Genomic DNA, 72,089 nt, shown 5'->3' on the forward strand with positions numbered 1-72,089 from the left:
ATGGTGTTAGTATATGGTCTCTAATAACCATGCAAAAATTGGTCCACATCGGTCCATAATTATATATAGCCCCCATATAAACCGATCCCCAGATTTGAACTCCGGAGCGTCAAGGATGAGCTAAATTCATCCGATTCGGTTGGAATTTGGTACATTGCGGTAGTATATAGCCGCTAAGAACCATGATAAAATTGGTCCATATCGGTCTATAGTTATATATAGCCGATCCCCAAAAATAAACTACCAAAATTTTATTTCTATTTTATTTGTCAAGATTTTATTTATATATAAAATTTTGTCAAAATTTTATTACTATACAAAATTTTTCATTTCTATAGAAAATTTTGTCAAAATTTTATTTCTATAGAAAATTTTGTCAAAATTTTATTTCTATAGAAAACTTTGTCAAAATTTTATATCTATAGAAAATTTTTTCAAAAATTTTATTTCTATAGAAAATTTTGTCAAAATTTTAATTCTATACAAAATTTTGTCAAGATTTTATTTGTATAGAAAATTTTGTCAAAATTTTATTTCTATAACAAATTTTGTCAAAATTTTATTTCTATAATAAATTTTGTCAAAATTTTATTGCTATAGAAAATTTTGTCAATATTTTATTTCTATAGAAAATTTTGTCAAACTGAATTATATACGCATTTAATCGGCCTTTTTTTTTTGGTTAATATACTCCGTGTGGACTAACTTACAATTGAGAAGATGGTGTTAAGAAGTTTTAAGATACCTTGCCATTGGTAATTGTTACCGCAAGTAATTCGATTGTGGATGACAGTCTTTAGTACAAGTTTCTATGCAATTCATGGTGGAGGGTACATAAGATTCGGCCTGGTCGAACTTACGGCCGTATATACTTGTTTGTTATGTCTTAAAACTTGAATTGTCTTTTTAACGTACCTTATAATAAACAAAATATTTAAAAGTTTTCAGAATTTCTCGGTTTTGTAATACCAGTGACATATAGTCACTGCGTGGTACTCAACGTTACACATGTAGCTTAGTACGAATAGGGATAATAAGTGCTGCAAATTTAGTGTAACTGCTGTTGAAATGGTCTGCATCTATCCCACAACAAGTCCATGTTAAATTCATCGCTTCTGGGGCAATTTGGCCCCTCTTCCGGATACAAAACGAACATTCCCACCAGCAAAAAAATTTGGAAGTTCTTCTAAAGGCACAACTTTGAAAGCACTACCAGAAGATGTACTCCCAATGATGTTCTTTATTTTAACTACCTTTCAATTAATTCAATTTTTTATAACTTGTTTTTTCATATTTTTAATGTGTAATTTTAACTTTTTTTGTTTCAAATAGGTTAAAAATAGAGTAAGAATTCAAATTCAAATCATTTAAATTTTGTCGAAAAAAAAAATGCTAAATCCAATCAGAAAAAATTGTGAATTTTTGAAAATATTTGAGGTCAAACGTTTCCGACAAGCATTAGAATCCATTAAAAATTATAAAAAATTACAAAAATTATGTATTTGACAAAATATCACAGAATTTTTTAATTTACATCCAAAACATTGAATTCGGATCACACCTAAAGAAGTGATGCAAACTCAGTACACTGGCTGTTGAAATGGAGGATTTTCGTCCTATGACAAGCCCATGTTAAATTCATCGCTTGTGCGTCAATATTGCACCACTTCCGGATCCAAAAAGAACATTTTCAGGAGAGAAAACAAAAAAAAATGCGACAAAAAATTGTATTTATTGATTTATTGTTCCATGACCCCTGTCCAAAAATAACATTTTTCTCTTGAGGTTATCGTATCCCTGTTGACTCATAAAAAATCTTCATTGGCTCATAAAAATCCACATATCCCAAGGGGATATAGCCCATTTTCGGGCTAGGAACTCCCATTTTATTTACTTTGTATCGATTTAGAAAAAAAGTGGTAACAATGGATTTTTGGCCACACTGGCGACCAGGGCTGTGGAGCCGGAGTCGGAGTCGGAGTCTGAAGATTTTGCTGGAGTCGGAGTCGTAAAAATTTTGCTCGACTCCGACTCCGGCTAAACCAAATTTTTTAAAACACTTCACATTTTTCTAACTAAGCAAGTTTTTACGCAAATTAGTTTCCATTGCATTATTCATTCGATCAATGTACAGCATGATTGTAAATGAAAATCAACTTCCAACTACGGCTATCTTTTTATGTTTCCTAGAATGTTAGACTAGCAGATGGGCTGGATCGATACATTTTAATGCCCATATCAATTTATTTGAAATATTTCGAAATCGAAATTATTTTTTTTTTATTTTATTTTAAGGCCATATACATATGGGGAATATTGACAGAAAATGTTTTCAAAGTTGTTTTTTATAGAAAATTTTGTCAAAATGTTATTTCTATAAAAAGTTTTGTCAAAATTTTATTTCTATAGCAAATTTTGTCAAAATTTTATTTCTATAAAAAATTTATTCAAAATTTTATTACTATAGAAATATTTTTTTCTATAGAAAATTTAGTCAAAATTTTATTTCTATAGAAAATTGAGTAAAAAATTTTGTTTCTATAGAATATTTTGCAAAATTTTATTTCTGTAGAAAATTTAGCAAAACTTAGTTTGTTACACAAAATTTTTTTCAAAATTTTATTTCTATTTTTTCAAAATTTTATTTCTATTGATAATTTTATTTCTATAAAAATTTAAGTCAAAATTTTATTTCTATAGAAAATTTTGCCAACAAATTATAGTAATAGATTTTTTTATTAGAAAATTTGGCCAACATTTTATTTCTACAGAAAATGTTGCCAAAATTTTATAGTAATAGATTTTTTTATTAGAAAATTTTGGTCAAAATTGTATTTCTATAGAAAATTTTGTCAAAATTTTATTTCTATAGAAAATTTAGTCAAAATTTTGTTTCTGTAGAATATTTTGCAGAATTTTATTTACTACACAAAATTTTTTCTAAAATTGTATTTTTGTTGATAATTTATTCAAAATTTTATTTCTATAAGAAAAAATTTTCAAATTTTATTTCTATAGCAAATTTTCTCAAAAATTTTTTTTCTTACTGATGCTCATTTTATTACTATAGAAAAAAAATTTTTTTTCTATATAGAATTTAGTCAAAATTTTATTTCTATAGAAAATTTTGTCAAAATTTTGTTTCTATAGAATATTTTGCAAAATTGTATTTCTATACAAAATTTTGCAAATTTTTTTTTTTTAATTGTATTTCTATTGATAATTTTTTCAAACTTTAATTTCTATAAACAATTTTGCCAAATTTTATTTATATAAAAATTTTATTCAAAATTTTATTTCTATATATTTGGTCAAAATTTGATTTCTATAGAAAATTTTGCTAAAATTTTATTTCTATAGAAAATTTAGTCAGCATTTTATTTACTAGACAAAAACAATCAATGAATCATAAATGCATTTTTACGAAATTGTCTAAAAAATTATAAATATTTCCCAGATATTGCCCGAGATTTTGTAAAAGTCTGATTTGAGATTTTAGCAAAATGTAGATCTAAATACAAAGTTGTGCAGAGCATATTATAATCGGCCCGCCCGACTTTAGACTTTCCTTGCATTTTTATTTTTTGTTAAAATTGTGTTACGTCCCATAACGTTAGATTTAAATTTTGAGTACATAGATTTTGTAGAAGTATATACAATTTTGTCTAAATCGATTCAGATTCAAATTCATGCATATGGGAATATAAACCTTTATATAGCTCGCAACAAATTTAAAGGATTTGAGATAGTATCAATAATTTTGGTCCACAAATACATATACTGTTGGTATCTTTTCATATTATGATGGGTATTTATATCATTATTTTATTTATTAAACATTGCCCTAAATTTAAAATATAGAGTCCAATTGGCATTTAATGTGAAATTAAAACCTTTTTTGCAGACATAAATAAATACGATATCGATCCACTTACGGTACCCCCACAATATAACTACAAATTAGTGGTATTAAAATGAGATTTAGTTATATTACCCGGAGTCGACTCTGGAGTCGGAGTCGAGCTGATGAAAAATGCTGGAGTCGGAGTCGAGCAAAATTGGCTCGACTCCACAGCCCTGCTGGCGACACCATAAAAAGATTTTTAGTTTAGAAATATGTTGTTGCATTGTTCACTACACGGACGAAAAAGACTGTTATTCATATGTTTCAGTGTAAAAATTATATGTTTGGAACCCAAATTTTTTAAACACAATATTTTTAAGTGCAAGCATACAATGTTCATAAACTAGCATAGCATGTTTGGGACATATATGTTAATACGTTAGAACATATTATGTTTGGGACATAAAATGTTTGTAAATATAATATGTTTGGATTCAAACATATATTAATTTAGAAATAGCCTATAAATATATATGTGTTTAGAAAGAGATGCCTAGAGAGTAAGCTGCAAATACAAGAATGGAAGTCCTTAAAATATAGACAATTTCATAAAAATTTTATTCTACCAGTGTAAGGTGAAACATAATATGTTTAAACAATACAAACAATATATTGTTTGGACAAATCCTGAAAATATATAAGCTTGATGCAAAATGTGTTTGGGGTATATGTAACAGAAGCGAGGGTGTAAATTCACTACACGCAGAGTAGGATTATGATCACAACATGTTTGAATGTTTCAAGAACAAAAGGTTATTTTTGAATGGAGAACATGTAACTTGCTCATGTTATTTTCTCGGAAATTATTTAAATGGTTCCGACAAGCATTTTATGCTTGCTGAGAAAACAAAATTTTTGCGACAAAAAAGTTCCATATTTCCCATGCAAAAATAATATTTTGCTCTTGAAACATGTTTGAGGTGATCATATTCCTTCACTGCGTGTATAACTATATCATATAATATGTTATATTCAAATAAAAAACTCAAAAAAATTGTATTTAAAAATAGTTCATCACAGTCCTTGTTCTTTATTCAGCTATAACAACTAACAGACACAAACATCCGGAAATCTATCTAATAAGCATAAGAGATAAGGGGAGATGCGAAAGTAGTTTTCACGACAGCTGGACCAGCAACAAAGGGGGTGGCAACACCAGCTTTAACAATAGGCGCCGAAGCAGCATAGGTGAAGGGAGCAGCAACGCCAGCCTTGAGAACTGGAGCAGGAGCTGTATAAGTGAATGGAGCAGCTACAGCGGTCTTGACAATTGGAGCGGGAGCTGCATATGTGAAGGGAGCAGCAATGCCAGCCTTGAGAACTGGAGCAGCAGCAGCATAAGTGAATGGAGCAGCTACAGCGGTCTTGACAATTGGAGCTGGGGCAGCAACAGCGGCTACCAAAGGTTCACGGCGAACAACAGCATTGAAACCATTGATGGGGTCTGAGGTGTAGTCAACAATGCGTCTGTAACCATCAGCGTCATTCAAGGAGTATTGACCTTGGACAAATTGACCATCACGGGTTTCAACAGCAGTCTTAGAATCACCGGATATGGCATCCTTGACATCATAGCCATATGAGTATTGGGGATGGGGATCGTATTCCTCAAAACGAGCCGCAACAGCAGCCAATGGTGTAGCAGGAATAACGCCAGCACTGGCAACAGCTACGAAAGCAGCAAACAAAGTGATGAACTGAAAGAAAGAAATTTTTCATTAATATTTTTTTTTTTATTAATCAAACTCTAGTATTTAATCCTTACTTTAAAAGCCATGGCGTTAGATTTGGGGATCGATTGGTTGATGTTGCTCCAAATACCGAAACTGGATGAGGAATGTGTCGATTATTGCCCTTGTTTGGTCTTTTATATGAAATCAAAAATGAAGAACACCAAAAACCAAAAGAGCTTAACAACTACGCTTTGAATACCTAAAATCTGTCCCACATTAAAAATGAAGTAAATGAACATGATGTCTTCAAGACGTTGACTGAATGCTAACGCATCCCCCAAATGCGTTAGCAATCATTGGTAAGTAACACAGTGGTTCCATTTATTTAAACTGACTAGAATTTATTGATTGTTGGTAACATCACAATTAAGCGATAAGAGTTATATGAAAAACAATATTGGAAGTATTACGCTGAATTTCATACAGGGTGGCTGATATGTGTTGTGACAAAGTAATGTGCTATATGTTTTTATACCCTGCAACACATCGAAATATTGTCCTAAGACCCCATAAAGTATATATATTCTGGGTCGTGGTGAAATTCTGAGTCGATCTAAGCAAGTCCGTCCGTCCGTCTGTTGAAATCACGCTAACTTCCGAACGAAACAAGCTATCGACTTGAAACTTGGCACAAGTAGTTGTTATTGATGTAGGTCAGATGGTATTGCAAATGGGTCATATCGGTCCACTTTTACGTATAGCCCCCATATAAACGGACCCTCAGATATGGCTTGCGGAGCCTCTAAGAGAATCATATTTCATCCGATCCGGCTGAAATTTGGTACATGGTGGTATCTAACAGCCATGCAAAAATTGGTCCAGATCGGTCCATAATTATATATAGCCCCCATATAAACCGATCCCCAGATTTGGCTTGCGGAGCCTCAAAGAGAAACAAATTTCGTCCGATCCGGCTGAAATTTGGTGCATGATGTTGGCATATCGTCTCTAACAACCATGTAAAAATTGGTCCACATCGGTTCATAATTATATATAGGCCCCATATAAACCGATCCTCAGATTTGGCTTGCGGAGCCTCTAAGAGAAGCAAATTTCATCCGATCCGGTTGAAATTTGGAACATGGGGTTAGTATATGGTCTCTAACAACCGTGCCAGAATTGGTCCATATCGGTCCATAATTATATATAGCCCCCATATAAACCCATTCCCAGATTTGACCTCCGGAACCTCTTGGAGGAGCACAATTCCTCCGAACCGGTTCAAATGTGGAACGTGGTGTTAGTATGTTATATGGTCTCTAACATCGATGCAAAAATTGGTCCACATAGGTTCATAAATATATATAGCCCCCATATAAACCCATTCCCAGATTTGACCTCCGGAGCCTCTTGGAGGAGCAAAATTCATCCGATTTGGAACGTGGTGTTAGTATATGGCCGCTAACAACCATTCCAAAATTGGCCCATATCGGTCTATAGTTATATATAGCCGATCTCCAAACACACAAAATTTGGTCCATTTCGGTTCATAACCATGGTTGCCACTCGAGCCAAAAATATTCTACAAAAATTTTATTTCTATAGTTGGTTTATAAACCCATTCCCAGATTTCACCCCCGGAGCCTCTTGGAGGAGCAAAATTCATCCGATTTGGAACTTGGTGTTAGTATATGGCCGCTAACAACCATTCCAAAGCCGATCCCCAAACACAAAATTTGGTCCATTTCGGTTCATAACCATGGTTGCCACTCGAGCCAAAAATATTCTACCAAAATTTTATTTCTATAGTTGGTTTACAAATCGAATGGCTTTGCATCGGTGAAAACCAAATTCGATGAATGCCCTATGGGAAATTGGTGCTAATTGCCACAGACGGACATATCACAGAAGTGATACCTGTGCTCCAGTTAGTTGCAATTTTTAAATAGTCGTAATTTATTTATTTCCGTACTCGCTTGATATTAATATCTTAGATCCATTAAGATTTTAATATCAAGCCTTTTCACATTTGGTGAAATAAAATTATCAGAATAGCCTATTGTTCGATATATTGCAAAAGTTTTTTTTTCATTTCGGGTCCGATTGGGATGCCCAAATTGAAACAGATTACTAAGAGTTTGTCCGAGACTGGTTCCTGAGGACCTGTCTATGGGGTGCTTCTGCTAAATTGTCTCAGGACGTGTCCTTTGGGATGAGTTTCAGACGAATACATCCTAAAAATAATATGAATACATCCTAAAAATAATGTGTTACAAAATTTATTCCCAAGCTCATATTCTTTAACATCGCAACGTATAACTCACATGCTATAAAAAGTTTTTGTAGAAATTTTATTTCTATAGAACATTTTGTCCAAATTTTATTTCAAGGCATAAAATGGTAACAACCCACCAAAAAAAGCGTCGCCAAAAAAAGTAATGAAAATGTTCTTTTTGGATCCGGAAGTGGTGCAAAATTGACGCAGAAGCGAAGAGTTTAACATGGGCTTGTCATAGGACGGAAGTCCTCCATTTCAACAGCCGTTTGCATCACTTCTTTAGGTGTGATCCGAATTCAATGTTTTGGGTGTAAATTAAAAAATTCTGTGAAGCAAAACATTAGACCAACTCACACATTTAAAATAACCAAACAAATTTTATTTCTATAAAAAATTTTGTAAAAATTTTATTTCTATAGAATATTTTGTCAAAATTTTATTTCTATAGAAAATTTTGTAAAAAATTTATTTCTATAAAAAATTTTGTAAAAATTTTATTTCTATAGAACATTTGTTAAAAATTTTGTTTTTTAAAGAAAATTTTGTCAAAATTTTATTTCTATAAATAATTTTGTTAACATTTTATTTCTATAAAAAATTTTGTCAAAATTTTATTTCTGTAAAAAATTTTGTCAAAATTTTATTTCTATAGAACATTTTGTCAAATTTTACATTTTACAGAAAGTTTTTGCAAAATTTTATTTCTATAGAAAAATTTGTCAAATTTTACATTTTATAGAAAGTTTTTGCAAAATTTTATTTCTATGAAAAATTTTGTTAAAATTTTATTTCTATAAAAAGTTTTATCAAAATTTTATTTCTATAAAATATTTTGTTAAAATTTTAGTTCTATAAAAATTTTTGTACAAATTTTATTTCTATAAAAAAAATTGTAAAAATGTACATTCTAGAGAAAGTATTAGTCAAAATTTTATTTCTATAAAAAAATTTTGTCAAAATGTAATTTCTATAAAAAATTTTGTCAAAATGTAATTTCTATAAAAAATTTTGTCAAAATTTTATTTCTGTAAAAAATTTTGTCAACATTTTATTTCTATAGAAAATTTTGTCAAATTTTTCATTTTATAGAAAGTTTTTGCAAAATTTTATTTCTATAGAAAATTTTGTCAAATTTTACATTTTATAGAAAGTTTTTGCAAAATTTTATTTCTATAAAAATTTTGTTAAGATTTTATTTCTATAAAAAGTTTTATCAAAAATTTATTTCTATAAAATATTTTGTTAAAATTTTAGTTCTATAAAAAGTTTTATCAAATTTTTTTTCTATAAAATATTTTGTTAAAATTCTATAAAAATAAAGTTAAAGTTCTATAAAAATTTTTGAAAAAATTTTATTTCTATAAAAAAAATGTAAAAATGTACATTCTAGAGAAAGTATTTGTCAAAATTTTAATTCTATAAAAAATTTTGTCAAAATGTAATTTCTATAAAAAATTTTGTCAAAATGTAATTTCTATTAACAATTTTATCAAAATTTTATTTCTGTAAAACATTTTGTCAAAATTTTATTTCTATAGAAAATTTTGACAAATTTTACATTTTATAGAAAGTTTTTGCAAAATTTTATTTCTATAGAAAATTTTGTCCAATTTTACATTTTATAGAAAGTTTTTGCAAAATTTTATTTCTTAAAAAATTTTGTTAAAATTTTATTTCTATAAAAAGTTTTATCAAAATTTTATTTCTATAAAAAATTTTGTTAAAATTTTAGTTCTATAAAAGATTTTGTTAAAATTTTATTTCTATAAAAAAAATTGTAAAAATGTACATTCTAGAGAACGTATTTGTCAAAATTTTATTTCTATAAAAAATTTTGTCAAAATGTAATTTCTATAAAAAATTTTGTCAAAATGTAATTTCTATAAAAAATTTTGTCAACATTTTATTTCTATAGAAAATTTTGTCCAAATTTTACTTCTATAGAAAATTTTGTAATAATTTTATTTCTATAGAAAATTTCGACAAAATTTACATTTTATAGAAGCTTTATGCAAAATTTTATTTCTATAAAAAATTTTGGCAAAATTTTATTTCTATAAAAAATTTTGGCAAAATTTAAATTCTATACAAAGTATTTGTCAAATATTAATTTCTATAAAAAATTTTGTCAACATTTTATTTCTATAAAAAATTTTGTCAAAATTTTATTTCTATAGCTAATGTTGTCCAAATTTTATTTCTATAGAAAATTTTGTGAAAATTTTATTTCCATAGAAAATTTTGCCAAAATTTACATTCTATACAAAGTATTTGACAAAATTTAATTTCTATATAAAATGTTGTTAAAATTTTATTTCTATGGAACATTTTGTCCAAATTTTACTTCTATCGAAAATTTTGTCAAAATTTTCTTGCTAATTTTATTATGAAAAATTGAAAATCTACCAAAACTTCAAGGGTTCTACCAATCTACCAAACAGTAAAAAATCACCATTTTTGGTAGAATTCTAACAACTGTGGCAACCGTGAAGACCCATCAAGTGGTTTAGGGAATAGCTACTAAATATACTATTATGGATACCACTGTGCAATAACTCTCACACATACGTGCTGTTATGTGGCCTTTGAGAAATGCAGATTACGTATCAATGGTTACATTCACAGTGAAAAGTGCAAGGTGACCTTGCCCAACATAGCAACGAGATATACGATATATTAATAAGTAATCTACCTCAGTTCAATGGCCGGATGAGTAATACAAACAGATCACATGTAAATTGTCCACAGAAAGCTGGAAAGTGAGGTGGAACAGATCAGTTACCTTATAGCATTTCCTTTTTACATAAAGAGTGTCATTGATTCCTCCATACTCCCCTATGAACTTAACCACCCAGCAAAAAAAGCGTCGCCAAAAAAGTAGTGAAAATGTTTTTTTGGATCCGGAAGTGGTGCCAAATTGACGCAGAAGCGATGAATTTATCATGGACTTGTCATAGGACGGATGTCCACCATTTCAACAGCCGCTGCACTGAATTTGGATCACTTCTTAAGGTGTGAGGCGAATTCAGTGTTTTGGATGTGAATTAAGATAATTAATAATTAAAAATGATTAAAATAATCTTTAAAATTTATTATGATTTTTAATGCATTATAACGCTTGTCTGGAACTTTTGTGATCAAATATTTTAAAAATTCGAAATTTTTGTACAAAGGATTTAGCATTTTTTTCGGCTAAATTTAAATAATTTGAACCACTTCTCAATTCTTAATCTGTTTTTAACCTATTTGAAACACACAAAAATTAAATTTCCCATTAAAAATGTGAAAAAAGCGAGTTATAAAGAAATTAACTCAAATGAACTTTCTGAGCAGTTAAAATAAAGAACATTTTTTGAGAGAGCATTTTTGGAAGTTCTTTTAAAGTTGTGCCTTGAGAAGAACATCTAATTTTTTTGCTGGGCATATGAGGATTGCATTTTATATTTCGGTTTTGGGAACCAAAAAGAATATTAATCATTGAAAGTGACGCAGAAGCGATGAATTTATCATGGGCTTGTCATAGGACGGATGTCCACCATTTAAACAGTCGCTGCACAGAATTTGTATCACTTCTTAAGGTGTGAGGCGAATTTAGTGTTTTGGATGTGAATTAAAAAATTTTGTGATATTTTGACAAATAAATAATCTTTAAAATTTTTTTATGATTTTTAATGCGTTAAACGCTTGTCTGGAACTTTTTTGATCAAATATTTTTAAAAATTCGAAATTTTTCTACAAAGGATTTAGCATTTTTTTCGGCTAATTTTAAATAATTTGAACCATTTTCTCAATTCTTAATCTGTTTTTAACCTATTTATAACACACAAAACATTTCCCAATAAAAATATAAAAAAAGCGAGTTATAAAGAAATTAACTCAAATGAACTTCCTGTGCAGTTAAAATAAAGAACATCTTTGGGAGAGCATTTTTGGAAGTTTTTTAAAGTTGTGCCTTGAGAAGAACTTGTAATTTTTTTGCTGGGCATACGAGGATTGCATTTTATATTTCGGTTTTGGGAACCAAAAAAGAATATTAATCATTAAAATTTACTATATTGGTTTTTAAACAATTTTTTTTTTCATTAAGATCTATACACTTTTGCATGCGTTTGAACCCATTGTCGAAGCACTTTTGCCACTCTGATTGAGAATCGCCGAACCATGTATTCTGAACGCTTCTTCAGGTCTCGAAAACGTTGACCTCTCATTTCAATTTTTACGGAATAAGAAGAAGTCATTCGGGGCAAAGTCAGATATATACGGTGGATGACCTATTAAATCGATATTTGCAGTTGTTTGAGCCGATGTGTCGGAGATCGCATTGTCGCGTTGAAGAGTGATCCGTCTTCGGCGGTTAGTTTTCCTAATTTCTAGGAAGACGAGTGGCACACAGAAAATAGTGAACTGTTTTATAGGAAGAATGAACTAACACGAACAAAAATTGAACTAAACTTTACTGCACATTTTGAGATTTCCACAAAGCGTTGTTAAACCAGGAAATTGTAATGCCCTGTTGTACTTTTTAACTGCAGCTCACGAAATTACATCATCTCATAGAAGAAAAAATTAACTAAAAGTAAAGAAGAAAATCATTGGCACCAAATCATGACCATTTTAATCCTACAGTAATTCATTTTTACTATTTTTGGGAATCGTACGAACATTTTCATTAGTTTTAGTTCGTATTGAACTTATGTGTACGGTCATTGAACTTTATACTCACGTTTAGTTCATAAAAATTTTGAGACGTACTTAAAAAAGTAAGATTTCATTAAGCTGTGAAAAATTTCGATAAAAATAATAAAATTAAACTACAAGCAAATATTTTTTCCAATAAAAATAAGTTAAATTTAGCGTTAATTTAACTACGGAAATTTTTTTTCTGTGCAAACAAATGCTTATGAATATTTCCATCCCACGATTTACAAGAACTTGTTCAAATTTTGTACAACAAATCTTTCAACGAATAATATCATCCATACTGATGATTTAGATAAAACTCGTATAGATATTATCGTCCGATATTTATTTTAATCGATTATTTTTTACCTTTAGCTCTTATATTTGAACAATTTATATTTATTTACACAGAAAAATTCCGCCGTTAAATAGACGCTTAATCTAACTTATGTGAAACTTTCATTCCTATAGAAAATTTTGTCAAAATTTTATTTCTATAGAAAATTTTGTTAAAAATTTTATTCCTATAGAAAATTCGGTCAAAATTTTATTTCTATCGAAAATTCTGTCAAAAGTTTATTTCAATAGAAAATTTTGTCAACATTTTATTTCAATAGAAAATTTTGTTTACGTTTTATTTCAATAGAAAATTGTGTCAAAATTTTATGTCTATAGAAAATTTTGTCAAAATTTTATACCTATTTTTTTTTATAGAAAATTTTGTAATTTTATAGACAATTTTATCAATATTTTACATCTATAGAAAATTTTGTCAAAATTTAATTTTTTTTTTAGAAAAATCTTCAAAATTTTTTTTGTACAGAAATTTTTCTCGAAATTTTACTTATATAGAAAATTTTGTAGAAATTATATTTCTATAGAAAATTTTGTCAAAATTTTATTTCTATAGAAAATGTTGTCGAATTTTTTTCGGACATTTTGTTTTGGAAATTCTACCAAAACATCAAGAATTCTAACAATTTACCAACACCGAAAAATATATTGTCGTGCGGCCAAAAATTTCGTGTCCTTAAAATACCTATGTGAATTTTGCTTAGCATAGAAGACGCATTTATATGCACTGGAAAAAAGCATGCGCGGTTCTAAAGATTTTGTTTTTACTTTAAAAATATTGGTATTGAAGAATAGAAGTAAGGACAGTTTTAAGACACAATTCTTTTTTAAATTTGGGTTTTGTGCACTTGCTTCTACACGGTTGAAAAAGACTGTTTTTCATATGTTTGGCTATAAACATTATATGTTTGGAACACAAATTTTTAAACACAATATTTTTGAGTGCAAGCATATAATGTTCATAAACTAGCATAACATGTTTGGGACATATATGTTAATATGTTAGAACATATTATGTTTGGGACATAAAATGTTTGTAAATATAATATGCTTGGATGCAAACATATATTAATTTAGAAATAGCCTATAAACATACATGTTTTTAGTAGCTTGGAGCGCTATTTAACAGGGAGCGATATTGAATTAAGTTGGTGGTTGCTGGTCTTGTTATTACAAAATTAACATTTTATTTTTCCTTGGGCAATTGATCAGCTACTTCTTTGATCCTTACAAACTGTGTGGTCCGCTGTTCGAATCTCCGTCCGGCAAAAAGTAAAATTAAAAAAAATTATAAAATATAACAATTTCTTCTACAATGTTTGCATTACAGAAAAAGGTGCTAAGAACTAAAAAATCTCGTGGAAGTGAGAAAGATGTGGAGGAATATACAATTAGGCAGAAACAACATTTTGAGAGTTCAGATCAAAAACCTATGTTGTTAGCACCTATATTACCTGTTTATTTTCATAATTCATTATGATTGTAAATATATTTATATATAAATAAATAAAATTTTGAGCACAATATTGTTTGGGAGAATTTTTTTTAAGCATATAATATTTTTGGTTGCAAAATGCTTCCAAACATATTATATGGTCACATAATAACATATTGTTTTTTGGAAGACAACATTATTGAATTTGGATGCAAAAATACAAAATGTTTGGAACTTAGACTACTCAAACATATATTGTTTAGACCAATATGCTTTCAAACATATTATATATTGGAAGAGATCAAACAAATAAATGTTTGGGCAATACCCAAAAATGTATATGCTTGAAGCAAAATATGTTTGGGAGTATATGTTACAGAAGCGATTTTTTGGGAGGGTGTAGGAAGCAAATTTTAATGTTTCGCTTTTTCAGCTTTTTATTATTCATATGCAATCAAAGTCCTTTAAAAACGAGTATTTAATGACAGATATTCTCCTAAACAGAGCAGTTCGACTAGTACACTTCTCGAAGATAAATTTAAAGATTTTTACCTATGAAGACTATATCAGATTCTGAATTTATAAGAACCATTTTAGATTGAGTTTTAAAGGAATTATTAACATCTTTTGTAAGTGTGCAAGAAAATAATGAAATAACGCCTTGATTTGAATCTCAATTATTTAAATTATTACGAGAAGTAAAATCTGGAAATTTTACAATCAATTTCAAGCAATTTTCTATATTGAGGCCTTATCAAATGGACCGATAAAAACTAAATCTGATTCACGTTTTTATGAGTCTACGGTATCTACACACAAAAAAATTTCACGAAAATTTTTCCAATTAAAATTTTAATTGAGTTTTAAAAAATATTCAACTAAAAATTTAATTGAATCAACAAATTTTTTAATTGAAACAAAAATCAATCACAAAAATAATAGTATCAATTAATTTTTTAATTGGATCAATTAACTTTTTAATTGACCTTCAATTAATTTTTTAATTGATACTATAATTTCTGTGATTGAAGACATTTCAATTAAAAATTAATTGGATGAATTTATTTCGTGATTGAATCAGAAAAAAAATTTTTTGTGTGTAGGAGTCAAATCGGGAGATCGGTCTATATGGGGGCTATACTAAAACATTTACCCATACTCACAATTTTCGGTACATGTATTTGTGGTCCTACAATACCTTCAGATTTCAAATTTTATGCAAATTGGATAAAAACTACGATTTCTATACCCAAGAAATAAAATCGGGAGATCGGTCTATATGGGGGCTATACCAAAACGTGGACCGATACTCACCATTTGTGACACACTTTTTTATGGTCCTAAAATATCTCTAGATTTCAAATTTCAGGTGAATTGGAAAAAAACTACGGTTTTTATAAGCCCAAGAAATAAAATCGGGAAATCGGTCTATATGGGGGCTATACCAAAACATGGACCGATACTCACCATTTTTGGCACACCTCTTTATGGTCCTAAAATACCTCTAGATTTCAAATTTCTGGTGAATTGGATAAAAACTACTGTTTTTATAAGTCCAAGACCCCAAATGTGGAGGTCGGTTTATACACGCTCACAAAAAATCGCTTCTGTAACATATACTCCCAAACATATTTTGCTTCAAGCATATACATTTTTGGCTATTGCCCAAACATTTATATGTTTGATCTCTTCCAATATATAATATGTTTGAAAGCATATTGGTCTAAACAATATATGTTTGGTTAGTCAAACAATATATGTTTGGGTAGTCAATTTCCAAACATTTTGTATTTTTGCATCCAAATTCAATAATGTTGTCTTCCAAAAAACAATATGTTATTATGTGAACATATAATATGTTTGGAAGCATTTTGCACCCAAAAATATTATATGCTTAAAAAAAATTCTCCCAAACAATATTGTGCTCAAAATTTTATTTATTTATTTATATATTTACAATCATAATGAATTATGAAAATAAACAGGTAATATAGGTGCTAACAACATAGGTTTTCGAACTGAATGCTCAAAATTTTGTTTCTGCCTAATTGTATATTCCCCCACATCTTTCTCACTTCCACGAGATTTTTTAGTTATTAGCACCTTTTTCTGTAATACAAACATTTTAGAAGAAATTATTCAATTTTATGATTTATTTATTTTAATTTTACCTTTTGCCGGACGGGGATTCGAACAGCGGACCACACAGTTTGTAAGGATCAAAGAAGTAGCTGATCAATTGACCAAGGAAAAATAAAATGTTAATTTTGTAATAACAAGCAACAACCACCAACTTAATTCAATATCGCTCCCATTAAATAGCGCTCCAAGCTTCTAAACACATATATGTTTATAGGCTATTTCTAAATTAATATATGTTTGCATCCAAGCATATTATATTTACAAACATTTTATGTCCCAAACATAATATGTTCTAACATATTAACATATATGTCCCAAACATGTTATGCTAGTTTATGAACATTATATGCTTGCACTCAAAAATATTATGTTTAAAAATTTGTTTTCCAAACATATAATGTTTATAGCCAAACATATGAAAAACAGTCTTTTTCATCCGTGTATGGGGACTATATCAAACCTGAACCGATATAGCCCATCTTCTAACTTGACCTGCCTGCAGACAAAAGACAAGTTTGTGCAAAATTTCAGCACGATTGCTTCATTATTGAAGACTGTGGCGTGATTACAACAGACAGACAGCCAGACAGACAGACATACAGACGGACATGAATATATCGTCTTAGAATTTCTCCCTGATCACAAATATATATACTTTATATAGTCGGATATCGATATTTCGATGTGTTACAAACGGAATGACAAACTTATTATATCCCCGTCACCATTCTAACATATGATGGTGGGTACAAAAACATCTTTAAAATAAAGTGTTGAAAACAATGTCCTATATTTGAACGATTTTTTGCTTTGTAGTCAAGATGCAAAAAGGCAACAAATTTATAGACAATTTCATTAATTTTACAGAATTTTCCTGAATTATTAAAGTCAAGTTGACCTTAGCCCAAAAATGTTTTATTTCATGTTATGATACCCATTTGTAAGTCAAATCACTTAATTGTAAGGACAATACGACTTCATTGAAAAATTTATTGACAAGGAAAAAACTTTATAGTAGAGAAATGCGTCTTCTATGCTAAGCAAAATTTGCATTCGTATTTTAAAGACATGAAATCTTTGACCTCACGACAATGTTTTTTTTTTTTCAGTGTGTGAACACATTTTTGTAAATAAAATCCTAGGCCGCAGTTTTGGTCCAATAAACTTCAAATTACAAAAAAAAAACATGCACAAAAATTTTTGATTTAAAAATAATTCATCACATTAACTTTATTCAGCTATAACAACAAACAGGCGCAATCATTCCGAAATTATCTAATAGGCATAAGAGATAAGAGGCGATGCGAAAGTTGTCTTAACTACGGCTGGGCCGGCAACAAGGGGAGCAGCTGGGGCGGCATAAGCAAAAGGAGCAGCCTTAACAATAGGAGCAGGAGCGGCAACAACAGGGGCAGCAACGGCAGCTCTTACAACGGGAGCTGGGGCAGCAACAACGGGAGCAGCAGCAACAGCAGCTACCAAAGGTTCACGGCGAACAACAGCATTGAAACCATTGATAGGATCGGAGGTGTAGTCAACAATACGTCTGTAACCATCGGCATCATTCAAAGAATATTGACCTTGGACGAATTCACCATCACGGGTTTCAACGGCAGTCTTAGAATCACCGGAGATGGCGTCCTTGACATCATAACCATACGAATATTGAGGATGAGGATCGTATTCTTCAACATTAGCAACAGCAGCTAAGGGAGCAGCAGGGATAACACCAGCGCTGGCAACAGCCACAAAAGCAGCGAACAAAGTAATGAACTAAAGTAAGTAAAAGAAAAGGGATGGTAAACAAATAGTACTCCAATATATTCGCCCGAATACGGTGGCTGTAATCCTTTGCCAATATATCCTTACTTTGAATGCCATTGCGTATAGGTTTTGGGAGATTTGATTTGAGTTGCTCTAAATACCAAATAAGGTTTCGAACTGTATCACATAATGGTCTCACAAAGTCTTTTTATACAAAGTACACGAACATTTCCTAAAACAAAAGATTGAACCATACCAAACGATGAGAAGGTGAAGAAGTCGAAAAAATAATCGCCTTGTGACAAAATTTAATTGGAATGAAATCGAGAGAAACATTTATGCCCTACTACTACTAAATACGGTAATGGAATTTTAACGCATCCATATCGTTAAGCTAATAGTCAATCAGTTGACAATGTTGTTATTTTTTATTTTGGTTTGAGGAGGGAGAGGAGACAGAAAGACAGAATTAACCAATATTATCGAATACTTGCGTCATTCTCTTAACGAGGCAATCGCAGTAATTATTACGACAGGAATTACCTGGGTTTCCACCAAATATTTTTTAGTCCATGATACCACAATAAAATCTAGCATATCGTCAACAATTCAATACAAGTAAGAAGTTATTAAACTCTTTGTGTCGATTTCAAAACATACGAGGTGGGAATGAAATACTTGGGAGTATACAAAAAATCCCAGCTTTCACTGATGGATGGAAAGGTTTGCTTGGATACAAAGATTTTTGACCTTCGCCTAAGGATTTTTGTATTGATTTCGAGCCAAAAATCGCGGCTCTATTAAATTGGAACAAATATATACGGCCGTATGTTCGGTCAGGCCGAAGCTTATGTACCCTCTACCATGGATTGCGTAGAAACTTCTTCTAACGACTGTCATCCACAATCGAATTACTAGGGTTGGAGTAACACTTGCCGATGGCAAGGTATCTTAAAACCGTCTTCTAAATTGTAAGTTAGTCCATACGTGGTTATATTAAACTAAAACAAGTATATACAGCACTAAGTTCGGCCGGGCCGAATCTTAAATACCCACCACCATGAACCAAATATTAGGGTTTCCTTTGAAATTTCTAGAGGGCTTGAAGACTTGAGGACACTTCCCGAAGATAAATTTAAAGATTTCACCTATGAGGACTATATCAGATTCTGGATTTATAAGAACCATTTTTGTTTGAGTTTTAGAGGAATCATTAACATCTCTTGTAAGTGTGCAAGAAAATTATAAAATAAAGTCTTGATTTGAAATCTTAAATCTGTAGAAGTAAAATCTGGAAATTTTACATTGAGTTTCAAGCAATTTTCATGATCAGTGCGCCTTCTACACCCTCAAGAAGTGAAGTCGGTCTATATGGAGGCATTATCAAATGCACCGATAAATCCTAATCCGATACACGCTTTTGTGAGCCTCAAATACCAGAATATTTACAATTTCAGGCAAATCAGATAAAAACTACGGTTTCTAGAAACCCAAGGAGTTAAATCGGGAGATCGTTCTTATGGGGGCTATACTAAAATATGGACCGATACTTACCGTTCGGCACACCTCTTTATGTCCCGAAAATACCTCTAGATTTCCAATTTCAGGCAAATAGGATAAAAACATCGGATTCTAGAAGCCCAAGAAGTAAAATAGGGAAATCTGTCCATATAGGGGCTATACCAAAATATGGACCGATACTCACCATTTTCGACACACCATTTTATGGTCCTAAAATACCTCTAGATTTCCAATTTCAGAAAAATTGGATAAAATCTACGGTTTCTATAAGCCCAAGACCCAAAATCGGGAGGTCGGTTTATGTGGGGACTATATCAAAACCTGGACCGATATAGCCCATCTTCGAACTTGACCTGCCTGCAGACAAAAGACGAGTTTGTGCACAATTTCAGCACGATTGCTTCATTACTGAAGACTGTAGCGTGATTACAACAGACAGACAGACGGACATCGTTATATCGTGTTAGAATTTCTCCCTGATCAAGAATAGATATACTTTATATAGTTGGAAATCGATATTTCGATGTGTTACAAACGGAATGACAAACTTATTATACCCCCGTCACCATCCTATGGTGGATGGTATAAAAAGGCCGATTAAACATGTATATAATTCAGTTTGACAAAATTTTCTATAGAAATACAATTTTGACAAAATTTTCTATAGAAATAAAATTTTGACAAAATTTTCTATAGAAATAAAATTTTGACAAAATTTTTATAGAAATAAAATTTTGGTAGATTATTTTTGGCTCGAGTGGCAACCATGATTATGAACCGATATGGACCAATTTTTGTGTGATTGGGGATCGGCTATATATAACTATAGACCGATATGGACCAATTTTGACATGGGTAATAGCTAACTAACACAACGTTCCAAATTTCAACCGAATCGGATGAATTTTGCTTCTCTAGGGGCTTCGGAGGTCAAATCTGGGGAACGGCTTATATGGGGGGCTATATATAATTATGGACCGATATGGACCAATTTTTGCACGGTTGGTAGAGACCGGATCGGATGAATTTTGCTCCTGCAATATGCTCCGGAGGTCAAATCTGGGGGTCGGTTCATATGGTGGCTATATATAACTATAGACCGATATGGACCTAAAGGGTGATACGGTCAAAATTTGGTCAATATAAACTTGATGTATTTCTTTCAATTTTGCATTTAAAAAGCCTGAACACCCCTCATTTTGAAGGTGTGTGTGTTTAGTATGTTGCTCCTATTTTGATTTTGGAATTCACTCTTCAGTTGTCAAAATGCCGTCCAAGCAAGAAGAGCAGCGTATCAAAATTTTGCTCGCGCATCGCGAAAATCCGAGCTACTCGCACGCAAAGCTGGCAAAATCGCTAAAAGTTGCCAAATCTACCGTTACAAATGTAATTAAAGTGTTTGGGGAACGTTTGTCGACAACCAGGAAGTCTGGATCGGGGGGAAATCGAAAACCGGAAGCCGCTGAGACGACAAAGAGAGTTGCCGGTAGTTTCAAGCGAAACCCTAACCTCTCTCTCCGAGATGCCGCAAATAAGCGAAGTTTGACTGCGTGGTAATGGACGACGAAACCTACGTCAAAGCCGACACAAGCAGCTTCCGGGACAGGAGTTTTATACGGCAAAAGGAAGCGGAAAGGTAGCAGATATTTTCAAGCACATAAAACTGTCAAAGTTCGCAAAGAAATATCTGGTTTGGCAAGCCATACGTGAAATAGTGTTTGAATAAACGTCTGCTGCCTTTCCTGAAGAAACACGGTTGTTCCTTACTGTTTTGGCCGGATTTGGCATCTTGCCATTACGGTAAAAAGGCCATGGAGTGGTACGCCGCCAACAACGTGCAGGTGGTTCCCAAGGACAAGAACCCTCCCAACACGCCAGAGCTCCGCCCAATTGAGAAATACTGGGCTATTGTCAAGCGGAACCTAAAGAAGACCAAAAAAACTGCTAAGGACGAGCAGCAGTTCAAGGCAAACTGGCTTTCTGCGGCGAAGAAGGTGGACAAGGTGGCTGTACAAAATCTGATGGCAGGTGTCAAACGTGAGGACCGGCAATTCGGATTTGGAAAAGCGAAAGCCTAACTGAATATTTTTCCTGAATTTTATACTAATTGAACTTGAAAAATAAATTTAATTTGATTTTTTAAATAAACGATTTCACCGATTTACACGCGTTTTCCCTTGACCAATATTTGACTGATCACCCTTTAGTTAGGCGTGGTTGTTGGCGACCATATACTAGCACAATGTACCGAATTTCAACTGACTCGGATGGAATTTGCTCTTCCGAGAGGCTCCAAAACCAAATCTCGGGATCGGGACCGATATGGACCACTTTTGGCATGGTTGTTAAATATCATATACTAACACCACGTACCAAATGTCAATCAAATCGGATCAAATTTGACTCTTAAAGGCTCCGCAAGCCAAATCTGGGTATCGGTTTATATGGGGCCTATATACAATTATGAACCGATGTGTACCAATTTTTTTCATGGTTGTTAGAGACCCTATACTAAAACCATGTACCAAATTTCAGTCGGATCGGATGAAATTTGCTTCTCTTAGAAGATCCGCAAGCCAAATCTGGGGGTCCGTTTATATGGGGTCTATATATAATTATGGACCGATGTGGACCAATTTTTGCATGCTTGTTCGAGACCATATACTTACACCATGTACCAAATTTCAGCCAGATCGGATGAAATATACTACTCTTATAGACTCTGCAAACCAAATCTGGGGGTCCGTTTATATGGGGGCTATACGTAAAAGTCAATAACAACTACTTGTGCCATGTTTCAAGTCGATAGCTTGTTTCGTTCGGAAGTTAGAGTGATTTCAACAGACGGACGGACATGCTTAGATCGACTCAGAATTTCACCACGACCCAGAATATATATACTTTATGGGGTCTTGGAGCAATATTTCGATGTGTTACAAACGGAATGACAAAGTTAATACACCCCCATCCTATGGTGGAGGCTATAAAAATAGGTGTGTCGAAAATGGTGTATATCGGTCCATGTTTTGGTATAATCCCCTTATAGACCTATCTCCCGTTTTAACTTCTTGGGCTTCTAGAAACCGTAGTTTTCATCCAATTTGTCTGAAATTGGAAATCTAGAGGTATTTTACGACCACAAATTGGTGTATCGAAAATGGTGTGTAGTGGTCCATGGTTTGGTATAATCCCCATATCGACCGATCTCCCGAGTTTATTTCTTGGGTTTCTAGACAAAGCAATTTTTATCCGATTTACTTGAAAATGTAAATCTAGAGGTATTTTGGGTCCATAAAAAGCTCCGCCGAATAGGGTGTGGATCGGAGCAAGGTTTAGTTTAGCCTCTATATAACCCGATCTCAGATTTTACTTCTTGAGCGTCTAAACATCCGAACTTTTATTCGATCTGCCGAATTTAGTGTGTATCGGTCCACGATTTGGTATAGCCCCCATATAGACCGATCTCCCCATTTGACTTCTTGGGCTTCCAGACACCGCAATTTTTATCCGATTTACCTGAAATTCAAAATGTGTAGATATGTTGGGTCTACACATAAGTGCGCCGAATATGGTAATATGAACTGATACATGTTTTGGTATTTACCTCATGTAGACAGATTTAACCTCTTAAGTGTGTATATATTCATAATCGAGAGGTATTTTGGGTCTACACATAAGTAAGCCGAATATGGGGCGTATCGATCGGTTTTTATATACTCCCACAGTGACCGATTTAACTTCGAGACCCCACAATTTTTATCCGATTTGCCGGAAATTCAAAATTTACAGGTATTCTCAGTCCGTAAATAGGTGTAGCGAATATGGTGGGGATCAGACCATATTTTGGTATAGCTCCCATGTATTAAGTGTTAAGGGAGCCTTGCATTTACAAGGTCGTGGGTTCGATTCCTACTTCGACCGAACACCAAAAAGTTTTTCAGCGGTGGATTATGCCACCTCAGTAATGCTGGTGACATTTCTGAGAGTTTCAAAGCATCTCTAAGTGGTTTCACTGCAATGTGGAACCCCGTTCGGACTCGGCTGTAAAAAGGAGGTACCATCATTGAGCTTAACATGGAATCAGGCAACACTCAGTGATAAGAGAGAAGTTCACCAATGTGGTATCACAATGGACTGAATAGACTAAGTAAGCCTGATACATCAAGCTGCCACCAAACCTAACCTATGTATTAAGTCTCCCGATTTCCATGTTGGTATATATGTTTGCTTGGCAGAGTATCTGTCACCAAATCCACCTGAAATTCGACACATGTCAAGTAATCTGACGAAGAGTTTTCTACGGAAACAATTACATTTTTTGATTCTTGGTGGGGGGTATTTAAGATTCGACCCGGCCGAACTTAAGTCCGTATATACTTGTTTCTAATATTATTTGATTCAGTATTTCAGAAAATTTTTATATTAAACAAGCATATATGGCCGTAATCTTATGTGCCCTCCACCATGGATAGCGTAGAAACTTCTCGAAAGACACAATCGAATTACTTGGGTTTTGGTATCTTAAATCGTTTTCTAAATTGTGAGCTAGTCCATACGTGGTATATATTAGACAAAAAAGGTATGTGTAAGTAAGTCTACAAATAATTACAAATCGATATGGACTTTTGCATGGTATGTAGGGAGCTAGAATTTAAATATGGGGGTCGCTTATATGGGGGCTATATACAATTATGAACTTGATATGGACCAATTTTTGTGTGATTGGGGATCGATTTATCTGAGGGCTATATATAAGTATAGACCGATATGGACGTAGTTAGGCATGGTTATTAACGGCCATATCGGATGAAATTTTCTTCTCATAGAGGCTCCGCAAGCCAAATTTGGGGATCGGTTTATATGGGGACTATATATAATTATGGACCGATGTGGACCAATTTTTGCATGGTTGTTAGAGGCCATATACTAACACCACGTACCAAATTTCAACCAGATCGGATAAAATTTGCTTCTCCGCAAGCCAAATTTGCTCCGCAAGCCAAATCGGGGGATCGGTTTATATGGTGGCTATATATAATTATGGACCGATGTGGACCACTTTTTTCATGGTTGTTAGAGATCATATGCTGACACCATGTACCAAACTTCAGCCGGATCGGATGAAATTTGCTTCTCTTAGAGGCTCCGCAAGCCAAATCTGGGGATCGGTTTATATGAGTGCTATATATAATTATGGACCGATGTGGACCAATTTCTGCATAGTTGTGAGATACCGTATACTTACACCATGTACCAAATTTCAGCCCGATCGGATGAAATTGTCTTCTCTTAGAAGCTCCGCAAGCCAAATCTGGGGATCGGTTTATACGGGGGCTATATATAATTATGGACCGATGTGGACCAATTTCTGCATAGTTGTGAGATACCGTATACTTACACCATGTACCAAATTTCAGCCCGATCGGATGAAATTGTCTTCTCTTAAAGGCTCCGCAAGCCAAATCTGGGGATCGGTTTATACGGGGGCTAGATATAATTATGGACCGATTTGGACCAATTTTTGCACGGTTGTTAGAGACCACATACTAACACCAAGTACCAAATTTCAGCCGGATCAGATGAAATTTTCTTCTGTTAGAGGGTCTGCAAGCCAAATTTGGGGTCCGTTTATATGGGGGCTATACGTAAAAGTGGACCGATATGGCCCATTTGCAATATCATCCGACCTATATCAACAACAACTACTTGTGCCAAGTTTCAAGTTGATAGCTTGTTTCGTTCGGAAGTTAGTGTGATTTCAACAGACCGACGGACGGACAGACATGGTCAGATCGACTCAGAATTTCATCACGACCCACAATATATATACTTTATGGGGTCTTAGAGCAATACTTCGATGTGTTACAAACGGAATGACAAAGTTAATATACCCCCATCCTATGGTGTAGGGTATAAAAATGGAAATTTTGCATTGATTTTGAGGTGATACGGTCCGTTCCACCGGAAGCTACAGCCTAGCCAATTTGAAAGATAGTTATGAACTGAATTACGTCAGAGTGTCCTATTATTTGGGAGTTTATGTAAATTTCACACGAGCTCTTGCGTTATCACTCCACCCTCGTAAGTGTCTCCTTTACAAAAGCGTTTATCGTAGCATTTTGTGCGTTTGTTGGTTATATCAAGCCTTGAATATCGCATTGTAGAAATGAGCATGCAAACAAAATGCAAATCACTTTATAAAAAAGTCTTCTTCGGTATTTGGACTTCCCTCGGTCCGACCATTTATGTATCCACCCACTTCCACCCAATGACAGAGAAACTGGTAGCCAACGCTAGTCAGTAGTAGTCAGAGCACGAAAAATGATTTTAATATTCAGTAGCACACCATTAACCACAGGTAACCTCGGCAAACCCCCGCCACTCGACTGACTGACAATTGTTGTTACAATTAAACCATGAATGCAGCACAAGCGCATGCGCAACTGCATTTACCACCAAATCGTGTACACAGCGTCACAATTAAAGCTTAACCGGGTACAATGTGATAATAATGCGTGAGTAATGTGATTTTAATTTTGATCTCTTAAGTATACGGAAATTTTGTGCATAATCATGCATGATAAAATATTTAACTTTTCCCCTCAAGAGGAGGGTTAGGAGGTTAGAAGTTAGCCGTAATTAAAGTCAATGTTGAAGCAAATACCACCAGAATTGAGCTTAGTCTAAGCTGAAGGAATTTTTGAAAACTAGTTTTTTTGACATTTTCTTGGCGTCACCTCTGTGTGTTCCTCACTGTTGTTGGTGTTGTTTCTTTTTGCTGATGATGATATTGTCACTTGGACAAGATTTGTTGTCAGTTCCCATCTGAATGCCAATGTGAGTAGAATGTTTGTGCCAAGTCCAATATCATTGAACTAAATTTTTGTTATGCCAATTATTGTAATCGGTCAGTGGTAGGCGGGTAGACAGACAGACACTGTTTACTATTCGATTAGATTTAAACGCATTAACATAAATGACTAAGCACAACAATGAATAATTGAAAATAAATCGAAAATATTTCAATATTGTTTACGTATGTAATAAGGTTCAATATTTAGTAGAATATTTTATGACAGAGTTCATAGATTTTGTGAGAACCTCTGACCGCAAGATTATTGTCGATATACTTTTAAGACCGATAATATCCAGAGCATATGCTGGGTTACATTTACAGGGGGCCGATATATAATGCAACAATGTAAAGCGCTATATTTTTATACCCTCCCCCATAGGATGGGGGTATATTATCATTCGCTCGATTAAATCCACAATTGGCTTGGTTAGGTTAGGTTAGGTTAAAGTGGCAGCCCGATTAAATTTCAGGCTCACTTAGACTATTCAGTCCATTGTGATACCACATTTAACTAAAAGTACCTATTACATATGGGCACTAATAGTCCACTGAACCTTCTCTATTATTTACTTTTGTGGAACCAACCAGATTGCTCCAAAAACATTAACAAACTGCTTAAGTTAACGTTTTCAGGTTAGCCAGTAATCTAAAGCTATATGCTCCTAAAATTCGCTTACGCCTTACACAAAAAGCAGGACACTCACACAAGAGGTGTTTAATTGATTCCTTTTCCTCCACATCATGACAGCTTATACAATAGTCATTATACTTCGCACCTATAGTTTTTGCAAACTCGCCTATCAGGCAGCGACCCGTTATAGCAGATATCAGGAGTGCTATCTGACGCCTTGAGAACACTAGCATATCTAGTGTGCGGTTTAAGTTTAAATGGGGCCATATTTGCTTGGTGTCGTTACAACCCTTGCAATTTTCCCATAGAATATTGGCCATCATAACAGCCTTCTCACGCAGTAAGAGCTTGCAGGTGGCCAGAGGCATACAAACAGATTCTAGTTCCCCTGGAATATGTAAGGTAGCTCCTAGCCTTGCTAACACATCTGCTTCGCAGTTCCCCGGTATGTTCCTATGGCCAGGCACCCATATTAGGTGAATATTGTACTGCTCAGCCATCTCGTTGAGAGATTTGCGGCAGTCTATGGCCGTTTTCGAGTTAAGGAACACAGAGTCCAAGGATTTTATTGCGGGTTGACTGTCTGAGTATATATTAATGCCAATATTTGTTGGAACATTACTTCTCAGCCAATTCACCACCTCTCTTATTGCCAATATTTCAGCCTGAAAAACACTACAGTGATTAGGAAATCTTTTCGCTATTCGAATTTCCAGATCTTTAGAATATACTCCGAACCCCACTTGTCCATTCAATTTGGAGCCATCAGTATAGAAATCTATATATCTTTTATTCCCCGGGGTCTGTGTACACCACGCCTCACTGTTGGGAATTAGAGTTTCAAACTTTTTGTCGAAAAGTGGTTTTGCCAGGGTATAATCCACTACGTTAGGCACATCTGGCATTACTTTGAGGACCGAACTATGACCGTACATTTTTTCCGACAACAGCGAAAGCTCGCGCAACCGCACAGCCGTTGTTGCAGCTGACTGTTTGGCCAAAATGTCTAAAGGCAATAGATGTAGCATGACATTAAGGGAGTCTGTTCCTGTCTTACTAAATGCGCCTGAGATACATAAGCTCGCCATACGCTGAACTTTATCTAAACAAGTCGGTTTCTGAAGTGCCGGCCACCAGACTACAACACCATAGGTCTAACCACTGTCGTGTATAGCCAATGTACAATTTTTGGTTTTAGTCCCCACTTTTTCCCTATTGCACGAGTATAAAGCTACCGTTGCTTTCCTCGCCCTTTCTTCAATATTAAGCTTAAAGTTCAGCTTCCTGTCCAAAATAACACCAAGGTATTTTGCACACTCCCTAAAGGGAATTTCAATACCCCCTAAGGAAATGGGCCTAACCGTGGGAGTTTTGCGATCTTTGCAGTACATGACTAGTTCTGTCTTTGCTGGATTTACACCAAGACCATTATCTTTCGCCCATTTCTCAGTCATCCGGAGAGCTCTCTGTATAATATCTCTGATTGTGGATGGGAATTTTCCCCTGACTGCTAGCGCCACATCATCTGCGTATGCCACCACTTTTATCCTTTCTTTTTCTTGGGAAACCAGAAGGTTGTTTATAGCAACATTCCAAAGAAGAGGTGATAGAACTCCTCCTTGGGGAGTGCCTCTGTTCACATACCTTTGTATGTTTGCTTGCCCTAGTGTGGCTGAAATACGTCTCTTTATTAGAAGTTCGTCTAACAGCCTAAGTATACCTGGATCAACATTCAGAGTTGTCAGTCCATTTAATATCGAGCTCGGATTGACATTATTGAACGCCCCTTCGATGTCTAGAAACGCCACGATTGTGTATTCTTTGACAGATAGTGAGCTTTCAATAAAGCTGACTAGTTCATGCAATGCGGTCTCAGTAGACCTGCCCTTCGAGTATGCATGCTGTCGTTTCGAGAGCAAACTTGAATCCACGCTAGTTCTATGATACATGTCTATCATCCTCTCCAGGGTCTTAAGTAGGAATGAGGATAAGCTGATTGGTCGGAAATCCTTCGCACTCGAGTGCGAGGCTTTTCCTGCTTTAGGTATGAAGACGACTTTTGTTTCTCTCCACTTTTCTGGAATATATGCTAAGTTTACACATCGTTTATATATCACCGTCAACCAGGGGATAACTCTTTCAGCCACTGCCTGTAACTCCGCCGGAGTAATTCCATCAGGTCCGGGGGATTTGAATGGTCCAAAGCTATTTAAAGCCCATTTTATTCTAGATTCCGACACAATTTCCTCGATAGGAAATGATCGCTGAGCCACTGTAGCACCGCCAGAACATGGTTCAACCGTCTGATCTCCAGAGAAGTGTGTGTCCAAAAGTACCTCCAACGTCTCCTCACTGGAGGTTGTCCAATTTCCCTCCGATGTTTTAATGAAACCTGGAGCGGTGTTAGTGGATGCTAGTACCTTCCGTAGTCTGGAAGCCTCTGACGTATTCCCAATACTGAGTAATCATCCCAAGAGTTTTGTTGAGACCTTCTCAGTTCTCGTTTATATTCTCTCAGATTCATCTTGTAAGTGTCCCAATCCTCCGGAGCTCTTGTGGACTTTGCTTTGTTAAAGAGCTTCCTGCAGGATTTCCTCATATTACTTAACTCCGTAGTCCACCATGGCGGCCGATTTTTTCCCCTTGGCTTTCCTCTCGGGCAAGCAGCTTTCAGTGAAATGTTGAAGGCCTTAGTAATCCGCTCCACTGCGTGTTCGATATCTTGCACAGTGCTCATATTTGTCTCCGGCATTTCCGGTATCATCGAATTGAACGATTTCCTATACCTACACTCAAAAAAAAGTGAACTCACTATTTCACTAAAGCCAATTTAACTATATTTTAGTACATAAAATTATTATATTTGGAGAAAGTTTTATTTACTCTAATAATTTTTTGCGTACGTTAGTTAAATTAACTAAAAGACGGGAAAAAAATATACACAAATGAAGTAAAAAGTTTTACTAAATTCGTACTTCTTACAAAATAGTTCATTATTTCTTTAAATTTGTAAATTTTACTACAACAGCGTCCATCATGAACTTCGTATGTCACTAAAGACATTCTTGCAATTTTGAACTCCAATTTTTTCCTTCAAACTACAAAATTTTCTTTAAAAAGTGAAAAAAAAAATATTTATGTCTAATAAATTTTCTTGAATTTGTCGAAAAATATTTACTTATTTTTGTGATATCGGCGTGATGCCAGCGCTTGTAATACTGTTTAGTTAAAAATTTCTAAAACTATTCAAAATTTTCTAAAATTAATCAAAAGTTTTCTTCCTGGTGGGTTCACTGTTTTTTCAGTGTATTCCAATCAGCTTTCCTAACATTTGGCGGAAATATGGTCTTTGAAGTACGAACAGCCAATCTGAAACTGACGTAGCGATGATCTGAGAAGCTATGTTCCCTCAAAACTTGCCACTCAGATATCTTATCATTCAGTTCCGGAGAGGTCAACGTTACGTCCAAAACCTCTTGTCTGTTCCTGGTGACGAAGGTTGGTGCATCTCCCTTATTGCAAACTACCAGGTTAGTACGCAAAATAAACTCTATTAGCGACTCTCCCCTTGCATTAGTATCACTACTTCCCCAAATACTATGATGTGCATTTGCATCGCATCCCATAATGAGTTTTGTCTTTGTTTTTAGTGACTCCTCAACTAAGGTCTTAACGGCACAGGGTGGCATCTCATCATAATTGGCTAGATTTTTGCCCTTTTCCTTCAAATTTCTTTGAAATCGGTTCAGATTTAGATATAACTCCCATATATATTTCGCCCGATTTAGATTCATATAACGAAAGGAGGCCAAATTTTCATTTCGATTTACTTGAAAACTGTCACTGAGTGTAGAATTAAAATTTTAGTAATGTGTGCCAAAATTAGTTAAATTTTAAGTCTAGAGAATTTGTACATTGAACAATTCAATTTTATTATTATAAAATCTAATGATAATGAACATAAGAAACATGAGGTGAAGATGCAATTGCAGGCGTGTGATGATGTACAACTGATGTTCGGGGAACATGATGTACCACCGTTGAGGAATGAGGATGATGAACTACAGCTGGTGTGTGATGATGAAGATGGTTGGTGGTGCTGGTGGTGGTGGTAATAACACTGGGTGAAGATTTAAGAACCGTTGCTGTTGGAGTAGCATGAACTATATGGTGAGTGGCATGTCCCAATTGGACAACTGGAGCTTCATGATAGACAGTAGGCTCTTGTTGTCGATGGTGATGATGGACAATTGTTTGACCTAAATAAGCACTAGGTTGATTTACTGGCTTGTTAGCGAGTGGCTTTGGAGGAGCCACTAGTTCCGCAACGGGTACATATTCTTGTTTGGGAGCTTCGATAGGTTGTGGCACAACGTAACTATGCCCTTGTAATGGCTCTCGACGCACTACAGCTCTAAAACCACTTTGACCATTCACTGTATAATCCACAATACGCTTATATCCATCAGCATCGTTCAATGAATACTGACCCTGGACATTTTCACCATCACGACTTTCTTGATGCGATTTCACATCTCCTGTATGGCCATCATTTACATGATATGCAAAATCATATTTTGGATATGCATCATTCTCTCCCGGTAGAATATCAGCAATGCAACCAACTATGACCAAGCAAAGAAGAGTTCCAACAACTTGTGACTTCATTTTAAGGTATTAACAATGGGGGATTATTCCAAGATTCTACACGGCCAGCAGTTCGAAGGGTACAAGTGCTGATGGCAAACTGATGTCTTCTTCCTTTCGACGATGTAGTTTTATAGGAATCCATGAGATGATAGCCTTTTCCTGTTTCTCTCAAGCGATGTTGATACCCCATTCAGTGTTGTGGATACAAAAGGAATATTACACGCCTAGTCACTGGCAATTATGCGAAGCTTGTTTTGAAGGGAATTATTAGCATTTATGAAATGCACTTTTGAAATATGATTTGTTTGTGATTTAAGCCGTTTTAGTGTAATTGTGAAGTCCTTGTCGTCATCTTTTATTCTTTGCAGATGGATTTATTGTAGCATTTCGAAAGTCATCCATGTATGAGGAATCTCTTGGCCGTCAATTAAAGACTGGATTGCTTTAGAAATTGATGTTAATCCAAGTTTTTTATATCCACCACCATAAAATGGAGATGAGGGTATAATCATAATCTACATAAAATATATTTTCTGGATCAGAGAAAGGTTTTAAGAAGATTAAGAAGTACAGCCTTCAATAATGGAGCTATCATTCTGAAATTTGTAACAGATTTGTTTTTTTGTCTGCAAACAGGTCAAGTTCAAAGATGGACTATATCCGTCTATACATATATCCCGACCTTAGAATGACAAGGCTCTAGGTGAATACTATACTCTATCTATACGCGATATATATTGAGCATCTAGACATAGCAATTTTTATCCAATCTACCTAAAATTGAAAATCTAAATGTATTTTGGGTCCACAAATATGTACGCTTCATATAAACCGATGTCTATATTTGATTTCTTGAGCATCTAAACCACGGTTGCCATTCGAGCCAAAACGAATCTACCAAAATTTGACGAAAATTTTACCAAAAAACTACGAAATAAAAAAATGTTTTGCACACCAAAAAAAAGTAAACTGTTTTATAGAAAGAATGAACTACCTCCCACGAAAATTGAACTAAACTTTACTCCACATTTTGAGATTTCCACAAAGCGTTGTTAAAACCGGGAAAATTTGAAAAAATGAAAAAATTAACTGAAAGTAAAGAAGAAAATCATTGGCGCCAAACCATTACCATTTTAACCATACAGTAGTTCAAAAAAAGTAAAATTTCGTGAAGCTGTGGGAAATTTCGAAAAAATAATAAAATTTAACTACACTGTTAGAAAAATATGTTTTTTATATGTTCCGATATAAACAAAATGTGTTTCGGGCACAATTTTAAAACACAATATATTTAAGTGCAAACATGTAATGTTCCTAAACTAACATTAAATGTTTGGGACATCTATGTTAATATGTTAGAATATATTATGTTTGGGGCATGAATGTTTCATAAAAATCATATGTGTGAATGCACACATATATAAATTTACAAATTTCGACTAAACATACATATGTTGTGATATTTTATTCAAAGCGACATAGAGAGAGAGAGAGTATAGAGAAAGAAATAGAGATGGAAACCGGGAGAGTTGACGAAAGATATAAACATAACACAGCGAAAGAATCAAAAGAGAACAATTTCTGTGAAACCGCTTGTATGTTGTTTCGGAAAACTGTTTTATGATAAGGCCAAAAATTTTATATGCTTAAGTCTAAATATTATTTAATTTGAATAAAGAGAATAGACATTTGAAAAACAAACAGCATATGTTTTCGCCTTGAGAGCAGCATTTTATGTATGTGTGGACATGTGTTTTGTTTATCATTTGGCATTATAGGCAAAATTTTTTTCTTGGTTCGTTAAAAGAAATCAGGGGTCTTCATAAAAATAACGAAAGGGCACTATACTCTTTTTAGAGTTGGGACAGTAAATTCAATAAGGAGGAAATAGTGAAAAATTAAAATGTATAAAAACAAAGTTTAGTTCCTCTTTATTAATAAGTAGTCCCCGAGGAGTTGACGGACACCTTCAAATATAAAAGCGGGCATTAAGGTCGAGTTTTGCAGCTAAAACAATTTAAAAAGTTTATTTTCTTTAAAATGAATTATTAAAGAACAAGTATATACGGCCGTAAGTTCGGCCAGGCCGAATCTTATGTACCCTCCACCGTGGATTGCGTAGGAACTTCTACTAAAGGCTGTCATCCACAACCGAATTACTTGGGTTGCGATAACACTTGCCGATGGCAAGGTATCGTAAAACTTTTTAACACTGTCTTCTAAATTGTAAGTTAGCCCATACGGGGTATATATTAAACAAAAAAAGGCCGATTAAATACGTATATAATCTAGTTTGACAAAATTTTCTATAGAAATAAAATTTTGACAAAATTTTCTATAGAAATGAAACCTTGACAAAATTTTCTATAGAAATAAAATTTTGACAAAATTTTCTATAGAAATAAAAATTTGACAAAATTTTCTATAGAAATAAAAACTTGACAAAATTTTCTATAGAAATAAAAACTTGACAAAATTTTCTATGGAAGTAAAATGTTGACAAAATTTTCTATAGCAATACAATTTTGACAAAAATTTCTATAGAAATAAAATGTTGACAAAAATTTTGTATAGAAATGAAATTTTGACAAAATTTTGTATAGAAAAAAAAATGTTGACAAAATTTTCTACAGAAATAAATTTTTTACAAAATTTTCTATAGAAATAAAATTTTGACAAACATTTCTATAGAAATAAACTTTTGACAAAACTTTCTATAGAAATGAAATTTTAACAAAACTTTCTATAGTAATAAAATTTGACAAAATTTTCTATGGAAATAAAGTTTTGGTAAATTACAAAATTTTCTATAGAAATAAAATTTTGACAAAATTTTCTATGGAAATAAAATTTTGACAAACATTTGTATAGAAATAAACTTTTGACAAAACTTTCTATAGAAATGAAATTTTGACAAAACTTTCTATAGTAATAAAATTTGACAAAATTTTCTATGGAAATAAAGTTTTGGTAGATTGTTTTTGGCGATATGGACCAATTTTTGTGTAATAAGTCATCGGCTATATATAACTAAAGACCGATATGGACCAATTTTTACATGGCTGTTAGAGGCCATATATTGACAAAATGTACCAAATTTCAACCGTATCGGATGACTTTTGCTCCTCCAAGAGGTTCCGGACGTCAAATCTGGGGACGGTTTATATGGGAACTATATATAATTATAGACCGATATGGACCAATTTTTGCATGGTTGTTAGAGACCATATACTAACACCATGTACCAAATTTCAACTGGATCGGATGAATTTTGCTCTTCCAAGAGGCTCCGGAGGTCAAATCTGGGGATCGGTTTATATGGGGGCTATATATAATTATGGACCGATATGGACCAATTTTTGCATGGTTATTAGAGGCCGTAAACTAACATCTGGTACCAAATTTCAACCGTATCGGATGAATTTTGCCCCTCCAAGAGACTCCGGAGGTCAAATCTGGGGATCGGTTTATATGGGGGCTATATATAATTATGGACCGATATGGACCAATTTTTGCATGGTTGTTAAAAACCGTATACTAAGACCACGTACTAAATTTCAATCGGATCGGATGAATTTTGCCCCTCCAAGAGTCTCCGGAGGTCAAATCTGGGGATCGGTTTATATGGGGGCTAAATATAATTATGGACCGATATGGACCAATTTTTGCATGGTTGTTAGAGACCGTATACTAAGACCACATACCAAATTTCAACCGGATCGGATGAATTTTGCTGCTCCGGGAGGCTCCCCAAGCCAAATTTGGGGATCGGTTTATATGGGGGCTATACGTAAACGTGGTCCGATATGGCCCATTTTCAATACCATCCGACCTACATCAATAACAACTACTTGTGCCAAGTTTCAAGTCGATAGCTTGTTTCGTTCGGAAGTTAGCGTGATTTCCACAGACGGACGGACAGCCGGACAGACGGACAGACGGACGGACGGACAGACGGACAGACGGACAGACGGACGGACGGACGGACATACTTAGATCGACTCAGAATTTCACCACGACCCGGAATATATATATACTTTATGGGGTCTTAGAGCAATATTTCGATGTGTTACAAACGGAATGACAAAGTTAATATACCCCCATCCTATGGTGGAGGGTATAAAAATAAAAGGCATTTTAGAGCGATGGTGTTAAATGCTAGTAAAAAACTGTTCACGCCTAAATAAATTTATGTTTTTATACCCTTCACCACTACTGTGGTACAGGGTATAATAAGTTTGTGCATTTGTATGTAACGCCAAGAAGGAGTAATCACAGACCAACCTTTTAGTATACGGATCGGCTTAGAATTAAATTCTGAGTCGATTTAGCGATGTCCGTCTGTCTGTCTGTCCGTCTGTCTGTCTGTCTGTTGATGTATTTTTGTGTGCAAAGTACAGCTCGCAGTTTTAGTCCGATTGTCCTAAAATTTGGTATAGGGTCCTGTTTCGGCTCAAAGACGATCCCTATTGATTTTGAAAAAAATCGGTTCAGATTTAGATATAGCTGCCATATATATTTTTCGCCGATCTGGTCATAATTGGCGTGTATATCAACCGATCTTCCTCAAATTCCGTACATCCGAATATTTTATGAGTCTCGAAAAACTTGCAAAATATCAGCAAAATCGGTTCAGATTTAGATATAGCTCCCATATATAGCTTTCGCCCGATTTACACTCATTTGCCCACAGAGGCCAATTTTTTGCTCCGATTTAGTTGAAATTTTGCATAGGGAGTAGAATTAGTGTTGTAACTATGCGTGCCAAATTTGCTTGAAATCGGTTCAGATTTGGATATAGCTCCCATATATATGTTTTTCTGATTTCAACAAAATTGGTCAAAATACCAACATTTTCCTTGTAAAATCGCCACTGCTTAGTCGAAAAGTTGTAAAAATGACTCTAATTTTCCTAAACTTCTAATACATATATATCGAGCGATAAATCATAAGTAAACTTTTTCGAAGTTTCCTTAAAATTGCTTCAGATTTAAACGTTTCCCATATTTTTTTTTTACTAACATTGTGTTCCACCCTAGTGCATTAGCCGACTTAAATTTTGAGTCTATAGATTTTGTAGAAGTCTATCAAATTCTTCCAGATCGAGTGATATTTAAATTTATGTATTTGGGACAAACCTTTATATATAGCCCCCAACACATTTAACGGATGTGATATGGTATCGAAAATTTAGATCTACAAAGTGGTGCAGGGTATAATATAGTCGGCCCCGCCCGACTTTAGACTTTCCTTACTGGTTTTATTATAAAATTATTTATGTATGTTTATACTCGACTCCACGTTCTTCTTTTGTTAGAGTTTTTGAATTCTTTCCAAATTGTAAAGTTTTGTACCAAAAACAGTTTTTTGTTACAAAATTGTTATTTTTGCAATAAAAAAATAATATTTTATCCAAAAATCAGTCAATTCCATTTATATCAAGCACTGTTACTGACTATTAATCTTTAATAACCCACATTTCGAAGTTTCATTATAAAAATTTAATATAGTATAAATATAAATGTGTAAATTAAAAAAAGTGTTCGGTCAGAGCAGGGATTGAACCCACGACCCTTTGCATGCAAGGCAGACATGCTAACCACTGCTCCACGTGGCAAACAAATGTATGTTTCTGTTAAATAATGTTATGTTTGCATGGGCTCGTGGGCGCTGCAATCTATGCTATATAAATGTAACTTATAACGATAATTATCTACTGGTGACTATAACAGCTACATAGTCCAGTGGATAGTGTGTTGGCTTACAAACTGTATGGTCCTCGGTTCGATTCTCCGTGCAGGCGAAAGGTAAAATTTAAAAAATTTATAAAAGTGAATAATTTCTTCAACATTATTTGTATTACAGAAAAAGGTGCCAAGAACTAAAATATTTCGTGGAAGTGAAAATTACGATTATGTTAGGCAATAAGCACAATCGTCTTTGGGAAAAATTCTTCCAAGCATATAATATTTTTGGGCTCAATATGCTTCCAAACATATAATATGTTCACATAAAACAAACATATTAATGTTTCGGCAGTATCCAATAATATATGTGTTTCCTGCAAAATATGCTTGGAACATATGTTAAAGAAGCGATTTTTTTTGAGGGTGTACTAGCAAATAATTTTTTTCCAATAAAATAAAGTTAAATTTAGAGTTAGTTTAACTACGGAAATTTTTTTCTGTGCAGTGTGTGGTCAATTTGTGTGGTTGTTATGGAAAAAAATGTTTTTTTTTTTCAAAATAAATGTTTTATTATTTTATTTTAGAAGATTATTTATTATTTTTTAATCACTCCTAATAGAGACAATTTGAGTGAAAAAATTATTCCTACTTCTACAAAAGGCAGAAAAAGGAAGATTTTGATAGTACGGCCTAAAATCAAAAATTAAAATTTTTAAAAATATTGTCTTTATAGAAAATTTAGTAAAAATTTAATTTTTTATGGGAAAATTTGCTAAAATGTTTTTGCTATAGAAAATTTTGTCAAAATTTTATTTCTATAGACTATTTGTCAAAAATTTTCTTTATAAAAAACTTTCACTACTTTTTCCTATCTTTCTGGTAATATTCGGATACCAATTCAATCCCCGAATCGGGTTATTTTTTTTTTTAACAAAAAAGTTGTTTAGCCAGGGTTTTACAATATGTGACTAACCTCGTCGGGCCTTTTCAAATACTGTGGCCGTTTACCACGCTATGATCAGCCACAAAAATCGATTGATTTCGAGACAAAGTTCCTGTGATCGTTTCACTTCGTTGCAGCAGCTCATAGAACGCTGCACTCAGCTGGTTCCTTCAAATACACAGCATAAGCTTCTTTCCATCTGGAGAACCTTTATTGTTTGTTTTTTATTTTATCATGTACAACAAGATTTAGATCTTAAGGTGAGTACTGTTTTCGTTAAATTTAGGACACATATTTTGAAAATGTGCGTCCCTTTGTTAAAGTTGCATGTCTTTAAATTAAGGCAAATTTCCCTTAAAGTAAAGTAAACACATTTTTGATTTAAAGAAATCGTCCTTAAATGAAATGAAATATTGAATCTTTAGATTTATGATAAAAACGCTTCAAATATAGGCTAAGACTTATTTCGAGGACTTAGCATCTTTGGTTTAAAGTTTTTTTGGAATTAGGAAAATATTTTTACTTCGAATTATCGGTCATAGTTTGGATTTTTAAACTGGGATTTGTTTGTACGTGAATAGCTTCATCAATATACAGGAAAAATAGACTGAAAATTCGATAAATGAGATCTGTATCCTAATTTTAATTTTATAGATCCTAGATTTAAAGCCAGATAAAAACATGTCCTTATTTTAAAGAACCCGCATCTTTGGCTTGGAATCAATACAAAAATCCTTAAAGGAAGGTCAAAATCTTTGGATCAAAGTAAACTTTTTTTTGAATGTGCAAGCATACAATGTTCATAAACTAACATAACATGTTTCGGACATACCCCCTAGTCTTATAAAGAATTTTTATTGAAAACATTTTTTTCTTATTTTATGTACACTTTTGTACTTTACTAAAATACATAAACTAAATCTTTACTTAACGTTTGCTTTGATAGAAAATACATACTTAAATTTGTAGTCATAGAAAATATTTATACATATGTGAAACAATTTATTTTTATTTATTTATATGTGAAACAATATATTTAAAATTGAAAAAGTTTGATTAACTAATACGATATAGTATTGCCCTTATATATTAGAACTTGCTGTAATCGGTGAGGCATAAAACATACCAAGTTTTTCAGAGTTGCCATATTGATTTTTTCCCATTCCGCCGTAATTGCAGACTTCAGTTCTTTATGTGTTGTAACAGGTTGGCTGATAAGTCCCCGGTCTGACACATAGATGGCGTCGCTGGTATTAAATGCATATTTTTTTATATAGTACCAACCTTCAAATGATTCGTGCCAAAATTTGACATCTGTTAGTCAATTAGTTTGTGAGATAGAGCGTCTTTTGTGAAGCAACTTTTGTTATTGTGAAAAAAATGGAAAAAAAGGAATTTCGTGTTTTGATAAAATACTGTTTTCTGAAGGGAAAAATACGGTGGAAACAAAAACTTGGCTTGATAATGAGTTTCCGGACTCTGCCCCAAAGAAATCAACAATAATTGATTGGTATGCAAAATTCAAGAGTGGTGAAATGAGCACGGAGGACGGTGAACGCAGTGGACGCCCGAAAGAGGTGGTTACCGACGAAAACATCCAAAAAATCCACAAAATGATTTTGAATGACCGTAAAATGAAGTTGATCGAGATAGCAGAGGCCTTAAAGATATCAAAGGAACGTGTTGGTCATATTATTCATCAATATTTGGATATGCTCACATTTGACCAAAAACAACAACGTGTTGATGATTCTGAGCGGTGTTTGCAGCTGTTAACGCGTAACACACCCGAGTTTTTCCGACGATATGTGACAATGGATGAAACATGGCTCCATCACTACACTCCTGAGTCCAATCGACAGTCGGCTGACTGGACAGCGACCGGTGAACCCTCTCCGAAGCGTGGAAAGACTCAAAAGTCCGCTGGCAAAGTAATGACCTCTGTTTTGTGGGATGCACATGGAATAATTTTTATCGATTAGCTTGAGAAGGGAAAAACCATCAACAGTGATTATTATATGGCGTTAGTGGAGCATTTGAAGGTCGAAATCGCGGCAAAACGGCCCCATATGAAGAAGAAAAACGTGTTGTTCCACCAAGACAATGCACCGTGCCACAAGTCATTGAGAACATGGCAAAAATTAATGAATTGGGCTTCGCTTTGCTTCCCCACCCACCGTATTCTCCAGATCTGGCCCAGCGACATTTTCCTGTTCTCAGACCTCAAAAGGATGCTCGCAGGGAAAAAATTTGGCTGCAATGAAGAGGTGATCGCCGAAACTGAGGCCTATTTTGAGGCAAAACCGAAGGAGTACTACCAAAATGATATAAAAAAATTGGAAGGTCGTTATAATCGTTGTATCGCTCTTGAAGGGAACTATGTTGAATAATAAAAACGAATTTTGATAAAAAATGTGTTTTTGTTTGTTAGACTGGGGACTTTGCTTGGACTTTGCAAATACCTTAACGGATAATATTCCCCAGAGATCTTCTATAGGATTTAGATCGGGGTTTAGCGCTGGCCAGTCCAGTTAAGTTATATCACGAGACTTAAAAAAGTTGTTTGTGAGGCGTGCAACATGGATGGTAGCATTATCTTGTTGGAAAGTCCAAACTTCACCATATAACTCATCTGCAAAATCTATTAAATTGTTCTCCGACATATATCTCTGCGTTCACTTTAGTGACATATTTTAGCTGTACATACCATAAGAGATCCCCCCCTGTGGGTGCGTTTATAGTAAATTTGACGAGCGTACAGAGAATCTCACCAATATTTGTGATGGACCATCCAAATTGAATTTCCTTTCGTCGCTAAATATAACCGTTTCGAACTCTTCGTCCCAAAACTTGTATTTTTCTACAAAATAAATACGAGCATTTTTATGGTGTTGTGTTAACCGCGGTTTAGAAATTTTATTTTCGTATTTTAGTCCTATATCGTCCTTGATAATTTGCTGAATTCGTTGTCTAGTCACATTCAGACCCAAGTCTACTTTTATTTCTCTGCAGCTCATATTTTCATTGGCAGCAAGTTGGCGAATATGACGCTTTGTCCTTTGGTCAACGGTTGCCACTGCGTTTAGCACAACCATAGTTTGTGGGATTTTTTTTTTTAAATTGCTAATCGTATTGCGGTGTTTGTCGCCGATGCAATTTCTCAAAATTTTTTGCCAGCTACACTGGTAGAAAAAGTTTCGTTATATTAATGAAATGTGTCATTAAAATTGAGCCAATGAAACAAATTCATTGATATAATGAAAATTTTCGTTATTATAACGAATTTTCTGTTAGTCAACGAAACGTTTCGTACTATTAACGAACATTTTCATTGTCTTAATGAAAAATTTTCGTTGTATCAATGAAAAATTTTCGTTGGCTCAATTTTAATGAAATTTTCTTTGTGTGTAGGTCTATTCGGATAATTTTTCCGCGTTCTTCCTCTGAAAGTTCACTTCCTCGAGGCATTTTTCACTATAGATTAAAAATTTGCACTAAATTTCTATTGAATACATAAAAATAACACAAATGTAACTCACCCACAGTCTATATTTATTATTCACAACGAAATTGTAATGAGCGTGTGCACTTTTCAGCGAAAAAAATGTAAATGATCTAATCAAATTCATGGTTTACTCTACTCACGATCATATCCCGAGTAATATTAGCATATGCATTAAGACAAAAAGACTATCTCATAAACACTCTCATAGTAACTGTGAATTCGTTGCCCCCTATTAAAACTAAATGACCTTTAATTCGAAATTCGAAAAACGGGTTAAGTAAATGGCGATAATAAAATCGGTGTTTTTGCCAATGGAAAACAGAAGCGATATTTTTTGATAAATGAAACCAATCGATATTATGGAAAATAAAACAACCAGAAATTTAAGATTTTAAGACCATGTAATTTCTTTATTTAACAGACAGGCAAACATAAAATGTAAAAAAATTAGTGATAATGGACATAGGAAACTTGATGTGGTGTAGCGATAGCAGGAGTATGATGACGTACAACCACGGCCGCGGGGGCAGCATGATGCACCACCGAGGAAGAGGCTGGAGCATGATGAACAGCTACAGCTGGACTATGATGATGAACTACCGCAGGGCTATGATGATGAGTGGTGGTTATAACGGCTGGTGAGGATTTGAGCACAGTAGTGGTGGGAGCTGCATGCACAATATGATGGGCAGCATGACCTACATGCACAACAGGAGCAGCATGATAAACCGTTGCAGGTTGTGGGTGATGATGGACAATAGCTGTACGCAAATATGTGGCAGGTTGAACTATGGGCGCTTTGGTTACAGGCCTCTTGAGTTCCACAGGTTTTGGTGTTACAACTGGTAATGACTTAGGTGACACTTGGGGTGTATCCTTAACATCAGATATACGTTCCCGTCGAACAAAGGCTTTGAAACCAGCATCACCATTAACTGAATATTCCACGATACGCTTATAGCCGTCAGCATCATTCAGTGAGTATTGACCCTGGACATTTTCACCATCACGAGATTCCTGTTGAGCTTTCACATCGCCCGTTTCATAATCGTTGACATTGTAGTTGAATTCATAATTGGGATGGGGGTCGTTTTGTTCCTCTTCTTGCACTAGGCTACCAGCTGACACCAAAGCCATACAAGCACACAGAGTCAATAATTTGAAATGCATTTTGTTTTTGAGAATAATTCAATTGGAGCTTCGAGAACTTATTCTGAACTTTGCAAATGTTGCAGGTAAACTGATAAATGCTCCTCATATTACATCCTTTATATATGGATCGATGACAAAGCTGTTTCTCCTTTACTTGCCATGCAATTCTCTTGATGGTCGGTGTTAAAATTTTACACGCTCATCACATATCTACAATTCCTCTTCCTTAGGAAGAAGGAAGGACAGACATATTCAGCATGCAACAAAATGGTCACTGACCGTTCAATCGACCCAGTGCCCCTATGGCACATATTCCAACCACGCATGAGTTCGCTCTGTTGTATCGTGAAGGAATCAACCAAGAACAGGTAGTTACGCATGGCATTTAAACAAGGTCGTTATGTTCCCACTTGGTAAATTTACCGCAAATGCACCGTGACATACACTTCATTATGATTATGCGGATGCTTGACCTTAAAAACACCCATAGCAAGTATTTCATCGACAGATTCTTGCATATCTTAATGTAGGCGAATCGAAATTTACATCTGCCTACCAGATAGACCCACAGATCCACCATCCATTCATCCATCCACTGTGTGTTTATGTAGTACATTAACTCCTTAAACGATTCGAACCTGTTCCTTTCACTGTCAATGCTGCATAATGATGGCCCTCTTGAAATGGACTCAATTAGAATAAGCGCCGTAATGGAGACATTGGTTTGTCTTCATATCTGTTTGGTACTTTCCTCCACCAGCATTTACTTTGCATACGTAGACTATGTAGAAATTTTTCCACTGTTATTATATAAATTCGGTGCCTAAATGTATGCGTTGCCAATCACAGTGCGTTCAAAGACGTTTATATAAAGATGTCGCTTTTGCATTGCCATCAAAATCCAATAGACGTCGCTGTTGTCTATTGACCAGCGGATATTTTTATACCCTCCACCTTAGGATGTAGGTATGCTAACACTGGACTACTCGAGCAAAAAAATAATCTACCACAATTTGAAAAAAATTTTACCAAAAACCTATCCAAAAAATCCTTTTTTGCAAATTTATATATCTATATAAAATTTTGGCAAAATTTTATAATTATAGAAAATTTTGTCAAAATTTTATGTCTTTAGAAAATTTTGGCAAAATTTTATACCTTTAGAAAATTTTGCAAAATTTTATGTCTCTAGAAAATTTTGTCAAAATTTTATTTCTAAACAAAAAATTGTCAAAATTTAATTTCTATGGAAAATTTTGTCTTTTTTTAATAGAAAAATTTCTCAATTTTATTTCTATAGAATTTTATTTCTATAGAAAATTTTGTCAACATCATATTTCTATAGAAAATTTTGTCAACATTTTATTTCTATAGAAAATTTTGTCAAAATTTCATTTCTATAGAAAATGATTTATTTTATTTATTTGTGAATGCTTTCTATCTTAATAGCCATATTTACATTATTTAATTGATTATTATTATATCCTCCACCATAGGATGGGGGGTATATTAACTTTGTCATTCCGTTTGTAATACATCGAAATATTACTCTAAGACCCCATAAAGTATATATATTCTGGGTCGTGGTGAAATTCTGAGTCGATCTGAGCATATCCGTCCGTTCGTCTGTTGAAATCACACTAACTTCCGAACGGAACAAGCTATCGACTTGAAACTTGGCACAAGTAGTTGTTATTGATGTAGGTCGGATGGTATTGCAAATGAGTCATATCGATCCACTTTTACGTATAGCCCCCATATAAACGGACCCCCAAATTTGGCTTGCGAGGCCTCTAAGAAAAGCCAATTTCATCCGATCCGGCTGAAATTTTGTACATGGTGTTAGTATATGGTCCCTAACAACCATGCAAAAATTGGTCCACATCGGTCCATAATTATATATAGCCCCCATATAAACCGATCTCCCGATTTTGCTTGCGGAGCCTCTAAGAGAAGCAAATTTCATCCGATCCGGCTGAAATTTGGTACATGGTGTAAGTATATGGTCTCTAAAGACCATGCAAAAATTGGTCCACATCGGTCCATAATTATATATAGCCACCATATCTCCAGATTTGACCTCCGGAGCCACTTGGAAGACCAAAATTCATCTGATTCAGTCCAAATTTGGTACGTGGTGTTAATATATGGCTTCAAACACCCATGCAAAGATTGGTCGAAATCAGTCCATAATTATATATAGCCCCCATATAAACCGATCCCCAGATTGGACCTCCGGAGCCCCTTGGAAGAGGAAAATTCATCCGATTCGGTTGAATTTTGGTACGTGATGTTAATATATGGTATCCAATAACCATGCAGGTATTATTTCATATCAGTCTATAATTATAAAGGGTGATTTGTTAAGAGCTTGATAACTTTTTTTTAAAAAAAAAACGCATAAAATTTGCAAAATCTCATCGGTTCTTTATTTGAAACGTTAGATTGGTCCATGACATTTACTTTTTGAAGATAATTTCATTTAAATGTTGACCGCGGCTGCGTCTTAGGTGGTCCATTCGGAAAGTCCAATTTTGGGCAACTTTTTCGAGCATTTCGGCCGGAATAGCCCGAATTTCTTCGGAAATGTTGTCTTCCAAAGCTGGAATAGTTGCTGGCTTATTTCTGTAGACTTTAGACTTGACGTAGCCCCACAAAAAATAGTCTAAAGGCGTCAAATCGCATGATCTTGGTGGCCAACTAACCGGTACATTTCTTGAGATGAATTGTTCTCCGAAGTTTTCCCTCAAAATGGCCATAGAATCGCGAGCTGTGTGGCATGTAGCGCCATCTTGTTGAAACCACATGTCAACCAAGTTCAGTTCTTCCATTTTTGGCAACAAAAAGTTTTTTAGCATCGAACGATAGCGATCGCCATTCACCGTAACGTTGCGTCCAACAGCATCTTTGAAAAAATACGGTCCAATGATTCCACCAGCGTACAAACCACACCAAACAGTGCATTTTTCGGGATGCATGGGCAGTTCTTGAACGGCTTCTGGTTGCTCTTCACTCCAAATGCGGCAATTTTGCTTATTTACGTAGCCATTCAACCAGAAATGAGCCTCATTGCTGAACAAAATTTGTCGATAAAAAAGCGGATTTTCTGCCACTGATTTTGGTAATAAAATTCAATGATTTGCAAGCGTTGCTCGTTAGTAAGTCTATTCATGATGAAATGTCAAAGCATACTGAGCATCTTTCTCTTTGACACCATGTCTGAAATCCCACGTGATCTGTCAAATACTAATGCATGAAAATCCTAACCTCAAAAGAATCACCCTTTATATAGCCCCCTAATAAACCGATCCGCAGATTTAACCTCTGGTGCCTTTTGGAGAAGCAAAAATCATCCGATCTGGTTGAAATTTGGTACGTGGTGGTAGTATATGATATTTAAAAACCATGCCAAATGTGGTCCATATCAGTCCATAATCATATATAGCCGCCATATAAACCGATCCAGAGATTTGGTTATGGAGCCTCTTTGAGGAGCAAATTTCATCCGAGTCAGTTGAAATTTGGTACATTGTGCTAGTATATGGCCGTTAACAACCATGCCTAACTAGGTCCATATCGGTCTATAGTTATATATAGCCCTCAGATAAATCGATCCACAATCACACAAAAATTGGTTCATATCAAGTTCATAATTGTATATAGCCCCCACATAAGCGACCCTCATATTTCAATTCTGGCTCTCTACGTATCGTGAAAAAAGTCCATATCGATTCGGTATTATTTGTAGACTTACCTGTACATAACTGTTTTGTCTAATATATAAAGGGTGATATGGTCAAAATTTGGTCAATATAAACTTGACGTATTTCTTTCAATTTTGCATTTAAAAACCTGAACACTAGACAGGGTCACGACCTAAAGAAAAAAAAAAGTTGATGCGGTCACCGCCCAGTTTTGTAGCATATTCGAGGACAATTTCAGAACACCAAAACTTTTTTTTCGTGCACCCTACCACCCCCCGAAATACAATTTATTGCGCTGTGTCGTCATTTGAAGTCCGATCGAAAAGAAACGCATATCGTTGTTCGTGGTTGATCAGGGGCTATATTTCGTGCATTGGTCATTTTTGACTCCGACGTCAAATTTGATTTTTAATCTTTTTATTTCGCTTCGTATACCCTTATGATGCCCATTTCCGATAACCATTATAAAGATCTTAACAAAATATGAAACTTTTGCTTTCGAAGTATTTACTTATATTCATAAACAAAAAAGTTACAGAGATTTTAAAAAGTCAATAGGTCACCCTACACACCACCAAATAGTTTTTGCTGTGTTGTCATGATGTTCGATCGAAACCACATGCACATCGTTATTCACATCTACGAAATTAATTGATAAGTCATTTAGAACACAAAACCTGTTTATCTGTAAATTTCTAACGGTACTTTTGTATACATACTCGTTGTTTGCACTACGGCATTTTCTGCGTTATGCAAAGTGCATGTGTTTTTGCTAGAACAATTTGAGAGCCTACTGTTTTAAAATTCTAACAATCCTTTCGCTACATGATTTTTTAAGTCTGTCCATATTTTTGTGAGAGAAGGCTGTTGTTTTCACTTTTTTTCAAATACTATCAACAGCCTTCTCTCACGACGATGCTGACGAAGTTTGACTGCGTGGTAATGGACGACGAAACCTACGTCAAAGCCGACTACAAGCAGCTTCCGGGACAGGAGTTTTATACGGCAAAAGGAAGGGGAAAGGTAGCAGATATTTTCAAGCACATAAAACTGTCAAAGTTCGCAAAGAAATGTCTGGTTTGGCAAGCCATCTGTACCTGTGACTTGAAAAGCATCATTTTCATAGCTTCCGAGACTATCAACCAAGAAATTTACGTGAAAGAGTGTTTGAATAAACGTCTGCTGCCTTTCCTGAAGAAACACGGTTGTTCCGTACTGTTTTGGCCGGATTTGGCATCTTGCCATTACGGTAAAAAGGCCATGGAGTGGTACGCCGCCAACAACGTGCAGGTGGTTCCCAAGGACAAGAACCCTCCCAACACGCCAGAGCTCCGCCCAATTGAGAAATACTGGGCTATTGTCAAGCGGAACTTAAAGAAGACCAAAAAAACTGCTAAGGACGAGCAGCAGTTCAAGGCAAACTGGCTTTCTGTGGCGAAGAAGGTGGACAAGGCGGCTGTACAAAATCTGATGGCAGAATTTTTTTTAATTTTATTTCTATAGAAAATTTTGTCAAAATTTTTTGCTATAGCAAATTTTGTAAGAATTTTCTAGAAAATTTTGTCAAAATTTTATTTCTATGGAAAATTTTGTCAATTTTTTTTTCGATAGAAAATTTTCTCAAAATTTTATTTCTATAGAAAATTTTATTGGATTTTTTTTTCACCATTTTATTTCTATAGTTTTTTTTTTAATTTTATTTGTATACAACATTTTGTCAAAATTTTATTTCTATAGAAAATATTGTCCACAGTTTATTTCGATAGAAAATTTTGGCAAAATTTCAATTCTATAGAACATTTTGGCAAAATTTTATAACTAGAAAATGTTGTCAAAATTATATTTCCATTGGACATTTTTTCATCTTTTAATTTCTATAGATTTTTTTTCAAATTGTTATTTGTATACAACATTTTGTTAAAATTTTTTGTTCTTTTTTTATTTCTATAGAAAATTTTATGAAAATTCCAATTCTATAGGAAATTTTATCAAAATTTTAAGACTAAAATTTTTTGTTAAAATTTTAATTCTGTATAAAATTTTGTCAAAGTTGTTTGCTTCTTTAGAACATTATGTCAAAAATTTTGTTAGAATTTTATTTCTGTAGAAAATTTTGGCAAAATTCTATGTTTGTCATTTTTTTTCTATAGAAAAATTTTTCAGCATTTTATTTCGATAGGTTTTTTGTTTTAGCATTTTATTTCTATTGAAATTTTGTTTCAAAATTTCATTGTATAGATTAAATTTTGTGAAATTTTTCTTTCTATAGAAAATTTTATTAAAATTTTATTTCTATAAAAAATTTTGTCAATTTTTTTTTTTTTTATAAAGAAAATTTTGTCAAAATTTTATTTCTATAGAAGAATTTAGTCAAAAATTGATTTCTATAGAAGAATTTGTCAAAATTTTAATTCTATAGAAAATTTTGAGAAGTCTCTGGTAGTTGGAGAGGAATATTTTGCAAAATTTACCAAGTATAACAATTCTACTAATCTACCAAACTGTAAGAAATGTACCATTTTTTGTAGAATTCTACCAACTATGGCAACCGTTTAGCTAACTTTGTCATTCCGTTTGTAACACATTGAAATATTGGTCTCAGACTCCATATCCGTCCGTCTGTGGAAATCACCCTAACTTCCGGACGAAACAAGCTATCGACTTGAAACTGGGCACTGGAGTTGTTATTTATGTAGGTCGGATCGTATTGCAAGTGGACCATATCGGACCACTTTTAGGTATAACTCCCATATAAGCCGACCATAGACTTGGCTTACGGAGCCTCTTGGTGGAGCAAATTTCATCCGATCCGGTTGAAATTAGGTACATGGTGTGAGTATATGGCCTTTAACATTCGGGAAAAATGGATCCATATCGGTTTATAATTTTATGTAGCCGCCATATAAACGAATCCCCAGATTTGCCTTACAGAGCATCTTGGAAGAGGAAATTTCATCCGATCCGGTCGAAGTTTTGTACGTTATGTTAACATATTGGCATTTGTTTGCCCTCCAACAACCATGCAAAAATTTGTCTATATCGGCCCATAAGTAAAGGGTGGTTAAATTGTAAGGGCCGATGTTGAATGTGAACCACACCTAAACGCCAAGTTTTTTTCCGAATTTTATTTGACATTTCTCTATTTCAGACTTACTCAATTTGAACTATGGAGAGATACACAATCCAACAATGTGTCAAATGGTTCCAAGAAATGGCAACAGTGGATGATCAATTATCGAAGAAAATCATCTTCAGTGATGAGGCACATTTTCACCTCAGTGGATTCGTCAGTAAATAGAATTGCCGCATTTGGGCGAATGAGAATCCAAGAGTGATTGTCGAAAAACCAATGCACCCACAAAGAGTGACTGTTTGGTGCGGTTTATGGGCTGGCGGAATCATCGGGCCGTATTTTTCCAAAATGAGGACGGTCAGGCAGTTACTGTGTGAATGGTGTTCGCGATCGTGAGATGATAACGAACTTTTTATGGCCCGAATTGGAAGATATGGATGTGGACGATATGTAGTTTCAGCAGGACGGTGCCACTTGCCACACAGCTAACGAGACAATGGCTCTTTTGCGCAACAAATTCAATGGCCGTGTTATCTCAGGTAATGGCGATGTCAATTGGCCGCCAAGATCATGTGATTTGACACCGTTGGATTTTTTTCTTTGGGGTTATTTGAAAGAAAAGGTGTACGTCGATAAGCCAGCAACAATTCAAGAGCTAAAGGATGAGATAATTCGGCACATTAACGGCATAGAACCTCCATTATGCCTCAGCGTCATCGAAAATTTGGACCATCGGATGAAGATGTGCCACCGAGGTCGCGGCGCCCATTTGGCCGATATTTTGTTCCATACATAATTGAGTAATACCAATATATCGTAATAAAATAAAATTACAATAATTTCCTAAATACTTTGTGTTTTATTCAAAATCAACATCGGCTCTTATAATTGTAACCACCCTTTATATATAGCTCCAAGATAAACCTACCCCCCGAATTTACTTCGGAAGTAATTCGATTGTGACGGTCTTTAATAGAAATTTGTACACAATCCATGGTGGTGATTACACAAGATTCGGCTGACCTAAGTGACGTATTTACTTGTTTCAATTGGATCTTGGTGGCAAATCCAAAATATCATTATTATAAACCGAGTTATGAATATATCCGAAGCCTAAATGTATGCTAAACATTTTCTATTATTTCACTCTGCTTACTCTAATAAGACAGCTAGCGTTGCCAATCAAAGTGCTAGTAGCCCTAAATATCGTTACTGGTTCACACATTTCAAATGGACTTAAATTTAAATAATTAATTGGAAGTTATTCCACACAAATTTCTTTTTAAGCTCATCCCAGTATCCACTCTCCATCTGTCCAACTTCCGATGGTCAAGTCATAGAAAAAGACGATATTTGGCGTTTTCATTGATAATTAAAAGTTTTGGAAAATATGGAAAATTAAGTAATAAAGTAAACAAATAATGAAACTAAAATTAAAATTTTCTGTGACATTTGCCTTTTTATTTTCACTTTGAGAAGGTTTTGCTGACTACGATCATTATTAAATTTTCGTTGAATTTAATTGGAAAAATATATTTATACAAAAAAAAATGACAAACCAAGTAAAAACGATGTAAATCAAAACAAAGCAATATTTTAGATTTTTTTTTATAAAAACTGGTGTCATATTACGATCATATGAAAAACGTTTGAATTGACCATTCGATGCATTGTACATTGAAATAAGAGGTTTCTTTTCGTAGGAATGAAATTTTAGACAACACGGCAAAAAAAGCGTCGACAAAACAGCAGTGAAAATTTTCTTTTTGGATCCAGAAGTAACTAGTGCAAAATTTAACATGGGTTTGTCATCAACTATTTTCAAAAATTCACAATTTCTCTAAAATGGATTTACATTTTTTCGATAAAATTGAAACAATTTGTACCATTTTATTAATTCTTACTATGTTTTTAATATTTTTAAAACAAAACAACTTAAAATTACCCATTAAAATTTTGAAAAAGAATATCTCTGGGAGAATATTTTAGGAACATTTTAGGAATGGGAGCCATCGTGGTGCAATGGTTAGCATGCCCGCCTGGCATACACAAGGTCGTGGGTTCGATTCCTGCTTCGACCGAACACCAAAAAGTTTTTAGCGGTGGATTATCCCACCTCAGTAATGCTGGTGACATTTCTGAGGGTTTCAAAGCTTCTCTTAGTGGTTTCACTGGAATGTGGAACGCCGTTCGGACTCGCCTATAAAAAGGAGGTCCCTTGTCATTGAGCTTAACATGGAATCGGGCAGCACTCAGTGATAAGAGAGAAGTTCACCAATGTGGTATCACAATGGTCTGAAGTCTAAGTGAGCCTGATACATCGGGCTGCCACCTATCCTAACCTAACCTAGGAATTACTTTTAAAGTTGTGCCTTGAGAACAACTTCCAAATCTTTTTACTTCTGACGCTAAAAAAATTAAAACAGGATCGTTTACCATATAAAATACTTTAAAAAAGGGTCTGAAATTCGTTCCGGATAAGAGTATGTTTTCTTTGGGCGTATTCAATGGCATTTGTGGCTGAGTGTGCTAAGGCATTCAAATGTAAAAAAAAATAGACAATAAGAATATAAAAGTGTTTATTACACTATATTGATAAAAATTAATAAAATAAATAAAAGTTGGTGAAAAATAATCTTTTTTAATTTTCTATTTAAATGAACTGCCAAGGTGCAACTTCTATAGCAATGCAAAGGAGCCACAACAAAGTACTTTAGTCCTATAGGAAGTCCATGTAAAATTCATTGAAGATGATCCAAATTTGCACTACTTCTAGATCATGGACATCCAAACTACCTTGTTTTGGCTGCTCTTTTTTTTTGCTGGGCTCCTTAAACCCGTTGTAATACTCAGGATTTTAAAAAATAAAATTTTTAGAATCAAAAAGTAGTGCAACTCTATTCCATATTGAACATGCATTGAATACAATAACTGGAATTTAATTGGACAATAATCAATCAAATATAAAGAAAGCCGCTACTTAAATTTTGTAGACTATCGACGCCTGAGGTATAAAAAAGCAAATAATCTAGAGCACTTTTTATCATCAAATGCATAACAATTGAAGTTAAAGTTCATATAAACTAATTACTAAAAGATAATAATAAACAAATAGAAAGTATGAAAAAAAAAACAAACAAAAACATGTTCTAGAATAAACTATTATTAAATATATTTATGTTAAATAATAATATTGTGAAATATTAATTCAATTGATTTGCTGAATTTGGTAAATCTTCAGTGTATAGAAGGCAAAGTTTTAAACTAATTTGTCTAAAATCTGAGAAAACGAAAGATGGTCCATTTCAATTTACTATTGTATTGTGCACTTTTGTTTACAAATATAATAAGATGCCATTCCATTATATTGGCTACCGATCATACTAAGTTTTTGCGTAAAATTCTATGACGAACAGATATTCCAAAGCAAACAAGTATATACGGCTGTAAGTTCGGCCAGGCCGAATCTTATATACCCTCCACCATGGATTGCGTAGAACCTTCTACTAAAGACGGTCATCCACAATTAAATTACTTGGGTCGCGGCCGATGGCACGACATCTTAAAACTTATGGCGATTTTGATTGGGAAAAAAGGTGCAACATTCTCGAAATTGATTGTCAAATATGAAGGACACTGTCATAGATTTTGGATCCTGTATCCCTCACAATAATATGAATTAGTAATAACTTTGGAAAGACACTATCATTTGAGTGAAAATGTATTGAGGGAAAAAATAGTGTAACACCAGGGCAACATATTTTTTGCGAAACGAAAACTCCTTTATTAACATCATCTAAATTGTAGTTAGTCCATGCGGGTTATATAGTACAGAAAAGAAAGGTCGACTAAATACGTATATATTCCGTTCTTGACCGGTATATATATTGGTAAGAATAATTACAAACCGATATGAACTTTTGTGCGGTAATTATAAAGCTAGAATTGAAATATTGAGGTCGCTTTATATGGGGGCTATAAACAATTATGAACACGAGTCTACCAAAAATGACAGATTTTTTACTCTTTGGTAGATTAGTAGAATTCTTGATGTTTTGGAAGAGTTTGCAAAATATTCCTCTCAAACTATGATTTGCTTCATAAATTTTCTATAGAAATAATATTTTAACAAAATTTTCTACAGAAATAAAATTTTGACAAAATTTTCTATAGAAAAAAATTTTGACAAAATTTCCTAAAGACATAAAATGTTGATTGACATTTTCTATAGAAATAAAATTTAAAAAAAATTTTCTATAGAAATATAAAATTCTGAAAAAATTTTCTATCACAGTAACATTTTGGTAGATTACTTTTGGCTCGAGTGGCAATCGTTTTTTTTTCTGTGATTGGGGATCGGTTTATATGGGGGCTATGTATAACATAGATCGATACGGACCAATTTTTGCATGGTTGTTAGAGACCATATACCAACACCATGTACTAAATTTCAGCCGGATCGGATGAATTTTGCTCTTCCATGAGTCTCCGGAGTTCAAATATGGGGTCGGTTTATATGGGGGCTATATATAATTATGGACCGGTTGTTAGATACCATATACTTACACGTCGTACCAAATTTTTCCGGATCGGATGAATTTTGTCCCTTCAAGAGGCTCCGAAGGTCAAATCTGGGATCGGTTTATATGGGGGCTATATATAATTATGGACCGATGTGGACCAATTTTTGCATGGTTGTTAGAGACAACCTAATTAACTGAGATATTGAACCTTTGTATTAAAAATAACAAGTATATACGGCCGTAAGTTCGGCCAGGCCGAAGCTTATGTACCCTCCATCATGGATTGCGTACACAGAAAAAAAAGTGTCTTGTAAATTTAAGGACCATTTTGACTTCCACATAGCTCAACAAATTTATTGTAATATAGTTCATTTTTCGTAACCACAACGAAAATTAACTTAGCTAAAGCAAAACTTATAAAAATTCAGTAAATGTTTTTTAGTTCACTAACTACGAAATGGGAAGGATTTTTCCTTAAATAAATTTCCAACACAGTAGTTAATGCATCGTTGATTCTATTATAAAAATACATGGGCAATATAAAAATCTTACTACGAAATGTGGACAATTTACTAAGACAAAATTTTGTATGGAAAAAATTTTTGTAGTAAAAATTAACTTAACGACATTACCGATTCGTACGATGACTACCTACAGATTATTTCCCTTTTTATTATATGTTGGAGTGTTTTTACTCACATTGAAAATTTTAGTTAAAATAGAATAAAAATTAGTTAATATAATCCTTGACAGGTGTATATAATTTTTATAGATTCCTCATAGATTTGGTATATATTTTACCTTTACTTATAGATAGAATTCCTACTAATCAATAAACGTGCTACTGGAAAATGTGAGTGCATCATGCGAGGGAGTTTTGTGTATATCTCGTATGATTGTTTGTGTTTGTTATTGCGTCATTTATGCTGTTGTTGGTTGTTTTGATTCTAGAGACAATGGAATGTTCCTTGTGTGTTGTTGGTATCTTTTGTGGTGAGAGTTGTTTTTTTGCAATAGCAAGATCAGAAAGGGAACGTGTGTGTGTGTGTGGAGTTGTTTTTCTTTACGGCAGGTATGTATCCCTTATGACTATTTGTGTCTTTCAGTTTTATTGTTGCATTCAGTTATGTTGATGCATTTATGAAGTGCACACGTGGATTTAATTTTGCAAAATTGTACGTGCGGTATTGGTGTTTATTAATGAAAATACATTTATTTCGAAACATTTTAGAAACTGAGAAGTGAATGATGTGATGTTAGAGGAATCAAAAACGCTATTTATTGATAAAAAACAAATAACAGATTAAGGAACTGTATATTTCTGTTAATATGTTAGTTTAAAATTAGTGCGGATTTTAAATTGATTTACATAAAATATATACAACGTGAGTGGTAATAGGATGATTTATATTTATTCTACATCTGGATCACAGGTTGAGAAGCAACCATTTTTTTGAATCTATATTTTTTATGTTACAGCAATTCCTACAGGTGAGTACTAAGTTCGAGTTTAGCCGCTAAAATTAAAAATAAATCACTAAGCAAAGTATAAAATTATACGTCTTCGATACAAATTTAAATATAACTTGATGGAGAATAGCCCAAATCAAGTTTTTTATAAAGATTATTTTTTATAATGGATTATTAAAGAAAACTTATCATGGAAATTGCAATTTTAGCCGCTAAACTCGAACTTAATATCCACCTTAAATACTAAATGCTATACTGACAAGTGGAAATTGTGTCTAATTTTATAATATTTTTTATTTCAATTATATTCTGAGAATAATTTCAATAACGTCCCATTTGTCCATGGATATGATTCCAATAATGTACCTACTGGATGGATTTTTCAATGTGGTAAGTTTTTCTGTAAACGGTATTTTGTCCGTTTTTAATAAAACCAAAATTTCAATTTATTAAAAATTATTTTTTTCACTTGCAGGTAGACAGGTCTCGTAATGGTAATTTTTTGAATATTCTTACTGTTTAATACTAATTAAGCTGATATCCTTATTGGCTCTAGGAAATACTCTTGAAAACCGTAAGTTAAAGATCAATATGAACGATAGAATTAATTAATTAATAATATTTTTCTTATATTTTGTATAACTTCAGATGCCTCTAAGCCAAATCCGCCCAACAAAAGTTAGCAAAAATCGATGAAATTGGACAATTCAATTGAATATAGCAACTTATGCCACATATATCTTTCATATGGATAGAAAACATGGACATTTAAATTAATTAGTTTAGTCCTAATAACATAGAATATTACTCTTTTGAAGAAGCAATTACTAACTACCGACAAGTAAATGCGTTCAACGTACTAATAAAAATATTTCCTTTATTGTATATCATAAGCCATAGTTTTGTGTAATATAATAATAATTCTTTGAAATAAAATACTGGTGGTTATAGAAAATTGACTTGTTTTGTACGAAAAATGTCTTAGTTGTATACAGGCTTTTTGTACTTTTGATTCCTCAATTTCTCTACTTTTTTGAAAATTATACCGACAAACAGTTTATTTCAAACCAATTTCTTAATACATGTTTCCCAAAAAATTGTTAATTTTTCCGGATAGCAGGAATATTTTGAATGAGTTTAACTATATTCTTCCCACAGCATAGTAATAATGAACTAAAATACGATGTAATACATGAACTAATTTATAAGAAAATCATGAACTTATCTAGATGAAAAAAATCTTTGGCGCCAAATCATGGTCATTCTTACTATGGGTTAGTTCATTTTTCATAAAAAATAGTAAACTTTTTTTTCGGTGTAGAAACTTCTTCTAAACACTGCCATCCACAATCAAATTACTTAAGTTGCGGCAACGCTTGCCGATGGCAAGGTATCTTAAAACCTCCTAACACCATCTTCTAAATTGTACGTAAGTCCAAACGTGGTATATATTAAATCAAAAAAGATCGATCCAATACGTATATAATTCAGTTTGACAAAGTAGACATAAAATTTTGACAAAATTTTCTACAGAAATAAAATTTTCTATAGAAATAAAATTTTCACAAAATTTTCTATAGAAATAAAAATGTTCACAAAATTTTCTATAAAAAGAAAATTTTGACAAAAATTTCTACAGAAATAAAATTTTAACAAAATTTTCTATAGAAATAAACTTTTGAAAAAATTTTCTATAGAAATAATATCTTGGTAGATTATTTTTGGCTCGAGCGGCAACCATGATTATGAACCGAATAAAATTTGAACAAAATTTTCTATAGAAATAAAATTTTGACAAAATTTTCTATAGAAATAAAATTTTGACAAAATTTCCTATAGAAATAAAATTTTGACAAATTTTTCTATAGAAATAAAATTTTGGTAGATTATTTTTGGCTCTAGTGGCAACCATGATTATGAACCGATATGGACCAATTTTTGTGTGATTGGACCAATTGTTGTATGGTTGTTAGCGACCATATACTAACACCACGTTCCTAATTTGAACCGGATCGGATGAATTTTGCTCCTCCAAGAAGCTCTGGAGGTCAAATCTGGAGAACGTTTTATATGGGGGCTATATATAATTATGGACCGATATGGACCAATTCTGGCACGGTTGTTAAAGATCATATACTAACACCATGTTCAAAATTACAACCGGATTGGATGAAATTTGCTTCTCTTGGAGACTTCGCAAGCCAAATCTGGGGATCGGCTTATATGGGGGCTATATATAATTATGAACCGATGTGGACCAATTTTTGCATGGTTATTAGTGACCATAGAACAATATCATGTACCAAATTTCAGGCGGATCGGATGAAATTTGCTTCTCTTTGAGGCTCCGCAACCCAAATCTGGGGATCGGTTTATATGGGCGCTATATATAATTATGGACCGATGTGGAACAATTTTTGCACATTTGGTAGAGACCATATACCAATACCATGTACCAAATTTCAGCCGGATCGGATGCAATTTGCTTCTCTTTGAGGCTTCACAAGCCAAATCAGGAGATCGGTTTATATGGGGTCCATATATAATTATGGACCGATGTGGACCAATTTTTGCATGGTTCTTAGAGACCATATACCAACATCATGTACCAAATTTCAGCCGGATCGGATGCAATTTGCTTCTCTTTGAGGCTTCGCAAGCCAAATCTGGAGATCGGTTTATATGGGGTCTATATATAATTATGGACCGATGTGGACCAATTTTTGCATGGTTGTTAGAGACCATATACCAACATCATGTACCAAATTTCAGCCGGATCGGATGAAATTTGCTTCTCTTTGAGGCTCCGCAAGCCAAATCTGGGGATCGGTTTATATGGGGGCTATATATAATTATGGACCGATGTGGACCAATTTTTGCACGATTGTTAGAGACCATCTACCAACACCATGTACCAAATTTCAGCTGGATCGGATAAATATGCTACTCTTAGAGGCTCCACAAGCCAAATCTGGGGATCGGTTTATATGGGGTCTATATATAATTATGGACCGATGTGGACAAATTTTTGCATGATTGTTAGAGACCATCTACCAACACCATGTACCAAATTTTAGCCGGATCGGATGAAATATGCTTCTCTTAGAGGCTCCACAAGCCAAATCTGGGGATCGGTTTATATGGGGGCTATATATAATTATGGACCGATGTAGACCAATTTTTGCATGGTTGTTAGAGACCATCTACCAACACCATATACCAAATTTCAGCCCGATCGGATAAAATATGCTTCTGTTAGAGGCTCTACAAGCCAAATCTGAGGGTCCCTTTATATGGGGGCTATACGTAAAAGTGGACCGATATGGCCCATTTTCAATACCATCCGACCTACATCGGTAACAACTACTTGTGCCAAGTTTCAAGTCGATAGCTTGTTTCGTTCGGAAGTTAGCGTGATTTCAACAGACGGACGGACGGACGGACGGACGGACGGACATGCTTAGATCGACTCAGAATTTCACCACGACCCAGACTATATATACTTTATGGGGTCTTAGAGCAATATTTCGATGTGTTACAAACGGAATGACAAAGTTAATATACCCCCATCCTATGATGGAGGGTATAAAAAGATCGATCCAATACGTATATAATTCAGTTTGACAAAGTAGACATAAAATTTTGACAAAATTTTCTACAGAAATAAAATTTTCTATAGAAATAAAATTTTCACAAAATTTTCTATAGAAATAAAAATGTTCACAAAATTTTCTATAAAAAGAAAATTTTGACAAAAATTTCTACAGAAATAAAATTTTAACAAAATTTTCTATAGAAATAAACTTTTGAAAAAATTTTCTATAGAAATAATATCTTGGTAGATTATTTTTGGCTCGAGCGGCAACCATGATTATGAACCGAATAAAATTTGAACAAAATTTTCTATAGAAATAAAATTTTGACAAAATTTTCTATAGAAATAAAATTTTGACAAAATTTCCTATAGAAATAAAATTTTGACGATGATGAACATTTCATTATGAACCGAATAAAATTTTGACAAAATTTTCTATAGAAATAAAATTTTGACAAATTTTTCTATAGAAATAAAATTTTGGTAGATTATTTTTGGCTCTAGTGGCAACCATGATTATGAACCGATATGGACCAATTTTTGTGTGATTGGACCAATTGTTGTATGGTTGTTAGCGACCATATACTAACACCACGTTCCTAATTTGAACCGGATCGGATGAATTTTGCTCCTCCAAGAAGCTCCGGAGGTCAAATCTGGAGAACGTTTTATATGGGGGCTATATATAATTATGGACCGATATGGACCAATTCTGGCACGGTTGTTAAAGATCATATACTAACACCATGTTCAAAATTACAACCGGATTGGATGAAATTTGCTTCTCTTGGAGACTTCGCAAGCCAAATCTGGGGATCGGCTTATATGGGGGCTATATATAATTATGAACCGATGTGGACCAATTTTTGCATGGTTATTAGTGACCATAGAACAATATCATGTACCAAATTTCAGGCGGATCGGATGAAATTTGCTTCTCTTTGAGGCTCCGCAACCCAAATCTGGGGATCGGTTTATATGGGCGCTATATATAATTATGGACCGATGTGGAACAATTTTTGCACATTTGTTAGAGACCATATACCAATACCATGTACCAAATTTCAGCCGGATCGGATGCAATTTGCTTCTCTTTGAGGCTTCACAAGCCAAATCAGGAGATCGGTTTATATGGGGTCTATATATAATTATGGACCGATGTGGACCAATTTTTGCATGGTTGTTAGAGACCATATACCAACATCATGTACCAAATTTCAGCCGGATCGGATGCAATTTGCTTCTCTTTGAGGCTTCGCAAGCCAAATCTGGAGATCGGTTTATATGGGGTCTATATATAATTATGGACCGATGTGGACCAATTTTTGCATGGTTGTTAGAGACCATATACCAACATCATGTACCAAATTTCAGCCGGATCGGATGAAATTTGCTTCTCTTTGAGGCTCCGCAAGCCAAATCTGGGGATCGGTTTATATGGGGGCTATATATAATTATGGACCGATGTGGACCAATTTTTGCACGATTGTTAGAGACCATCTACCAACACCATGTACCAAATTTCAGCTGGATCGGATAAATATGCTACTCTTAGAGGCTCCACAAGCCAAATCTGGGGATCGGTTTATATGGGGTCTATATATAATTATGGACCGATGTGGACAAATTTTTGCACGATTGTTAGAGACCATCTACCAACACCATGTACCAAATTTCAGCCGGATCGGATGAAATATGCTTCTCTTAGAGGCTCCACAAGCCAAATCTGGGGATCGGTTTATATGGGGGCTATATATAATTATGGACCGATGTGGACCAATTTTTGCATGGTTGTTAGAGACCATATACCAACACCATATACCATGAAAACATGAGCATTAGTAAAATCGAGAGTGTATTAAACTCTTAACATCCCAGGTGTCATTGTAAATTGTAATTGAATTTAACACTTAAGCGTTTTATGTTGGTGAGCAGGAATATTTTCGTGAATGTAATTCTCTACTCACGCACACTCACGAAGATATTATTTTCGTGACTCACGCACGATATTTTGGTTTGTTAATCACGCTCACGCACACTCACACTCACGCTGTTGTCATGAGCGTGACTCACGAATCACGAAAATGTTCGTGAGTCGCGACAATTTCGTGTCACGTGTACACCTCTAGTCCATATCGGTCCATAATTATATATAACCCTCATATAAACTGATTCCCAGATTTGACCTCTGGTGCCTTTTGGAAAAGGAAAATTCATCCGATCTAGTTGAAATTTGGTACGTGGTTTTAATATATGGCCTCAAACACCCATGCAAAAATTGGTCGAAATCGGTCTATAATTATATATAGCCCCCATATAAACCGATCCTCAGATTTGACCTCCGGAGCCCCTTGGAAGAGTAAAATTCATCGGATTCGGTTGAAATTTGGTACGTGATGTTAGTATATGGTCTCTAACAACCATGCAGGAATTGGTCCATATCGGTCCATAATTATATATAGACCCCATATAAACCGATCCCCATATTTGGCCTCCGGTGCCTTTTGGAAAAGGAAAATTCATCCGATCTGGTAGAAATTTGGTACGTGGTGTTAGTGTATGATTTTTAACAACCATGCAAAAAGTGGTCCATATCGGGATCACATATAGCTCCCATATTCAACCGATCCCCAGATTTGGTTTTGGAGCCTCTTGGAGGAGCAAATTTCATCTGAGTCAGTTAAAATTTGGTACATTGTGCTAGTATATGGCCGTTAACAACCATGCTTAACTAGGTGCATATCGGTATATAGTTATATATAGCCCTCAGATAAATCGATCCCCAATCACACAAAAATTGGTCCATATCAAGTTCATAATTGTATATAACCCCCATATAAGTGACCCCCATATTTCAATTCTGGCTCTCAAAATACCGTGCAAAAGTCCATATCGATTCGTAATTATTTGTAGACTTACCTATACAAATACCTTTTTTGTCTAATATATACCACGTATGAACTAACTTACAATTTAGAAGACGATGTTAAGAAGCTTTAAGATACCGTACCATTGGTAAGTATTACCACAACCCAAGTAATTCGATTGTGAATGACAGTCTTTCGTAGAATTTTCTATGTAATCCATGGTGGAGGGTACATAAGATTCGGCCTGGTCGAACTTACGGCCGTATTGTACTTGTTTTTTATTTTGTTTATTGTTTGTTTTTTTTTTTTTTTTTTTAATTTGGCACTCTCCATTGTAATGCAAAAAGAACGAACAAATATTCAACATTTATAACAACTACGAAGAACGAACGACTCAAATTAAGAGTTCAAAGTAACATACGTTTATTTAAAATTCATGAAAAAGCTGTTTTGGCTCTTGTTTAATGACATTTTATCCCAATCGTTTGCATGCACACAACTACTAATGTCCAAAAATAAAATCCTTCCACTTAAATTGCACATTTTTCTTTCTTTACTTTTCCAAATAGAAATGTTATTTAATATCTTCTCACGTCTGTCATCGACTATTTGATTATTTGTAAAAGATTTCTTCAATTGCTGTTAAACGAAAGAAACTGACGTTCAAAGGATTTCACAGATCCAACATAATCCCTATAACTCAACAACAAATATTTGTAAAACTATATTACACACATGTACACATACATCCTCCTCCATTCTTTCTTATTTAGTTGAGTTGAGAATGGTCTATTGTATTGAAAAATCCTTTTGAACGGTTAGTGATACAGTGTGAGTGCGTATGAGAGAGATCGTACTCTTTGCATGAGTATGTGCAACATAAATTTGGAATGGAATAAAGGGTGTGTATGTGTTGGCACCAATTGCTTGGCCAAACATTTCTAAGCACTCTTATTGGTTGTTGCGAATAACAATGTAGAGTTAGTATAGTTCTCTCTTTTACTCTTATGTCTCTAAGAGTTTAATATTTATTACTGATACCTGAATTTATTCTCACACGATATGGAACTCTTTAAGTTCAATTACGAAAAAATGACAAATTTTTGTAAAATAATATTTATGGTGTGATAATAATGATTACAACTAATTTACGAAATTATTATTATTTTAGTTATTTATCCCTCTATTGCAAAAGGTAGTAGCATCTCACAGACGAGATTAAAAGAAAATATAATTGCAACATTTTATTTTATATATGATTACTTCTTTGTATAATGCCCTTCACAATAGGTTTGGCGACAATCTATTATATTTTTGTTTATCATTTTAATTTAATTTAAATATAGCGAGGGTCAAATTCTGCAAGTATTTTTTGGCATGACCACGGTTGCCAGTTTTTGTTCGGTTGTTCGAGAGAGATCCCCAATATTTCAAAAATATATCCCCAAAAAATCACACCGAAAAAAATAGTGAACCCACCAGGAAGAAAATTTTTTGTTAATTTTATAAATGTTCAATTATTTTTAGAATATTTTAACTAAAAAGTATAACAAACGCTGACATCACACCGATATCACAAAAATAAGTAAATGTTTTTCGACAAATTCAAGAAAATTTATTAAACATTATTGATATTTTTCACTTGTTAAAGAAAATTTTGTAGTTTGAAGAAAAAAATTGGATTTCAAGTTCAAGATGGATGCATTTTTCGTAAAATTTACAAATTTAAAGAAATAATGAACTATATTGTGAAAAATATGAAGTTTCATGTTTGTATATTTTTTCCCGTTTTTTAGTTAATTTACGCCAAAAAATTATTAACGTAAAGAAAACATTCTCCAAACATAATAATTCCAAGAACTAAAATAAAGTTAAATTGGATTTAGAGAAATAAATACTACCATTTTTTTTGATTGCTCCAACCGAAATATTTCCCCCCGTGAAAAATCCCCAAAGAAAAATGCATATAATAATTTTATGTATATAGATTTCATTCTACAAAAAATAAAAAAACAAACCAGAGTCGCCAAAAAAGTAGTGCAAATGTTATTTTTGGATCCGGAAGTAGTACAAAATTAACGCAGAAACGATGAATTTAACACGGGCTGGTCATAAGACGGATGTCCAACATATCAACAGCTATTGCACTGAATTTGCATCACTTCTTACTCTGTGATTCAAATTCAGTGTTTTGGATGTGAATTAAAAAATTTTGTCATATTTTAAAAAATAAATAATTTTTATAATTTTTTATGATTTTTAAAGCATTCTAACGCTTGTCCCAAATATTTGAATTAAAATATTTTGAAAAATTTGGTATATTTCTTGAAGGAATTTTGAAATTTTTCGAAAAAAAAATTTCAATAATTTTTACCATTTTATTAAAGCTTACTCTGTTTTTAACCTTTTTGAAATAAAAAAAATTAAATTTGCTCATTAAAAATAAGAAACAAAGCGAGTTATAAATAATTGAATTAAAAACAAGTATATACGGCCGTAAGTTCGGCCAGGCCGAAGCTTATGTACCCTCCATCATGGATTGCGTAGAAACTTCTTCTAAACACTGCCACCCACAATCGAATTACTTAAGTTGCGGTAACGCTTGCCGATGGCAAGGTATCTTAAAACCTCCTAACACCATCTTCTAAATTGTATGTAAGTCCAAAATGTCTACAGAAATAAAATTTTAACAAAATTTTGTATAGAAATAAACTTTTGACAAAATTTTCTATAGAAATAAACTTTTGACAAAATTTTCTACAGAAATAAAATGTTGGTAGATTATTTTTGGCTCGAGTGGCAACCATGATTATGAACCGAATAAAATTTGAACAAAATTTTCTATAGAAATAAAATGTTGACAATGATGAAAATTTTATTATGAACCGAATAAAATTTTAACAAAATTTTCCCTAGAAATGAAATTTTGACAAAATTTTCTATAGAAATAAAATTTTGACAAAATTTTCTATAGAAATAAAATTTTGACACAATTTTCTATAGAAATAAAATTTTGGTAGATTATTTTTGGCTCTAGTGGCAACCATGATTATGAACCGATATGGACCAATTTTTGTGTGATTGGACCAATTTTGGTATGGTTGTTAGCGACCATATACTAACACCAGGTTCCTAATTTGAACCGGATCGGATGAATTTTGCTCCTCCAAGAGGCTCCGGAGGTCAAATCCGGAGAACGTTTTATATGGGGGCTATATATAATTATGGACCGATATGGACCAATTTTTGCACGGTTGCTAGAGACCATATACCAATACCATGTACCAAATTTCAGCCGGATCGGATGCAATATGCTTCTCTTTGAGGCTTCGCAAGCCAAATCTGGAGATCGGTTTATATGGGGGCTATATATAATTATGGACCGATGTGTACCAATTTCTGCATGATTGTTAGAGACCACATACCAACACCATGTACCAAATTTCAGCCGGATCGGATGAAATATGCTTCTCTTAGAGGCTCCACAATCCAAATCTGGGGATCGGTTTATATGGTGGCTATATATAACTAAGGACCGATATGGACCAATTTTTGCATGGTTGTTAGAGACCATATACCAACACCATGTACCAAATTTCAGCCAGATCGGATGAAATATGCTTCTCTTAGAGGCTCCACAAACCAAATCTGGGGATCGCTTTATATGGGGGCTATATATAATTATGGACCGATGTGGACCAATTTTTGCATGGTTGTTAGAGACCATATACCAACATCATGTACCAAATTTCAGCCGGATCGGATGAAATTTGCTTCTCTTTGAGGCTCCGCAAGCCAAATCTGGGGATCGGTTTATATGGGGGCTATATATAATTATATACCGATGTCGACCAATTTTTGCATGATTGTTAGAGACCATATACTAACACCATGTACCAAATTTCAGCCGGATCGGATGAAATATGCTTCTCTTAGAGGCTCCACAAGCCAAATCTGGGGATCGGTTTATATGGGGGCTATATATAATTATGGACCGATGTCGACTAATTTTTGCATGATTGTTAGAAACCATATACTAACACCATGTACCAAATTTCAGCCAGATCGGATGAAATATGCTTCTGTTAGAGGCTCCACAAGCCAAATCTGGGGATCGGTTTATATGGGGGCTATATATAATTATGGACCGATGTCGACCGATTTTTGCATGATTGTTAGAAACCATATACTAACACCATGTACCAAATTTCAGCCGGATCGGATGAAATATGCTTCTGTTAGAGGCTCCACAAGCCAAATCTGAGGGTCCCTTTATATGGGGGCTATACGTAAAAGTGGACCGATATGGCCCATTTTAAATACCATCTGACCTACATCAATAGCAACTACTTGTGCTAAGTTTCAAGTCGATAGCTTGTTTCGTTCGGAAGTTAGCGTGATTTCAACAGACGGAGGGACGGACGGACGGACAAGCTAAGATCGACTCAGAATTTCACCACGACCCAGAATATATATACTTTATTGGGTCTTAGAGCAATATTTCGATGTGTTACAAACGGAATGACAAAGTTAATATACCCCCATCCTATGATGGAGGGTATAACAACTTCCTGTGTACTTGAAATAAAGAACATCATTGGGAGTGGGAGCCACCGTGGTGCAATGGTTAGCATGCCCGCCTTGCATACATAAGGTCGTGGGTTCGATTCCTGCTTCGACCGAAAAAGTTTTTCAGCGGTGGATTATCCCACCTCAGTAATGCTGGCGACATTTCTGAGGGTTTCAAAACTTCTCTAAGTGGTTTCACTGCAATGTGGAACGCCGTTCGGACTCAGCTATAAAAAAGGAGGTCCCTTGTCATTGAGCTTAACATGGAATCGGGCAGCACTCAGTGATAAGAGAGAAGTTCACCAATGTGCTATTACACTGAAAAAAAGTATGCCCGGTTCCAAAGATTTTGTCTTTATATCAAAAATTTTGGTATTGATTCCGAGCCAAAGAAGCGGAGAATACAAGTAAGAATACTTTTAGGACACAATTCTCTTTTAAATTTGGGTTTTGTGTGCTTGCTTCTAGGAAGAACATTTTAATTGTTTGCTTTTTCAGCTTTTTTCTTCATATGCTATCAAAATCTTTTAAAAACGAGTTAACAACAACTTTATTTTTCAAATTAAGACACGACTTCCAGTAGAAATTATGCTGTTTCAAGAAAAAAACGTCTTTAAAATAAAGTGTTGAAAAACATGTCCTATAATTGAACGATGTTTTGCTTTGTAGTCAAGATGCAAAAAGACAACAAATTTAAAGACAATTTCATTGAATTTAAAGAATTTTTCTGAATTATTAAAGTCAAGACGACCTTAGCCCAAACATTTTTTTTTTTCATATTATGATACCCATTTTTAAGTGAAATCACTTAACTATAAGGACAATACGACTTCATTGAAAAGTTTATACAAGGAAAAAAAACGTTATATTAGAGAAATGCGTTTTCTAAGCAAAATTTACATTCGTATTTGAAAGACATGAAATCTTTGACCTCACGACAATATTTTTTTCAGTGCAGGTGTTTTTTTGTCAGTCTATTGAAATCACGCAAACTTCGGAAGGACAAATGCTATCGACTTGAAGCTTGGCTTAAGTAATTGTCTTTGATGTTGGTAAAATGGTATTGCTAATGCATCATATTGATATAGTAGACCCCATATAAACCGATCCCCAGTTTTGATTTCTGAGGCCTTCTGGAAAAGCAAAAAACATCGCTTCTTTAAGGCACCAATTGGTTACTTCCATTATTTTACTTGCAGCATACTCTCTAGGTCTCTCTTTCTAAACACATACATGTTTATAGGCTATTTCTAAATTAAAATATGTTTACATGCAAGCATATTATATTTACAAGAATTTTATGTCCCAAACATAATATGTTCTATGTTAACATATATGACCCAAACATGTTATGCTAGTTTAGGAATATTATATACTTAAAAATATTATGTTAAAAATTAGAGTTCCAAAGATCTAATTTTTACACCCAAACATATGAAAAATAGACTTTTTTTGTCAGTGTGGGTACGTACTATGATCGGTTTTTTTCATCAAAACTCAAAAATAAAAGTCCAAAAATATGTATGACGACGATTATATTTTTATCCAATCTTGTCAAATCTTCGATGAAGCATTTTAAAAGCATTGATTGTGCAAACTTTCATCTTTTGAAATTAATTGCTGTTTTTCGGTTTGAAAACCAAACATAATACTCAAGAAATTCTCTCCATACCCTACGGGAAATAACAGGTTGGCTGATAAGTCCCCGGTCTAACAAAGAAAAACACATTTTTTTTGTCAAAATTCGGCGCCTCAGTTTCGGCGATCACTTCTTTATTGCAGCCAAATTTTTTCCCTGCGAGCATCCTTTTGAGGTCTGAGAACAAGTAAAAGTCGTTGGGGGCCAGATCTGGAGAATACGGTGGGTGGGGAAGCCACGATTTTGTTTCCACCGTATTTTTCCCCTTAAGAAAACAGTATTTTATCAAAACACGAAATTCCTTTTTTTCCATTTTTTTCACAATAACAAAAGTTGCTTCACAAAGGATGCTCTATCTCACAAACTAATTGACTTACAGACGTCAAATTTTGACACGAATCATTTGAAGGTTGGTACTATATAAAAATAATATGCATTTAATGCTAGCGACGCCATCTATGTGTCAGACCGGGGACTTATCAGCCAACCTGTTACTTTATGGTGTCTTAGAGCAATATTTCGGTGTGTTACAAACGGAATGACAAAGTTAATAATCCCCCCATCCTATGGTGGAGGGTATTAAAAATTAGATAAAAAGAAAACAAAGTGTAACCAAACATACTGATAAAAATAAAAAGTGTAATTATTTAGTCCAAAAATGGAGTGTAAAAATGGAGTACTTCCGTCCTAAGACAAGCCCATGTAAAATTCATTGGAGATGATCCAAGTTTGCACTACTTCCGGATCACAAATTGGGGATCCAAACTACTCTTCTGGAAGCTCTTTTTTTGCTGTGGAGCATATCTAAATCTGAAACAATTTGGCTGATATTTTCGAGACTCATAAAATATTCGAATGTATGGAATTTGAGGAAGATCGATTGATAAACACGCCAATTATAACCAGATCGGTGATAAATATATATGACAGTTATATCTAAATCTGAACCGATTTTTTCACGGACAGATATAGCTAAATCGACTCAGAATTCAATTCTAAGACGATCGGTATACTAAACGATGGGTCTCTGATTTTTTCTTCCTGACGTTACATACAAAGGCACAAACTTATTATACCCTGTACCACAGTAGTGGTGAAGGGTATAAAAAGTCAAGAAAATATTAAGCAAAATTATTATATAGATATCAAATAAAACAAATATGTTTATCAAATAAATATTTACCTTAGATATATTGTACATACTTAAATATATTTTTAGTTTTTCTACATAATCAAATTCATCAAATTGCTGCCTTTTTTACTTTTACCGCCAATGATTAATGTGGAATTTTCGATGACATCCACGAAAATGTTCGCTAATTTCATTTGACACCAAAGGGCGACTGTCGACAACGTGGAGCGTCAGTCTCCCGCATAAAAAGCCAAAACACACGCACACAGACATAATTAACCCAATTGACTGGGTGGTTGGGGGTTAAGCAGAGCTACCCGCACTCGTAGTTGTGACACAATATTTTTGGTCGCCAATACCATCATTGTCAGCTAAAAGGGGAGGTGAAAGGCGACATTATTCTAACTGGTACAAATCAGAAAAAACGTCTCGTACTCCCTAAGTCTTTTGGACAATAGTCAATGGAATTAGACGAACAAGAAAACCTTTTTTTTTCTCTAGACGATGATCAATTTGTTGCCACAGCTCCAAAGCCCCCAAATTGAAAAAAGAAAAACAAAATAACCAAAAAACTGGAAATGTAAAACGCCAAGTAACTAGTCTAAAAGTCCATCCGTAGGCATACTGGGTAAATGTTTTACCGTTGACATTGACAAGGCGCCACGTACTCGAATCCATCAATTACTTGCGTCCCCATGCTAAATGGCCCTCACACGAAACTGTTCCAATTCCATTGTAAGTCATCAAAATGTAACACAAAACGCGGATGGATGGCTTGCCGTTTACCGTTTGATGAGAGCCACCACGCCAGCCAGCCAGTCAGATGGCTTTAACAATTTGGATAATGGTCTTCTCCTGGCTTAAGTTGGAAAACTTTCGTCAAGGTATTCTGTCACTTATGTTATTTTGTACAAGAGCCCTACTGCCATGTCATTCAATCAATGTGACCACATTTTGAAGTTTGACATGAAGGGCTACCCAAAAGTTGTCATATAAGAAATTCTCAAAATTCATGGTATTCAAATTCGGCATTAACTACATTTCATGTAACATTAACACTCTATGGAGTTAGCCATCGCATCTGAAATTAAGGTAAAGAGAAACACATTCCCAACCATCAGAGTGAGTTTACCAACGAATCTGGTATAGCCTCTCAAGAAATTTGAACAAACCATTAGGCGACACCATTGTAATCTCTATAAACATAGCCGCGCCATTAACAGCGATATTTAGCCCCAAATGCATAGACAATATGGGCCATGGTATCATGCGTAACTTACCAATATGAAGAGGCAAGTGTCGTTAAACAGGAATCGAACAGCAACATTCCATAACAAACCCTCTCCATTCCCAGATCAATACAGTATCCAGTCAACATATTATTTTTATTTATTTGGGCATTTTCTTATGTTACATCAAAACATATGTCTAATAATTTTCCACTAGAATAAATTATAATAGAATATATAGATCGGGATATTGGTTGTTTTTCCTATGTTTGGATGCAAAAATTATATGTTTGGAACTCAAATTTTTAGCACATTATTTTTCCGTGGAGACATATAATGATCATAAAGTAATGTAACATATTTGGGACATATATGTTAATAAGGTAGAAGATATTATTATTATTTTGATAAAGTAATTTTTTAAATTACAAAAAAATGTCAGAAATCCCATCAAATTTTAGAATCAGTTTAAACTTGTTTGAATTGGCTCATTAGGAATTATGAACTTCAAACGGCCACCAAAGCCATCCCACGCAGCATGAAAGAGATTCTGTGGTATTTTGACTCATTCATAGCGAAGCACCATCCTGAGATTATCGATACTTTTGACAAAATCTTCTATAGAAATAAAATTTTGACAAAATTTTTTATAGAAATAAAATTTTGACACATTTTTCTGTAGAAATCAAATTTTGACAAAATTTTCTATACAAATAAAATTATGACAAAAATTTCTATAGAAATAAAATGTTGACAAAATTTTCTATAGAAACAACATTTGCTATAAACATAAAATGTAAACAACATTTATAATAGAAATAAAATTTTCGACACAATTTTCTATAGAAATCAAATTTTGACAAAATTTTCTATTGAAATAAAATTTTGACAAAATTTTCTAAAGAAATAAAATTATGAAAAAATTTTCTATAGAAATAAAATTTTGATAAAATTTTCTATAGAAATAAAATTTGAACAAAATTTTCTATATAAATAAAATTTTGAAAAAATTTCTATAGAAATAAAATTTTGACAAAATTTTCTATAGAAAATACAATTGACTAAATTTTCTATAGAAACAAAATTTTGACAAAATTTGCTATAGAAATAAAA

At 33.9% G+C, this 72,089-nt stretch overlaps 4 protein-coding genes across 4 annotated transcripts; all 4 read right to left on the minus strand.

The window, feature by feature from the left end:
• Positions 1 to 4,922: 4,922 nt before the first annotated feature.
• LOC142242960 (cuticle protein-like) lies at positions 4,923 to 5,728 on the minus strand. The gene is made up of 2 exons (XM_075314424.1): positions 5,670 to 5,728; positions 4,923 to 5,601 (listed from the first exon to the last, which is right to left on the minus strand). Exons 1-2 carry the CDS (start codon positions 5,679 to 5,681, stop codon positions 4,981 to 4,983), a joined length of 633 nt encoding a protein of 210 aa, XP_075170539.1. The 5' UTR covers positions 5,682 to 5,728; the 3' UTR covers positions 4,923 to 4,980.
• An 11,941-nt stretch (positions 5,729 to 17,669) lies between these two features.
• Positions 17,670 to 18,448, minus strand: LOC142242961 (larval cuticle protein A2B-like). Its single transcript, XM_075314425.1, has 2 exons — positions 18,336 to 18,448; positions 17,670 to 18,239 (listed from the first exon to the last, which is right to left on the minus strand). Exons 1-2 carry the CDS (start codon positions 18,345 to 18,347, stop codon positions 17,742 to 17,744), a joined length of 510 nt encoding a protein of 169 aa, XP_075170540.1. The 5' UTR covers positions 18,348 to 18,448; the 3' UTR covers positions 17,670 to 17,741.
• Positions 18,449 to 31,183: 12,735 nt separating this feature from the next.
• On the minus strand, positions 31,184 to 31,973 carry LOC142233593 (uncharacterized). The gene has a single exon (XM_075304564.1). The coding sequence runs from the start codon at positions 31,904 to 31,906 to the stop codon at positions 31,184 to 31,186; it is 723 nt and encodes a 240-aa protein (XP_075160679.1). The 5' UTR covers positions 31,907 to 31,973.
• A 10,432-nt stretch (positions 31,974 to 42,405) lies between these two features.
• On the minus strand, positions 42,406 to 43,262 carry LOC142242962 (uncharacterized). Its single transcript, XM_075314427.1, has one exon. It carries the CDS (start codon positions 43,191 to 43,193, stop codon positions 42,471 to 42,473), a length of 723 nt encoding a protein of 240 aa, XP_075170542.1. The 5' UTR covers positions 43,194 to 43,262; the 3' UTR covers positions 42,406 to 42,470.
• Positions 43,263 to 72,089: the final 28,827 nt, after the last annotated feature.

Source organism: Haematobia irritans, chromosome 1, assembly GCF_050003625.1.
Source record: "Haematobia irritans isolate KBUSLIRL chromosome 1, ASM5000362v1, whole genome shotgun sequence".
Lineage (NCBI taxonomy): Eukaryota > Metazoa > Arthropoda > Insecta > Diptera > Muscidae > Haematobia > Haematobia irritans.

Coding starts and splice junctions, on each gene's coding strand:
- LOC142233593 (XM_075304564.1), bottom strand. CDS start 31,906: ATGAAGTCACAAGTTGTTGGAACTCTTCTTTGCTTGGTCATAGTTGGT.
- LOC142242962 (XM_075314427.1), bottom strand. CDS start 43,193: ATGCATTTCAAATTATTGACTCTGTGTGCTTGTATGGCTTTGGTGTCA.